The sequence below is a fragment of the Motacilla alba genome, chromosome 1 (assembly GCF_015832195.1).
Source record: "Motacilla alba alba isolate MOTALB_02 chromosome 1, Motacilla_alba_V1.0_pri, whole genome shotgun sequence".
Lineage (NCBI taxonomy): Eukaryota > Metazoa > Chordata > Aves > Passeriformes > Motacillidae > Motacilla > Motacilla alba.
In genome coordinates, this window is record NC_052016.1 from 65,828,041 (window position 1) to 65,900,129 (window position 72,089).

Sequence of the window (72,089 nt, forward strand, 5' to 3'; positions counted from 1 at the left end):
GTGGACCAGCAGCTCTGATGTGATGAATACATAGCATTATTTTTAGTCCATTGACATGTTACTAGGCAAAATGCAAGAATCAGCTGGGGATTTTCTGTAATGTGACAATCATAAATGATGTAATAAAACATTATTGTATCCCTGTATAGTAGTTAGAGGTGGGATTTGCTATTACAATGATGTTTTCCTAACCTGGGTGCAAATGTGCCTATGTTTTTGCTACTTGTACCTGGGAGGAAGGGATAATCTTGTCCCCCTGCAGGGGACACCCTCTCTCTAATCAGTGGAGAAGGGTGGACACCTGAGAAAGGTGGGCACATCTGCAAATCCCCTGGATTATAGATGTTCCTCTTTGTTCAAGAAAATGAACGGAGTCTCACAGTGGTACACCAGATTTCCCAGCCTTTTCTAAGGTACAGAGATGGCTGAGAAGAGCCACGTGATATTGAGACAGTGTGAGGAGTTATCTATGGCCGTCTGACATCTGGGGGGGAAATGAAGACAGGATGGTTTCCACCCTGAACCTCTCCATGGAGAGTCTGATGGTTGTTGATAGCAGGATGGACAGTGGTAGAGCCTTCCCTATGGTCCTCAGGGCAGTGACTGGCAAGGGGAAGGGAGGGCTTGGCAATGAGGAGGAGCTGCTGGGCAGTGGTTGGAAGCTTTGCCACTGAAAATTTGAAGGGTGAAAAGGAAAAAGGAATTCATGTGCCCTCACTGTGCTAAAATATTGCCTGGCTTATGTGCACTGCCATAGCTCAGCTGCCTTCAGCTGTGCTCTTCCTCTGGTTTCCTAGCTGCCTATTTTCAAGGGCTCCATGAATTCTACTCATTGTCAGTACAGCCAATTAGAGTAATTGTTGCCATTATTTCGGTGATATCTCACAGAAATAACATGCTCACAGACACAGCTTTTTCACTCCTTCAAAGTCATTACTGTACCATCAGAATTTTAGCTCAAAGGTTTTGCTTCAACATATAAATAATATTTGTAGGTCTGCCCCTCATATTCGTGCAAATTCTTCATTTAATCTTCCATGTAGAAATGGAGATAATAAATATTCATGCATTTCTTCCTACCTTGATATGCTAATTCTGGTGTGAATGGTAATCTAGAAGCAGCTGAAAAAGATGACTTGATTCTGGTATTATTTATGAATCCTGCACTGAAGTATTTGGCTGGGGGTGTGACAATGCTAGTTAAGAGTGATTTAACAAGAGTTGTTCTCTGGAGATACTGTCTTTGCTTTATCCATTGCATAAAATCACTCAAGATTATTGAATTCCCTATTTATTACCTTATTACATCAGTGATTTGTCTCGAATTAAGTGAAATTGATTATTTTTTCCTCCTCTCTTTCACAGCCTTCTAAATAAGGTGCTGAACTCAAGTGCTTTGAGGTGTGCACCTAATAGTCCCTTTGACTTCAATGAGCTAGTTTAATGAAATCCAAATACTCGTAGGAGATGGATCTTCTATAGTTACCAGCTATATAGTATAAAATGAAGAGTTTGTTTCTGGGCAAGATAAATGGATGTTCAAATTGGCTCATTTAGTGTTAGGAACAGTCACAAAAATATTTTCATACTATTGGAGAATTAATGGTATGTCTCAAATGAATCTCAAGCACTAGGACTCTCAGACTTTGTTTTAAAAGCTTTGTATTTGAAAAATCTGTGACTGAAACCTGTTTTTTTTTTTTTCACTCATATTGAGCAGGGATCCAAGCAGTTGCACTATACTTGATCTTGGTGGATATTAGGATGAAAATATAGAATCATGACTGTCTTTCAGCCAATTATTTGTAGTACAGAACTCAGGACTCTGCTATTGCCTTCAGTGGCAGCAGAGACCTACTTTTATCTGTGCCAGAACCTAATGGAGTTAGAAAAGCAGCAGCGGCTCAAACCAAACCAGTCACTGCAAGCTAACCTCTATGATGGATGCTTGAAAGAAAGACAAAAGACCACTGGAGCTACTTCTAAATTGGTAACTCTGATCAGTGTGTAAACTCTCATGCACCAGTGCATGTTTGCTAGAAGAGGTCATGTGAATGGACAGAAATTTTATTATTATTTTTAGCATTTCAATGTAATTGCAAATAACAGGAAGGATCAGAAAAACATAACCCTGTGATGGTAAATTTTACGTGTCACTAACTTGTCTCCATTTTTAATAAATATGAAATGATGTTTGTTGTATCAGCAAACCTTGACTGGTAAAAGACCAAATGACCTTTGAATGTAAGGGGTTAAAAAGACCAGATGCTTAGAATTGAGCTAATTGTAGATTCAAAGTGCATAAAGATAAAAGCTGAAAGTCTGAGCTTCTGTTTTCTCATTTAATGTTGCAGGTCACTGGGGTTACATGCTCTTAACTATGTGAAGGCCTTGTAAGTATGAAGACTTCTTCCTTTCCATCCTAGTGGCTTGGCAGCAGAATAACTCATTATGGTTAGGAATTACAATTTCCTTTTTAAATGTCTGGAAAGACAAGAAGGAAAAAATTGAAAACCCTGATTCAAATATGCCCAGTTTCAAGCTCTTTAGCATGGGAACTGTGAGGATTGTATTTAACTGGTGGTAGATGACACTCAAATAATCAATTTGGCTCATGAGCTGCAGCATTACCAGATGTAGCCGTAAACTGCAAACATCCTCTTTATTTTGTTTTCCCATCAACACTGAGTAGGTTAAAGAAGAATATTTGCCTTTGTAAGTGGTCAAAAATTTCCATAAAAATTACAAAAGTTAGTAAAATACTAACTTTTTTTAAAAAAATATATAGAATAATTAAATTTTACTTTTCTATGCTCTCTGTAATAGAGTTACTGTAAAATATCACTACGATTTTCAAACAATGCTGCCTGTTTGTAAGATCAATTATTTATCATATTGATTTTATCGTGGAGAGGATGGTTTGGATATTTTCACCCTAATTAGACACAAAATATTTGTCCTGGGCCAAGATTAGCTGGACCCAAATAATGAGGTTTACAGAGACTACAGATGTAAAACTATTTTTTTTGTGTTTTCTCTAGGTCAGTCCTAAGAAAAGTGATATTCACTACATCAGATTTATTCAGTCTCACTATTGCTATTTCACTCTGCTGCAAGGAGGGCCTGAGTGGGAAGGACTCTGAGGATGTGAGAGTTTAACAATTCTTGTCAAAGATGTGCAAGACAATGGAGGGAAGAGTGGGACCTCTGCCAGAGGTGTCAGTCAGAGAAGGTGGGTCATTGATGCCTTCTATCAAAATGACAACTCCCAGTAGGAGTTCCTCATCAGAAATTGCTTGGGAGCACTGGAAAAGAAGTCAGTTTTGTTGGTGACAGGGGTGATCAGGAGCTGGCATTGTATCCATGGCACCCTCCCCACTGTACCGCTGTATGACCTGCTGGTGGGAAATGCACTGTGCAAAGACAGACTCTGCTGGCATGGGAGGAGTCCTGCAGAAGTTGGGAGCTGTCAGGAAAGTTCTGACAGCTTGTGCTTTTCTGATTTGGTAACCAGCTGATGCATGGCTTGTTTAGCTGTGATGTGAGGGTAGCAGGTATTTACATGCTGTTTTGTGGTGGTGTGAGAAGTGTGTGCTTCCCCTATATTGGTTTGCTCTGCTACTGCTTGAGGTTTGCTTGTGTTTTTATTACTTTCCTTGTTTCAGAAAGCAGATTATAAGAATTACTTTTGTTTCAGCAAAACATACCTTTAATCTACCCTAATCTTCAATTTAAAGTTGCTATAGGCTATTTCCTGCATTGGTCTAACCTAAATATTACTGTCTAAAAATTAGGTCTAGCCTAGCCTATAATTAGATAGCTTGCCTCTAGACTCCACTGCCAGTGGGGGGAGAGAGAGAGTTAATCCAGCTAGCCTGTTTTATGCAGATTTGATTCTCTCTGAACCAGCTCATGCTTCTCCCCTTTATGAAAGGATTTGGTGGCCACATCATGGATAGTTAACAGATTCCCGAGCCTCAGCTTTGCCATATGTACTGACTGAAAATGTGTTCTGTCCAACACTGCAGCACTCCACCAGAATTCTAGTGTCACTGCTGAAGGTAGACTTAAGAGATTGTTCGCTGCCATTGTCATCTCAGGGAGTGGTAGCAAGGGGGGATTTGAATCTCTAAGCATTTCTTCTTGTCTGTAATACAGGTGTGCATATTTAAAGTGCTTTCCAGGTTCTGGTCTCATTACTGTCTTCATGGAAAATTTTTACACTGCAACTGTTTTGTCCCTAGACACAAAAGGAACAAGTTCTCTGTAACACACGGTGACACATTTTGCTAGAGGGATAGAAGTGAATGTTTTACTGACAAAAAGACCCTGTTAAACAACATCCATCTTCCTCTTTGCAAAATGGGCAGTTTTTATTAAGTTATTTCTTTGAATGGCCCTGCTATAATGCATTTTCTTTTGCATTTAGACTTGTTCAGTATCTCTTCATTAGTGCTGTTAGATCCTTAGGAAGAGTAATCCATTGTACTAACTGGCTGGGATGCCAGACACAGAAGCTGGCATAGAGTGAAACTCAACTGGTCACTGTCTGCCTGCTGGGAGTGGGATTCACCAGGAACGTGAGTTGTTTAACACATCTTTAAAAAGGAGCACATCTTTTCTTGGTGCTCATACCTTCTCCCCTCTGTTCAAGTGAACACTTGCTTTTTGCTTTGTCAAGAGCGTGACTTGTCCTGTTGAAAAAGTTTGTTGACACTTATAAAGTCTCTACTAAAATACTTTATTCTTGGCCTTGAGAGATAATGAATTTTTATGCAAAAACATAGTATTTTTGGGTACTTACTATTCCTAAATTTCAGCATCGAGAAACACTGGGGTTTTTGTGTGCTCCAATCCAAAAGAAGTAAATTTTTGTAAAAGAATACCAGCTTTGGTGTAGACACCAATAAAATGATTTATTTCACCTCTGAAAATCAAAAGTCCAGTTGAAACTAGCTGTCTTTCTTCCTCTCTGATTAACAGAAAGAGAGTAATATCATAAATCTTTGCAAGGCACTTACCTTAGTGTTATGTATGTAATTCCTTGGAATTACTTATTTTAGAGATGAATCCCATCCTTGTTTCCCCTTGTTTATCCCTTGACATCAAGGTGAAGCTGGATGTTGACATAGAAATTGAGCATCTAAATATTTTTATGGATATAGGTCAATGCTGGAAAATTTTGTTTTATGAAGTTTAAGTTCACAAGTATTATCTTACCTTTTCAAAGGGCAGAGGAGAAAAATCTCTATTTAAATCCTTTCCTTTGAAAAATACTACAATCAGCTGAACACCAGTAATTGTGTTCTAAATCTTTATAGCCTTAGTTCTAGCCTTTAAAGTATATTTAGAATAACATATTTAGCTGTATTTCTTCTCTTGCCTTTAGAATGCCAGGCACACCAATAGAACTATATGAATAATAAATTATAATACTGTTTATCATCTAAATTGTTATCGTTTAGAATTTTTCTCTCAAGTGTTTCTTCTAGAAATCTATTCAACCCTCCCTGATGACACATTTGGATGAACATTTTTCAACTGTGAATGCCTAAAGTTAATCATCTAGATCTAAATTTAGGCACAAAAATGAATGACCTGATTTTCAGAGTTGCTGATTACTTATTTTGATGCATTAATATGAATTTAATAGCTTTGCTGTAGGTGCCAAAGTCTTAAGAATGTTGATTTTTTTCCCCCATGCACAACTTGTCTATCAAACTGCAGAACACATGCAGAATTAAATTACTAATGAACGATGACAATATGCCATATAAAAACAATGTTACATTGATTCATTTATTTATTTACATGGTTGGGCAGGCTAATATTACGAGGAAAGTTCATGATGAAAGCTGATTTATGGTGATTTGAACAGAAAAGCAGGCATTTCTCCCACTTGGACAGAGACAATGGTGAATGCTGTGTGAAGAAAGCGTATCCTCCATTTGTTCTTTGTTGTATGCCAAAACGAAATCTAATCTGAACACATTTTGTTCATTCTATAGAAAAGCAAACTTAGTTTTTCCTGATGACTTTCATTGTGCTAAAAATTGTGGAAAACTGGATGCTGCATAATAAATTGATGCATATTGTGAAACAAAACCCTTTCAGAAAACATTAAGAGCCATATGCTCATTTTAGAGATGTGCGTCTTCCTTGCTGTTTGAAGACCTGAATTGTCAAAGCTCTTGGCTACTTACATTAAGGGGCCATAAAGATTTGCTTAAAGAGATTGCTCAATTGGGGCCTAATAATCTGCTTTGATATACCTTGTCTGGCTTACTTTGAGAAGGTCCCTAAACTACTTTAAGAATGCCCAGGACTCCAAGAAGAGTTTACTGCACTGTTGAACTGTAGTGTGAGTGGCAGGATCTAGACTTGAAAGATGAGGGTAATCAATACCCTTTGCTCAGCATGTTGTTTATTTTTTCATTGAGTTATTTTTGATGCACACAAGGGCGTTTTGTAAAGAAAGAGGACCAGATGCTAATTTTCCTCATCTTTAAGAGTTGGTCTCTGGGCCCTGATCAAACCAGTGGGGAGATTCTTATGAACCACAGGGAAAGTGGGTGCAGGATCCCACCTACTGCTCTTAATTTGGTTGCAAAAGCTTTCAGGAGGATGTTGAATAGAAGCAAGCTTACTGAAAGTGGCACAGCTCCACCTGACATTATATTGACAGCAGGTGGCAAATGTGGATGGAAGTGCCTGACTGTGGCTGAATTAAGCATACAGTCCCTTCAGCATCAGCAGCTGTGTGATCACTGGGGAGTTGTTTGGTTACATGTGTTTTTTCACATCTGTCAATTTAACTAAATTGGTGGTCTAAATGAATAGTGTCATGCACAGGAACATTACATGGATTTATGACAGCTGAAATGTATAGCACCTAGAGGATTTGGGGTCCATGAAGCAGTGAATGGATTTCAGAAAAAGCATGGTTTTCATCTGTGGTAGACATAAACTTGATCCATTATTCAACATGCTATGCAAAATAGAATTGCACATTGGGTTCACAGGGCAGTCTTCTGGCATTTCAAAAACAAGAAAAAGGAATTTGAGAGTAAGATTTATATGTTTATGTTGCCTCTTTTTATGATGCTAGCAAAGGAAGTCCAATTTCCTCCTAATTAGATTATAACAGGTGCAAGCAAATCCAGCGGAAGGGAAGCTGCTTTTATAATATCTATAGTGCATTTGGAGTGATTGTAGCAGGGAAACAGGAAGCATCTCTCAGCCATGGTTTTCCCATGGTACAGTCTGAGACCTGTCACATGCTCTGCCATCAGATAGCCCTGTTAGTGGGCTTGGAGAGATGACCTCACCCTCAGGTCGGGTGGCTGAATACAGCTGAACCAACTGGGGAAGTGAGTCTCCTGAGACTCATTTCGCACTATGCTTTGTTCCTCTGAGAGCTGTGTTGCCTCAGAGTCTCCTGTTCCATCTTGCACACCCTGTTTCTTAGAAGCTTGAGGCTGCTGCTTTCAGCCATGAGGGATGCGCTGCAGTCCTTGCCAGTTCTTCACCGCTGATCCTGCCTGAGGTTCTCCTTCCCTCCTCCAAACCAAAGAGTCAGCAAGAAAAAGGTAACACATCCTGCATGCAGACTTTGCCTCCTCCAGCCATTTAAGCTAAGGTGCTGAAGTAAGAGCAGAGAAGGCTTGGAGAGGGTCACATTTTCTGTTGTGTTGCCATGTTGGTACTGCCAGCAGAGTGGTGTAGGGGACAGTTGGAGGCAGAAACCTGTAGAAATGTCATGCCAAGAATGGCCACAACTTGCCTCTCAGAGATTTCAGGTTGTCTTGGTGTATAAAGATGGTAGAGTTTTTCTCCTTTCTCCTCAGACTTGCACTGAGGAAGCGCTATTGACATGCCTCTGATAATGAGAACAGAGTCCAGATGGGCAGAAACTGAACAAGTGGTGTAAGAAGATGGATGGATGTTTCACTCCTGTTTTAAGCAACCCAGGGAGCAATGTTACTTCAATTAAAATGAAAACTAATGAGTTGAGAAACTTTAATTGCATTTTAAAGGAGGGGCAGACTTTCTACTTTCATTTTGAGTCTTAAAATATATATATAACTTAATATATAGGAAGGGTGAAGATCTACTTTTTAATTAAACAACTGAAAAGATCAGAACTGAGAATCCTAGTTGACTAGGATGCTAATGCTGTTCTTTAAAAACTGCTAATGAAAAATATAGAGGATTAATTTATGATTATTATAAAGGAATGCACAGAATCATTCATGATGGAGGATTAAATAATTTTCTTGTGGGTGAATTGAACTATTCTGATATAATGTGTATTTTTGAGGAAACAAGGTAAAGTCTGTTTCTGTGTAAATACATTTTACTATTGCTTCAGACTCCTGGTGAGATCATAATGATGAAACTGCATAAATACTGTCACAAACTGGCAGAAAATTTCAAACCCAATGGCAAGCTTCCACAGGTTATGGGAAATTAGTTGCTGTACTGCTAAAACAGCCATTCTGATTCTAATGGGAAGAGGACTGAGTTTTTAATACATAGACATGCAGATGGGTCCTTGTCAAGTTTATGGTGTGACACTCATTTACCTTCAGGGAGAAGCTGAAATCCAGACTGTAAAGAAAAAATAGGTTCCAGAGGCTGAATCTGTGGGGGGAAAAAAAACAACAACTTTTTTTTTTTTTCAGATTTGTTTTGAGTATTCAGAATGGTACGTGAAGTGCATTTCTAGAAATCGATGGCTAAATAACAACATTATAATTCCTTTTTAAAAATCAACTTTGATTTTCCCTTACTTTTCTTTTTGCCATAATTTCATCTAGTGCTCTAATCCTACCTGTTTTTGATATGTATTTTGAGAAATTTCTTCAGACTTTTCTATATCTGTTAACAGCAATGCATTCTCTGGGCAGATGCACTAATTCCACTGATTGGGTATCTTCTTTTTGAGTTAGCTTAACTCCAATCAGTGTGAATTTAAACTATTTCAGACTAAGCCTATTTTGAAATAAGAGAGCCTATCCAAATATTGAGGAAAAACTTATTTTTCTTTTAAACTGAGATAGTGTCAGCTTCAACACACTTTGTGGTGTAAACAAGCCCAGGAGAGAATACCGTATGTTTTGAATTACATTTGCAAGCTCTTGTGAGTACTCCAACTCACGTTCATGTGCTATTCAACCTATAGCAATTCAAGATATTATTACTTCCCCACCTTCTCTGCTATTTATCACAGTTGGTCCATCAGAAGTTCCTGCCAGAGTGGCAGATAGTGGACTGGAGCACCAGCTCATTCAAGCTCCAGTGAGAAGTATACTCTCTTAGCACAAACCTGGATTCATTCATGAGTTACACTGGATTATGAAGTGGAATGTGATTGAGGATGCAGTCCTCGTTTTTTGACTCTTGTTTTGGGGTTGCTAAGCTGTTGCACAGCAGTAGATGGATGCAACATAAGCAGTGCTGGAATGAGATTAACAAGGTACAATCTTTGTCAAGGTACAATCTTTGTCAAGATGCCTGAGAGGTGGTGTGGCTCAGTACCTCACCTGGGATCTGAGTGTTATAGACTCATTCTTTCTCCTTCCTTGTAGAAGTGATCTTTCATGGTGTCTTTGATATTTTTCTATAAAGGATTGGGTTTTTCTTGGGGTCAACAAGCAAGGTTTTTCAGCCCCTGCTCTAGGTTCATTTGAATATCAGATTCCTCTGGATGCCAGTGAGGCTGTTCAGAATTCTGCCAAAAAACTAGCATTCAGAAGAACTGCCTGTTCTCCTTTAACCTTGTTCTCAAAGCAACAGCAACAAAAAATTGTTCTGGTCCCCTGGAGTCTTAAAAAAAATCATTAAGGCAGGCACTGAGCTCAGACACTTGAAATTTGGCTGTATTACAAAGGACTGAAAATGAGACATTTGCCCTAGTAAATGTCTTAATAGAGGGGTCATTACCTGTGCTCTCTCTGTGACTGGATTAAGCCCACTGCAGCTGAGGATGGATTGGACTAATAAACTCTGGAGCCCACAGAAAGCCTGCAGTAGTCAACAGTGGAGAAAGCAATCAGGGTGTGTGTTATAGTGTGAGCATTATTGGAGGAAAGCTTGCCTTGCTTCAGGGTCCCCAAGGCTGCTTGGGCAACTCTATTTCCTTCAGTTGTCTGAAAAGTTGAGAGCTGGTACGTTAATTTGTTCTGAGAAGTAGTCTGAGTTGCATAAGAGCAGCTGCAGGTGACACAGTGCCTATCCCATCCTGACATTTGCAGAAATCTAGCATGCCACTGTATTTACAGTTTGGGTCAATCAGCTGCAGAGAATATCTCTGAGCATGACTCCCCTTTGTGCTGCCCAAGAAGCACGTTTTTGTGTGGTCCATCTATTTATTTCTGGGAAACCAGGGCTGCTTTGGCATTGCTTGCAGTTACCATTATGCAAATTATGTATCCAGTCAGAATGGATCATTGTGTCCATTGCAAAGCCCAAAGCTTGTCCATGTCTACAGGTACTGCAAAAACAGTACATTTGAATAGCTTATAAAACCAAATGATGACTTTCTTTTCCAATGTCAAGTGTTATTTGGGTGTGAGCTTTCTTTTTCCTGGGTGATTAGTGTGGCTGAAATGAAGAGACTAGTCAAGAGGATAGCTGCTGGTCTGGTCTATTTGCACAACCAAGCCTGTCTGACATGAATAGGTCAGGTCTGTGCCACAAAGTGTTGGGCAGTTTGAAGATAAAATGGTCACACCTTGATCCTAGATGTAATAATGCCACGATGATGCAATGTGCCAAGGAGGATGAGTGATGAGGTGTAGAATTGGTTTAACTTTTGTGGGCATGCCACAGGAAAGGGATAAGAATATTTCCCTTGCCTGGGATCAATGAGGCCTTTGAAATGCATGCTACAGGCCTCTTTAGGGATATCTAATATTAATGTGAAAATATTCACAATGCTGAAGGCTAAACAAAGCTACAGCTGTATCCAGCTGATAGTCTATAGATTTCCTCATCTCTTATTTCAGCTCAGATATTTTCCATGTCCTTCTCATTGTGATATCTGGCTGAAGATGAAAACTGGAAGGAGGACGTTTTTCTGCAACCATGCCAAGCCCAGAAGGTTATGTCAACTGAAGAGAAAGTGTTCATTAATGTTTTTGGTGTGACTGAACACTTTATAGTGTTTGGCCTATAGAGAGGGAAGAGATTCTCTATGTATCTGTGAGAAGGAAAGTATTTGTAGAACTATCATGCAAACACCTTTCTCTCATTACCTCCTTAGGCTGGTCAAGACAACCCTGATCTGAGATTCAAAATGAGTAGGAAGAGTAAAAAGGGAAGTGCCACAGCTTTCAGACATGGGGTTATTGTGGGGAAGAAGATTCTTTTTCTTTGTTGTCCCTTAGCTCTGCATATTGAGGTGCACTTTTAATCAAGGTGGTGCTAACACTTGCTACCTCCAGGCTGGGCTGGAGGCACATTCCTTGTTCACACTGCAGCCAGGGCTGCTGGTGCATAAGGCTGATGCTGCTCTGCAACTTGACAGAGGTAGCTGTTTGCCTGCAATGTGCAAAGCCATAAAAAGCATCTGGGAGCCTTTTCCCTCTGGCCAAGTGGTTGCATTTATATTAACCAGCCACAGGCATGTGCAGGCATTAGAGAAATGGCTTTTGCTTTTTTTAATAGAGGTCTTATTTTTGTTGGGACTTGTGATATGGTGGTATGTGGAACAGATGTTTCCAGGATCTTTCTGTATTAAGTCGTTATTACATAGGTGCTGGTAAGTGTTTGGGGTCATATTAGTGACTCAGATTACATCCAGGCCATGTTCCTGTGTTCCCTGGGACTGGGGCATATGTATGAAGGACAAATTTTTTTGAGGGAGTAAGAATTCTCTTTGCTGGATGCACTTTTGGGGGAAGGGACAGAAATAAGGGCAAGACTCTGAGAGTTTAAACTGCAGTGTACTGAAGTGCTAAACAAATAGCTGCTCAGATGAGAAGAAAACCATTATTAGTTTGAGGTCTTTTCTAATTGTGTGTCAACTTTTACTTTTGAAAATTATTTATCCACAACATAATACCAAAGTAAATAATTTCTTTCAATGTCATGCTGGGTCTGTTTCCAAGATGCCTTTTGAAGGAACAGTTTTCTGTTGTCAGCAATAACATGTCCCCTGCCTTGTCATTGCCCCAGGTTGTTGTTAAGCAATTATCCCTTCTTCTTTAAAAAAATTTGCATGCAGGTTTATCCTGCCTTTATACATGTGGCTAGCTGTCCATGAAAATCTATCATAATCCCAAGGCAGCCGTATACTTCTTTTGTAACCAAAATGTCCTCTAACGCTCCTTCTCCTGGATGTTTTCTTCTGCCTTCCTTTGCCATGCTGTATGAATATTCTCTCTTCTCTGGGTTTGCTCTTGTTTCTTTTTAAGGAATTAATTATTTCTTCTTAAGCATCCTTGAATGGGAATTGATTCTCACTCACCACCCCACATATTTTGATACTGCTGTCAGTGTTTCATATATACACCTTTATATTCCTCTTCTAGATTTTGCTTTTCATGCATTTTGATGTTCTCTGACTACATATGCCAGTTTTCATGTATGCTCTTACCATTTTGCATCCACTCTCCCTCCTGTGTGTTGTCTTCCTGTTTTTCCAGACCAGGACTATACTTTCTTGGTACATTTTGGCTTTGAACTCAGGCAGATTATGGTTAGACTCAATTCTCTGGATTGCTTTGTTTCAGGGTCACAAGCTTGTTTGTCAAGCCACAGAATCTGTAGTTAATAATCTCTCATTGCTCTGGCTGGTGGCACCTCAGCTGCTGTTGTCCTGGTCTCATGTCTTTCTTAGTGAAGGTCTTTCTTTTTTCACATTATGGTTAATTTTTTTTCCTTTCTTTTTTGGTGGATGAATCAGCCCAGTTGGTGTCTGTGGCATTTTTAAAGGTGTAAAGGAAATTTCACCCTTTCTGCAAATTCTACTTAGTTTCTCGTTCTGCCCCAGGAAGATGCCCCTTTCCTACAGCCTCAGAAAACTGAGGCTCACCGTTACCAACATGTTTTTTTAAATTAGGTGTTAATATTTCCCATACACTTTCTTATTTTGAACATGGCCCAGAGGGATGTTTTTTAAAACACTAACCTGACATTCTACTGATAAAGGGATTAAATGAAAGTATTTGCATAATGTCTTCCAAATAGATGAGCTTTATGATAGATGACACCAAAATATATTGCATAAAAATGTGATTCACTTGGAGAGGGAAAAAGTGCAAGCAATTTGTAAAGGGATTAGCAGAGTAAAACAGGTCTGTGTTGAACATTGGTATCATAAAATAGGTGGATTTCATGATGACAATTGTTCCATGACACCTCAGTGAAGAAAATTGACCCCCTCTAACCTCCTTATTTCACTACAGGATGATCCTATAGTCAAAGAAGACCAGACTGATTATTTCCAGAAAGAAACACCTTCAGAAAATAAAAAGGAATATTAGCTGCTGTGTTCTTGTATCATAGGATAAATTTGAATTAATATTTTCTCCATATTTTTGGCTTTACTTCAGGAATACGTAGTTTGGTGGGAGGAGGGATTTAACAAGCTTTAGGCAAGCTTTGCTAAATCCACAGTATAGAGGGTACTGGACGACATGCACTGAAATGCTGATTCCATGAGGCTCGGAGTCTTATCGCGTCTGCAGGCAAACAGGGGAAGTGCTTTTACATTAGACTTGCAAAATGTAATGTGCAGTGCAGTACTTTCTGTCTGAACCATTCTGGCAAGTTAGCACAGAGGTACTGTGTCCCACTTTGGATCCACTGGTTTTTATTTTCTTGTTTTAAGAAAGTGCAGGTCATACACTTGTCCTGGGAATGTACTGAGCAATTCAGAGAGAATTTGACACTGTGACATCAGCTAGGATAAATATATATGTGGATGCTTACTTGATAGATAGAACCACCATGATGCATAACCTACATTCAATTCATCCTGTTTTTGGCCTAATAAACTGAGACAAGTATTATCTTTTTTTTGGCCCACATTTTTGCATGCTTAGTGTGGTCCCTGTTCTCTAATAGTTGAATGCCTCTCAGTGTTATGAATGCATATGATTGCAAAACATGGCTCTGAGGCAGGGAAATACTATCTTTTCCAAATATTGATGGGAAACTGAGATGTAAAAGGTTATGTTCATACCACCAATCATGATCAAGTAATACTTGACTCCCATGACTTTGGATCGAGCTTTGGAGAGCAGATGATATGAATCACTTAGCTCTCTGTTAAATAATAATCATGATAATATCTGCTGTAATAAAAATAGAGATAAGTTAGGCAGCTTTGAGAGGGGCTCTGCTGACCAGATGTCTGAGAAACATAAATGTGCTTTTTGAGAAGGCATTTTTTTGTATAGCTCCCACTGAAATCAAAGACAAGGTCTGTTGCAAAAGAGGGGACTTTGCCCTGAATTGCCCACTAGGACTGTTGCAAACAAGGAAGTACTGGTGAGGGTGCAGCTCCACCAAGAGAAAATCCTTTTATTTCCCTGTTTTCTCAAGTGGAAATTCTTAAGTGCAACTTTCCTATATCGCATAAAAATAAAGTTTCTCTCCTCTAAAATGTAGAAAATGAGTCTAAGTTACTTTTTCAGTTTAAGAGTTCTACATAGATCCAGAGAAAGTATTTTTATTTATCATTAATTACTCTTCAATTAGGAATAAAAATGTAGGTCCCCATTGTCTCTGCGAGGTCATGTGCAAACACAAATACTGCGGAAAATGCCAAAGCAACTGATTAACTGTCATTACTTAGCCAATATTTGCTTCCTATCTTGGAACTGCCTTTTAAACATAAAACTATTGAGAAACTTTCATGCTTTGTGGGTGATTTGCAGTCCCAGCCTCTGGAAAGAACAGAGACTCACTGTTATGCTCAGAAAATGGGTTTTTATCCTGATTAGATATCAGGCTCCAGGCTCTATGCTGTCTATGCTGACAGCAAAAAGCTGCCTAGAAAATTTCACTTGCTTGCTACACAGTGGAGTGTGTGAGTGGGGCCATGTGTGCTGCAAAGTTACCCTCTCTGCAGCCAGCAGGATTTGTGGTGCCTCAGCAAGGCCAGTGAGGTTGTAGGTGCCATGGGCAGTTGCCTTCAGTTTGCAAGCTGACAAGGAGCATGGAGCATGCTACTGATCTGGAGTCTTCACATACACAGATGCATCTGTACTGTCAGCTCGTTTTACCTGTGTCTCCATGTTCTGCTTTCCCTTGCTGCTTCATCTATCATGCTAAATGCATTCACCCCTTGGAATAATGCCTGGGCCTCAGGAAAAGTGGCCTGTTTGTATGCTGCTCATAGCTTGTTCCCTTGCAACAGCCCAGTGGTTTCCCTCGTATTGACATGATGAAACACTTGTCCTCTTAGAGCTCTTCTGGGCCCTTTGGCACTAAGATGTGATCGTTACTTTCCTGTGTGGGTTTGTGTAGGTCTTTTTGGTGCGGGTCTTTCTTTTTGTTTGGAGCATCAGAAAGAACCTGGGGCATGGATTGAAGACTACCAGGGTGGCGTTTTCATAACAAGTGATGTGATAGAAGGGCTGATGTCAGGAGTTGAAGAGCTGGTTAGCATCAGGTAGGGCTGATAAGGAACAAACCCTCATCCATGACACCTTTTAGGCGTGATCTGTTTCCAGAATTTCCCTTGTTTTTTGTATGGAGATCAGTTGGTTCACTCAAAGAAAACCCAAAACCAACCAACAAAAAAACCAAAAACCCCCAAAACTCCCAAACTCTGGGAAGGAAGTGGCAATTCTGCAACATCAGGCTATCACAACCTGAGAGAAGAGCTGTCCTCGTGGGCAGCATTGGCTTACCAGCTGTCTGCAACATGTATGTGCTGGTTTGCACCTGAACTCTGCTCTGGTGTGGCCAAAGAGTTTTTCTTACAGTGTAAAGGATATTTCACATCCTTCAGCTGCTCTGACAGGCCAATCTGCTTCTCTTGGAGCTCAGGGCTTTATTCCTGACTGTACTTACAGCATCAGTCTCTCCCTTCTCTTGACAGCACTGTGATTTATGCAGGAAAGCACACTGCTGTAACCTGAGAGGAAGAAGCCTGGATTCATTTTCTTGCTCTACCAGCATGGCTCTGGTTCTTTTTGCTTACACATTATCACATGCCTTCCAGGTCTTGTCTATCTTATATTGAATTATTAGCCATGAAATCCTCCAGTAGAGATGCAGCTTTTGCTGTGAGAAAATGTCTTTGCAAGAAATTGTTATATCCTTACCCTGCAAGATGCTGCTGCCAGCCTTGTGAATATGTCAGGAAGCTTATGCTTATGCAAAGCTGTGGTTAAAAAACATGTTACTCCAAGAGACATGGCTTCTCTCAAGAGTTTCCTAGTATGGATTTGCCCTAAGCCTCAGCTTTCCCATTGCCACCTGGAGATGATAGTGCTATGGTAGTGCTGTAAGGAAGCCTTAAGAGCTCCTCACCAGGGAGATGAGTTTCATATGAGGCAGCACTGCTGCTCCTGCCCTGACCTCTGCCCACCAACTTTGGAAAGGAGTAGGAGTCTCCTAACCTCTTTCTTCACTTAGGCACAGCTACAGCCTTTTGTTGCTGACTCAACAAAACTGTTCTGACTTAGAACAACTAAACCTGACAGAATGAAGAAGGAAAAGGAAAATGATGTTTTGTCATGGTCATGGTTTGGTCTAAAGACTTCTTGACTTTTTAAAGAGCATAGATATAGCCATTCCCTTAGTCCCAACTAGAACCTTTCTTCCAAACAGCAAGCTCATTTTCCCAGTGAGCCAAAGAACTCAGCAGAGAAATTTTAGTTTCTTCTGCACAAGAAGTTTGCAGCTGACTCTATCAAGGCAGTAGCTTGTTGGAAGTGGAGAATTCCCATGGTAGGTTGGGTGCTGTGGGAACTACAGCCAGCTTGCTGGCTCTTGTAGGGTGGTGTGTCACAGCTGGGGAGTGTGGGGGCCACATTAATTGTGTGTGGCCTTTTTTCATCTCTCTGGATCAGTGCTCTAGAGACAGGACAGTGAATTGTTGTGGTCAAGTGGAATGCAGCCCCATGAGAAGCGAGCAGGCAAATAAGCATAGATGGGTACACAGTGTTAATGCACGAGTAAGCATTAATGGGCACGTAGTGTTAATATATGACTCACAAACCTGCTGGGAATGAAATGGGAGGTAGTCTGTGTCCCACCTGTGCTATGTGAGAATCAAGGGAACTGAAAAGCTGTAGAGACCTCTGTGTATTTTACTTATTGGCAAAGGTCTGTTGGCCTTTGGGAAAAGGGAAACATGATTCTGGTGTGAGCAGTCTAGCTTGACCTGCTCTTTTCTGTACATATAAGAAGTAATAAATACCACAATGATGTGTATTGTCTGCACAACTTTGAAGGAATCTTCAAAGAATCTAAAAGGATTTTTATGATTGAGTCATTGTAAGGGGGATGTCTGTTTACCTCTCAGCAAATGTTCTGTAGAATCAAGATTAAGATCAGTAATGTACTCCATGGAAAAGGTTCCGTGTTAGAAAACTGGTTATAGTTAATTTATGATGGTAACTCATGTGTTCTTTGTACGTTAGTAATTTGGTTATTATATGAGTTTATGACATCACTTATCCAAAACCTGTAAAAATATCATACAAGTTCCTTAAGGTTTAGTTGGGGAAATCCCCAGACTGTACTATAAAAGAAAGCCTTTCTCCCTTTGCTGTCACATCTGCAGGCTGAGAAGATGAAGCACACACTGGTGGCTGTGCTTTTCCTCATGCAGGGCATGAATGCTCTGGCTGAGACAACAGAAGCAACAGAAGTGGTAAGACAGGGGGGTCTCATAACCTGAGCTTTGGTGCCTTCTTTTCTTTTCATGTAGTTTAGATTGATGAAAATTCTTTTAAGGTTACTGGAAAATTATTAGACAAATGTTCAGGTCTCTGCATGGAGAAAGTTTAAAGTATTCCTCCATTCTCCCCTCAGCTAATGTATAGGGACTGGGTAATAAATGTAGCAGTGAGGCACAGGTTTAAAGTCAGAGTCAAATTCTGCCTTTGGTTAGATGAGTGCAACTCCCAGTGAGGATCTGAGTGGATATTAAATGCTCTGTGTAGCTTCTAATTAATTAGCAAGGGCTTATAGCAGGAACAGATCCTCATCTTTGATGTGGAAGGAACTGGGAGGTGAGAGCTTTCCCAGTTGCATGATTGCTGTCATACTCTGTGACTGGGCACATGAAAGCCATATTGGTTGTTATTCTTGGGTGCTCTCCCTCTTCCCTGTAAAACTGTATCTGGCTGGGCAAGAGAGAAATTCAAAGCAGACTAAATCAATCAGAAAAACCCCCAACCAAAAGCTACATCAAATTCAGGGGCGAAAAAGAAAACTTTGAAAAATGCTTCTTTAAAGCAAATAATTATATTAGTGAAAGACAGTTTTGATTTTGTACTGTCTTTTTTTTTTTTTTTCCCAAATGTAAAATGGGGCTTCAGTTTTCAGGGAAAGAGTTTTTGACTACCTCAAGAATGTTTTCAAATGAAGCAAAGCATTTTGGTTTTGTTTGACCAAAATTGACTGCCTTTTTGGTACTTATTAGTTAAAATTTGAGAAAAAAAACATTTTGGCTCCCAAAAATTCTTGCTAATTTGACTGGTTTATTCACCAACCAGAAAATTTCTGTGTGCCCCTAGTTACATTTTTTTTTTTTTAAGTTTGGGAGTTTTGTGGATGCAGGCAGTAAAGTTAGCACCTCTTGGGAAAGGTGCTTTTATCTGCTCAAGGAATGAAAAGCTGCAAAATTCAAGATGGAGGTGTAAATATATGTTGATAAGCTGAAGACAGAAAGCTTAATAGGGGAGAAAGTCCTCCTTAGTCTGCTTAGCTTTAAGCTAGTCCTCAGTTTGTGTAATTTGCACAATTTGGGATGCTCTCTGCCCTAACACTGTTAATTGCTACCAGCTGCCTGTCATGTTCAGTGTGATTGTATGAGCACACAAGTACCAGTTCAAGAGGGTTTATTTGACAAATTGTCCCACAAAACTTGTTTACACTGTGCCACTTAATAGACCTGCCCTTTGCTGGCCATTTGGATATCCCCACCATCCCCTGGCTCAGGAGCAGGGTTCCAGCTGGGATTTGGGAACTGCAGAAAGACCCAGTGGTGAGTGTCCTGTTGCAGGGGAAGCTCATTTGATGCTCTGTCTGTTACACCATTTGACATTGAGTGTGTCTTGCTCAAATTCCCAGTTTGACATAGGTTTTGGTGAGATCCCATTACGGGTGACAGTGTGCTGCATCACAGCAGTGCACCGTGCTCTTCACACTGTGTGGGGCCATGGTAACCCCCAGTATGGTGCCAGGGTGACAGCTGCTGTCTTTGCTGAGGCAGGAAGGCAGGCCTTACCCACAGATGGAAGTTAAAGGGAATGTACATATTCTTATTGCATAAAAGGCTCCCAAGGTGGATCTGGCTGTAACCTTGGCAGTGTGGTGTCTTCTCCTGGTGCTCCCTCTCCACGGTGGGTTGCTGTCACCTCCATGGTGCTAGTAGCAGAGTGGGACATGTTTCCCAGCCATCACAGCTCACAGCCTGACAGCTTGGTGTGAAAGGGGCAGCGAGTCCTCTGCTTAGAGGCTGGGGCATGAGCTGGGTAGTGAGGAAGGGACATTCTGCTGGGAGGACAGTATTCTCTGGATTTAGGGCAGAGGGGCACGGCACTGTCCTTCTAGACTGCCAGGCAGTCTGCCACGGCTGCCCGTCACATCCTCAGCTCACACCTCCTGGACAGGCTGAGCGTCCCCTGCCTTGCTCTGGTCACACAGGGCCTTTCTTCAAGAAGAGGTGTCTGTGAAGTGACACTGTGCCCTGGGAAACTGTCGCCTCAGGAGCAGATCAGAAATTTTACAGTTACTCAGGATAGCTCCCATAATAAAATCAAAGTGCTTTGGAGCTGCAGGATGGGGGCTACCTGGGGGGGGAGGGATGGTGCCATATGCAGAAATGACACTAAAACAACCTTTCCTTTGCTTTTCAGACCACTCATCTCAGTACCATGCTTCCATATCTGACTCAGCCCAGGAATACGAATGGCAAATTGCTCACTTCCCCAAAGGTATAACCATTACTATTCTTCAATATAGTCCATAAAAGATGAAATTTAGGAACTTATGTACTTTTCTTTTAATGCTACACAGTTGCTTAGTGATTTAACTCTGACACAGGTAAACCAGTTTTGCTGCCTGGAAGAAGCATTTATGCATTGTGTATCCAGTACTTTAGGAAGTAGAGATTCTCCAAAATCATCACTACTGTCACTGTGTCATTCAATGTCTGAAGTCAGATACAAAACTTTGGCATTAACCTTGTAATTATTGAACTGGACCACAGACATGAAACAGATGGGGCCCTGGGGATTTAATGCCTATGTGGCAAACAGTTTGGCGATGACAGTCTCCTCGAGGAAGTCTTCTCTCATAAACTACAACAGGGCCTTGAAAGGATCTTCTGAGGGGTGCCCACTTGTGGTTGCTGGGAGTGAGAAAATCTTGATTCTCCCTGTTTTACCTAGTCAAAATATTATCAGCTATTTGATGATAGAGGGATCTGAATCTTATTTCTGTGCCTTCTGGTACAGCAATTAAGTTCATGGTCTGCTGATTTTAGAATTCAGTTTTTTTCCCTCTTTCTATCAGTGATTGTTCAATAACATGTTCCCTTTGGAGCAGATTCAGTGGGTCACAATTGCTCTGTATGGTCCTGAAAATTGTTGTCAAAACCAGAGTTCATCCAAAGCACAAGTTCAGCTTCACAGCAGATCTTTTGTATGTCCAGGCAAGCCCAGTGTGGCATATGGGGTGTGTGGATGGACCTCTTCTGAGACAGAGTTGAGTCTCTGGCTCCAGTAGAACATTTAGAAAGTTAAATGGAGTCAAGGCTCTCTTTCAGAGTCTGGTTAGAAGGACCCAAACTTTATCCATTTCCTTGTCCAGCTGAGGTGGCATCTGTCCCTACTGTGGCCCTGCTATGTGCTTTCTGTGGATCCCATTCCTTGTCTTAGGATGAGCAAATAGCTGATTTAGAGCTGAGAACATCACTAGGCTACAGTGACAAATTCCCTGATTTTCAGAAAACTAAGTAACTGCTCGCTCCTGATCCCTTTCTTAATTTGAAGGCATGTGGAGAAGGAACATTTTTCATAGCCTCAAATATGTATATGTAACAATTTTGCAGAGTGAAATGTTGCTGTCAAGTCCTTGCTGTAGGCTAGGACAGTTTGCTCTCTTTTAAGCGTTCTGTATAAATTATTAAACTTTAAAAACCGTACAGCTCCATCAAAAGTAGCAGTCTATCTCATGTATTTTTCTACAGGATGACGAAAGACATTTTTGTTACATGCTTGTCATTTGGCTGGTATTATATTTTGATTGAAGCACTTATTGACCCAAGGGGCTTTTAACTAAACAATGCTTCTTGGTCTTGTCAACATCATGATCCCAATGTTTGTAATGTCAGTGGAAGAATGGAAGCAGTTCTGTCTTCAGAACTGTTTCCACTCTTTTGGGGAAACTGTTGGCTTCAATATAAGCAGCACTTACTGCAGTGAAGCTCTGCCTTCAACTCAAAGCTCCCTCCTAATTCAAATGTTAAAATGTAATGATTATTTTTCACAGGGAGGTTAAAAGCATGAGTTCAAGGTTTTGGTTTTTTTTGAGATATCTGAATACATTTATGAATTTTTTTTTCCACACATGAAATAGGGTAAGTCTAGGAAGCTGATTGGTATAATACAGTAGAGACTGTAGTTTACAGCAGGGTGTATAATGCATACAAAATATACCACACACTATTGCTATACAATGCATACTCTCTCTTGTAGACATGTACTCATATTTGTGTTACACACAGAAGGAACAGAACACAACACCTTGCACACAAAAATTAGCATGCTAATATGCAACAGTCTCAAAGAAGCTCCCGTATACTCACTAAGCCACATTTATTTCTTCTTTTGGTCTTTCCCATCTGTTCCTTTTTTATTGCTGAGCAACTTGCCTGCCATCCCAACCATGCCAAGGCACTGAGGACTCAGAGGTGTAAAAATACCAAAGTGACTTAGGAACTAATTTTTCATAGTAATTTACATACTGGTAGCCATAGGTTCAAAAATATGTGGAAACTTAGACATAATGTGTTCTCAGTGGGATTTTCAGAAGTGCTTTGTTAACCTGCCTGGCAGAGAAATCAATGCAAGTTATGTGCTGGGACATTCTGGAATGCCATGAGATACTTCTCTGCTTCCTTTCATGTTAAATGTCTTCAGCAGTCTGAGTGAAGTTTTAAGACCCATGGTGCTTGAATAACACAGATAAAATGACTTTCCACACTTTCTTTCAAAATGAGATGCATGCTGTTTGTTGCGGCTGCAGTAAAGAGGTTGCCAGAAGTGTGAACTGGGATCATTCCTGCTTACTGCTTTTCTCTTTTTGGGCTCACAGATCAAGACAACTTTGGTGCTGGTCATCACTGTGTGTTCTGGGCTGGTTTTTCAGTGAGAGCATTAGTTGAAAGCACTGTGAAAAGCAAGGGAAAAGAAGTACTGAAATGCCAGCTCTCAGGACATAGTTTTGTTGTTTGCTTTTTTATTTTTAAGAGGGAAAGAAAAAGAGAAAACACATGAATAACACTGGGATTTCTGCAAGGCAGAAGAGATTATAGAAAGAAGTGTTTTTAAAGAGCAAGTCTGTAGCTTTAAAATATGCAGCTGCATTGAAGTGTGTGCCAGAATATTTTAAAGTAACATCAAATATCTTTATTAATAAATTCGTGATAGGTTTATGAATTGGAAACATTTTGTGTACAAACAAAAATAACTGTTCTGAACACACTCAGTATTCAGCCTGGTGTTTTTAGACTACAGTGTGCCTTGGCTGTAAATTATGGCAAGATCAGGAGCTGCCAGCCCTGACCTTTCTGTCCCTCATGTGCATTGCTCGGTGATGATGCTGTGAGCATGCAGACAACTGGGACAAGGCAATTCATGGGCAAGAGCTTTGCCAACTATCCACGAGGATGGATGGGCAGGCTGTGATGTGTGGGTGTCATAAGCAATATTTTGTAGCAAAATAAGAATCTCTACCCTCAGCCAAACCTGCATATTTAATTCATCACCTTTCAGTAGTGTATAATTAAATGCACATGTCTGTTTGCTGTAGTTGGCTGCAAATCTTCAAATGAAGGATTTTTTTTTTCCAAAACATTCCCTGTTACTAGTTCTATTTCAGTGCTTTCCTCTCTATGGATGTAAATGACTAAATGATTTGTCCAATTTATATGAACAGACTAGTAGCTGCAAGACCTAACTTACTTCATTATTATTTTCCTGCTGTTGCCTGCTTTTCTATCTGCTGGAAAAGTTATTTCATTATCTTAGGAGCATTGTCCCCAAGATTGGGAAAGTAAGGACTATTATATGTCTCCATTTTTCCAATGGTAAAATCTTTAAAGCAGTATTTAACTATTTTTAGAGAGATTTGTGAGGATGAGTAATAAAAATTGCTAGATATTTTGAGTTCCTTGGAAGAAAAAGGTGAAAGATGACTAGTAAAGAAATTGTTGATCTCATGATTGGCACAATTCATATTATTGCCAGACATTATTAGGTACTGATTCTAGAGAAGAATATTAACAGATTTTTTCTTACCAATTTGTTTTTGCAGCTCTTTGCCAACGTGTCCGGCTCTGTGAATGATGAGGGAACTTGTCAGTGCTCTGTATACTTGCCAGATACCACCTTTCCAGTGCAGAAGGCTGAGCAACTGGAAATTATAGCCACAACGCTCTCAGAGAAGTTCGAGGCAGAGCTTTCTAAAGTAAGGTGTTCTTTTGTCTTTAAAATAACAGTTGCATCTTTTCTGAAGAATGGCTGCCTACAAAAAATTACAGCAGTGAGCATTTTTCTATGGTGTGTCTTTAAAAGAATGGGAAAGAGAGCTCTGTAAGAACAAGGAGAAAGGTGACTAAATCTCTAATCTTTGACATTGTAACATGTCATATATTTGAATATTCTCAGGTCTCTTTTCTAGGCCTTTTCAGCTCAAGGCATATGGTATCTTTTGGAAGAATGATTATGTTTTTCCTCTTTTGGCTCAGTTTTATTAGTTTGTGATTGCTACATGATGCTATAGGAAGCCAAGCCTCCTGCTCTTTCATGTGTTATTATTTGTATCAAGCCGGCCAGATTGTGAGAAGGCAGTGAAGGGAAAGAGGAGAAAGGTCACCACAGTCCAGAGTGAAGAAGTAGGTGAATAATTGCCCCTTCACTGCTTCTGCTCTCACAGGGAAAAATAAATAAATAAATTTAAAAAAATCATTCTTTTCAACATCTGAAGCTGTGGCAGTGAGACTGCTGAATTATGCATTTCTGTTGAAGACAAACACTGCTTTGGTTGCTTGCTGCATGAATTGAGATCCATTTTTTGAGGAACTCGGGCAAACATACACATGCTGAAGTGCACTGGGTGAAGCTGCCTGTGAAGACAGGAGTCTGCCTTTGACTTTTTATGGTGGATAAATATTCAGGATTCAAATTGGGTGTCCAGCAGAAAGTGTTTTCTTTGGAAACCAAGCATCTTAAGAAACGAAGTGTCCTTGAATTAATCAGCAGAAAAGGCAAAGCATTAAATTATAAATTCTAATCATAAATATTCATAACTCTCCTCTGGTATAATCAAGAACAGATAAGAAGTTGTGCATAAAACCCACAACAACAGGCGTAGGATTCTGTGGTAAGATCTTTCAGTTCAAATAGTTTGTTTTGAAAGAGCTGGAGCTAACAGTGAAACACATTCAGCTGTCATCAGGCATATGAAGGACAAACTGACATAAGTCCTGCTGCCTCCAATTGCAGGAGTTACCTGATCCCTTGGAGCATGGAAGTGCAGCTCAGGGTTAATGAGCCATGAAAACCCCTGGGATTTCAGGCCCCCATACTGTTCCCACTGTGGTCAGTGCCAGCATTTGAAAATAATTATGCTGGGACAAGATGAGGGGCATGATTCCTAGCCAAATAGCATCATTCTTCAAGGTGGTTGGGTAATACCTTTCCCAGTCTCTTGTGCTGGTGTAACCTATCTCTCACTGGTATTTTACTCAGAATGGTGCATCTTCCCTTTAAGCTAGCACCAGGCAGATTTGAGAGCATCTCAAATGCTGCTTGACCTCTCTGTGTGGACAGCCTCAGATCTCCAATGAATTCAGACATCTTGCTCATAGAAAAACACAGGTTACTGCTATAAATACCTAAAATAAGGTGTCCAGATTTGTACCTAAAACTCACCTCTAAATTCAGGTTAAGCACTCAGCCCCACTCTAGACCTTAATGTCTAGGTTACCAGCTGGTGTCAGCTGCTATGACTGTTGTCACCCTTCCATGCCCAGTAGTGTACCACAGTGTAGACACTGACCTTGACTTGCAGTTCTCACTGCAGACAGTGAAAATTCCTGACCTAACTCAGACTTCACTGAATTTCATCCTGTCGAGACTAATCAGCCAAGCAGTGTTACAATGCATCTAGTTGAAGTGTGACATATACTTTGGTGTGATATGGGCAAAGAGACACTTTAAGTCAGAAATTGAAATGAACAGATTGAATTTTGGTGTAAATTGATGTGTGTAAGATTTCTCAGTTATAATGTTCTATTTTTTAAGGAAAGAAGAGAGTTTTTGAGCATTACCTTATTGATAACTGAACTTAAGTATTCTGAGATCCTGTCATGCATAAATCTCCATCTCAAAAATTCTTTACCTTTCAAATTGTAGAAAAAATTCTTCTTATGCAATTCTGTATCTTAATTCAGTCATGATAATACTCATAGAGACCAGGAAAGAATGAAATGGAGGAAACCCAAGCTTTCAATATTGATCATTATTAGAAATGATCCTGAGCAAATTCCTAGGGAATTGCATTCAGGCATAACCTAGTCTCACCAAAGAAGTGGGACTTTCTACTTAATGCTTCCTTTTTTGGCTCTGAGAATCCATGCTTTTGTTGCTCTTCTGAAATGCCCTCTGAAGCTCATGGGAACTTTTCCTGGATTAGAGCTGCAGGATTGGACCCTCTTAAGGATGCTTTCCATGTGCTAAAAGTCCCAGATAAACAACCTGATTGAATCATTAACCTTTTGCCTGATTGTTGGCTAATTCAAAAAGCAAGGGGGTCCTTTTATAGAATCAGCAGGCAAGGAAGCTTGCAGATAAAGAGATGCTCTCATGTGCCAAGTGAGTACAAACCGTAGGCTGAAAATACCAGACTAATTTTTCCTCTGTCACATCAACCTTTGCCAGCATAATTATGATTACAGAAGAAAATTAACCTCTTAAAGCAAAGTGGGAATTGGTTGTTACTCTCAATAGGAAGGGGGAGAGGACAATTCTGTAACGGGGTGGATCAGCACATGATCACGAGGAGAGAAAGTGCCTCAGAACATGGCTCACAATGACCACAACATTCTCACTTAACAGAAACAGGAGCAAAACCCCTGCTTTTCAAAACAGGTTAACCTGCAATGGAATTCTTCTCCATTTCAGAAGGCAGACTGCCAGCCTTGTTCCTTATGGATCTGTAGAGGTCAAACCTGCTCAAAGCCAGTGTCCTGGGCTGAATGATTTTAGAAAGCTGCTTTAGAAAGTTGTAATTTCCTTCTTATTTTCCCTCATTCCTCTCACATTTTTTCTTTTAAATCTTCATCTTTCACCTTTGTTCCCCCTTCTGTACTCTCCAAATGTGTGCTGGAGAAGTGTCTGCTTGCATGCTGCAAAGCCTGTTTTGATAAATACCAGTTGCAGGTAAATGACACACTCAATGAGCATTGCAGATTTTTCCTGCCCTTTTCATTAAACAAAGGTGACAATGCTTGGAATGAGGAAAAGCTGAAACTGAGGATTTTTCCCTTTACATATTCCTCACATGGTTCCATTTTCTTCCCATAAAGAGCTAATCCAGGCCCTATGCACTCATCATACCCTACTTGAGGCTTTTATGACAAATGGAGCAGCAATCAGTACTAGTTATTGATCTGTATCCCTAAAAATAGGATATGCACAGAATTTCTGTGCCAGCCTGTCAAGAGACTACAGGCAGTCTCTAGCAGGTAGATGCAGTAGAAGAGCAGGGATTACAAGCTGCTTAAATCTACCTGCCAATCAACAGAGCAATATCATGTTCTTTTTTCCACTGATATTTCAACCCACAGAATTGCCTAAACCAGATCTGAGCAGGTAGGAATCTCCACAGAGAGCATTGCAGTGTTTAACATATGTGCTGGATTTATCTGCAAAAGCAGTATAGACTTGTTAGTGCAGCACTGCTGAGGAAAATTTTTTTTTGTCCTATAATTTGCCAGGGGAGCTATTAGCTTAAGCTCTCTGCGACGCTGGCGTGGCTGTGCAGAGCACTGCAGAGTGATGGTGCTAGTTCAGGCTCAGCTATACCCTGCTGGATGGCGTTGATGTGTCCTTAAATGACCTAGATGGTTGACTGAGTGAAAATCCTCTAATATGGGAGGAGAATTTCAGGTCTGCAGTCAGGGCTGAAATAACTATGTATGCCTTGTTCCAGCCCTCAGCATTTTGTCCAGGCTCTGAAAACCCTGGAAAAAACTTCAAACTCACAGGTTGCTCACTAATGAGTAGCCATCACTAATTCCAGCAGCCTGTTTATTTCAGTGGTTTGTAGATTTGGTCTGTGTTGCATTATTATTACCAGTATTACTGTGAGAAAGGTTATTAATACCTAGACAGATTTCCAGATACCTCTGTGATAGATATAGCTTCATACAGCAGTGCAATTTGAATCAGGAGTGGACTTGCTTCATACTTCTCAGACTGTAATAATATTCTTACTTTTTTGTTGTTGCTGTATTTGAACAAACTCTAGACACACCGTTTAAACATTCACCTTTGAATAATTTTTCCAAAAGATTTTTTACAGGTTGTCTTTCAACACCAAACTCATTTTGGTGATCATTGAAAGTGTGACGTCCAAGTACTGCTGACTTTTCCAAAAGGATTGGTTCTTCCTGCTATTCCCTACCAGATGATGGTGGCAGCTATGGCAAGGGATCCCAGCTATCACTGTTCTAGCCAGTAACAACGAACTAGGTCTAGGTCTTTCAGGCTGTTATTTTTTGATTCTTAATTGTGTAACTTGAATTATATAACTTTTGATTCTTAATTCAATGACTTGAAGATATCCTGGCTTGATCTGGGACATGTAGAGCATCCAGTGCTGTGAGCCAGGGTGCTTCTGCTACAGCTTGTGGAAACTCGACAGTTTTGAGCAGCTTGAAGCCTGGCTGCACAAATTTAGAATAGAGGATCTGTTTCAAACTCAGATTTAAATACATGGAACTGAATCCTGGTTTTGGTGTATACTATGTATGTCCATGCAGGGTTTTTGTAGTGCCTTAAGATTTATAGTGTAGTTGTGCCATTATTGATAACTACACTTCTGAACAGAGATCTACTCTTAAGCTTCTCCTCCTTAATCCACATCATTATATAACTTTTAAATTTCCATGCCATGAGCTCCCATACCTCCTCTTTGGTACCCAACAGATTCAATCAAGATTGAAAGGAATTATTTGAGAAATGTGGGTTTTTTTTCTGGGCCCCTGTCTCAAGGGCTGCTGCCAGAGCAGAAAAACAGGGAGTCCATGGTCTTCACACCATGGCAGGATTTCAGACAATGGGAAAAAGTATTGACTTTATTTTAATGTTAAGATAATGCAAGAATGCTTGAGAAGATGTAGGGTAAGTCTTTCAGCTGAAGAAATAATAGTAGTGGAAATTACATTGCTGTAGATAGAGGCACAAATACCCTCTGAGGATATAAATATGAAGTTACTAGTTCAACATGCTATTTATATTTATTCCTACTTATCTTTTGTGATATAATGATATATGAAGCATATGGGAGAGAAATTACATGCCTTTACCAAAGTGTTAAATTTCAAGGAACTAACATTTCTAAGGGAAGTCCCAAATCCATATAATATTCTTAACATTCTGCTTCACAATGCTTGTGCTGTGACCTTTATCTCAGCAGATATATGTGTGAAAATATATTTATCTGGACAACTATTTAATGCTTCAAAGACTGAAAAGGCTGCTATATAAATTACTCCAGCTATCGCCTGCCATATATTTAACACTTTCATTTAAACCAGATTTGATTTTAACACTGTGTTTAAATGTTTCCTCCCTGCCCAAAGACAAGCATCAAATCAATTCTGCCAATGTTTGACACAATTCAAATGTACACAGGGTAAAGTCCTATTTGGATTTAGAGTTAATAGGAAATGAAGTTGAAAAACTTGGGAATCCTTTATTGCATTTTGCAGCCTTCTCTGGTTGCTTTTGAGAGATAATACACTGCAGATTTCCTAATAAATTTTTCACCAATTTAAGTTCTTGGCATATTGAGGATAAAATTAGCTCACAGAGACAATATTGGCAATGAAGTAAAAAAATGGAAGACTATGAGTAAAATTCTGCCTTTGGTTATCCCCAGGCATTTCTGAGGGGATTTTTTGAAACTGCTGACCATAAATGAGGGTTAAATTTTATATTTTTTAATGGATGTGATGAGAATTACATTTATGCAGCTTATATGAAGACTATATATGCCAAGTATGTGGAAGATATACATAGGGTACTCAGAAATCAATGTATTTTATATATAAATTTCTCAGAAATACAATAAGGATATCGGACATCCTGGTCTTATTTGCTAACCTGGACGTGAATATGTGTCTCTTTTTTTTTCCTTCTTTCAGGTTAGGGAGTACTCAAAAAGAATCGAACTGTATCAGCAGCAACTCCTCAATCTAACCATCAGAGTCCAGCAAGTGGAGATGGGTGGTGTGTCTTACACGGAACTGGACTTCCAGTTACTGAAAGTGGAAATCAGTGACCTAGAGAGACTGGTCACTCAGCTGAAACCCAGCCTTGTTGGAAGCAATGCCATCGTTGAGCAAATATATTTGGAGGTATTGCCAAGGTCTTAATTAGCCACAGAGGGTTCGAGTACACAGATAGTCCATTCTCTCTTTAGTGTTTAGGTTGAGGAAATGCAGTCTGTCTCTACTGCAGCTAGCGGAATTATTTTAGCATTTCATCAGCATAAATTAAAAGAAAGCTTGACCTTAAATGTATTAACATCTTATTCCTTGATTTAGAGCACAGAAAAGTAAAGAAATCTCAAAGCAGAGTCCACTCTGGTTTTGCCAAATATCTGCCTGAAAGTCGAAAGTTTTGCAGAGTGTTAAACACACAAACTGATTAAATTATTATAATAAATATTAATTTACAGACCCCTATGCTTGAAAGCCTCCATGCTTTAATTTAGATAATTAAAAAATTAGCTTCTTGTTGCCAAGGCAGTGGCTCAATCAATAAGAAATCAAGAAGTGGGAAAGACTATCACCTTCCTAGCAGACTATAAATCACATTTTGAAAATTGTAGTTAATCACTCACCTAGAGAGAATGATTACTTAAGATGGAAAGTGAAATCTCATTTGCTCCATTGTCCTCTATATCATCAAGCAGGTGATTAAGAAAACTATTTATCTTTGCAAATAAAATTTGCAGGTACTTTTGTAAGGCTGGAATAAGTACTTTTTATGTTTAACAGCTACGTGCCTAAGACTCGCTGGATAGTTTTACACTATGAGTAAAATAACACTACTTTTGCATACTGTTACACAACTTAGTCTTAAAGCATGTCCTTGTGGTGATGTACTCTGCTGGAAATGTCAAGCTGCAGCTACGAGGATAAGGCTTATTTCTTAGAACCTTTCTCTTTCTCTCTCTTATTTCTTAGAACCAGTCTTCTGTGGTCAGCCTGCCTGCAAATATCTGTAAAATAATGTTGACATTAAACTTGCTGTCTTTTTTCCCCTCTAGATCACCAATCTGACTATACTGGTAAATGAACTGGAGTCACTGGACAAAAACAATGTCCTTGCAATTCGTCGACAAATTGCATCTCTGCAAAATCGGTTGAAAGAGTGTGAAGAGAATGCAACCAAAACTCCACCACCTCCTTATTTCCCACCAGGTAAGCATTTCTGTTGGGTAACACATAAGAGGTAATATAATACATGGTTAGAACTGTAAATGCAGAGACTTCCCTTTGTTAATATTAAATACAATTGTAATGATACTCCTTAGCTCTTGAAAAATTGAGCTGACAGCTCCTAATGTTTCATCAATTGTACAAAAGGAAAATGAAGGCAGGAATCAAATTCTTACAAATACAGTAGCTGTTTTCAGCAAGAAGTTGCAGTCTTCCTCTTACCTATAGTTTGAAAAGTGAATCTCTGTCCCTCTCTTCCTTTTTTTTTTTTTTTTTCCCCCCAGAACAATTACCTGTGGGAAACAATGTCTTTTTACTAACTAGCTTTGATTTTCAGTAGTTCCTGTGAAAGTGACCTGTGTTCATGGCAATATTGCTCTAATGCTGCTTGGAAAATGTATGAGCAACTGTTGATGTACTAAAGCTGTAGATATGTAAGCTCCAGAGGGGAGCCTTGCATGAATCAAAAGATCAAAAGATCCTTCTAAAACAGGTGGTCAAGGGACCTGGGGAAAAATTCTGATCTCAGGAAGATAAGGAGGAGCTGTATTACTGATTTCAATGGAACTAAGATTTTATAGTTTTCTTAGGTAGGAAAGGTTATATTCTGGGGCCTGGATCAATGGCTCTCAGAGTGCAGTTCATATAATGGTGTTGAGTTACAGGGTGTGTGGTAATTAGTTTATAACTGAAAGAACTTTTGTCTGTACATTGTGTTCAGTTTGAAAAATCACATTGTGAGTGGATCATAGTCTGAGAGATTTTGAGAGTCAGATATGACATACTGGAGCAAAATATTTAGGAAACACTAGATAGGATATGCCAAGTCAAGAATCCCAGTTGCTAACAGACAGGAGGATTTCTAAAACCATGTTGGTCCCCTGAGTATTTCATACACAGGGGCTTCCTTTAGCCAGAGCACTGTAAGAGCAAAGTGCTGTGTTGTATACAATACCCAGGGGAAGATTCTTGCTTTCCCATATGCTGGTTCCCATCAGCTAGAGGAGCCTATAGTAAAGGAGAAGCTGTGTCCTGCTTTCAAGAAGCACAAATTTGCACCTACCAGCATTTAGCTCTCATCACCTTGAGGTCAGCTAACTCAAACATCTCATTTGGAAGGTGAGAGGCAGAAATACAAGCTTCCCCTAGGGTGAGTAGTCCCTCCTTACGGCTTTGCGGCGATGCAAGCAGTTGCTCTGTTTCTCTGACAGAATGCATGAGTAACACTTTGTCTGGGAATCAGACAGGAGAGAAATCCGAAACAAAAACCTGCAGGAAAAAAAAAAACTCAAGGCCTTTCTCTTCTCCTTAAGGAAGGGCTTCAAATATTTCAATGAAAAATAACTGCACAATGTTTTAGAAGTACTTGAAGGGCATCTCACTGATTTATTGAGGGTGATGGTGTGTGGAAAGAAACAATCTCGTTCTCTTCAAGCCTACAGCAAGCTTTTGTTTTGGTGAGAAAGTACTGAGCTCCAGAAAAAGAGTGATGGAGGAGAGGGCTGCTTTTATCACCGGGGTGGTTGGCATGTCTGTGAGACATAGCAACTTTCACTTTGTAGGAAAGGGGAAACTACACTTGGAGTGCAGCTCCATGCAGGGATAGGCAAGTCATGCTCTAGTGTAGGATGGTAGCTCTGGGGTGGGTAAATGGAACTGCATGAATTGTGACTGTAATAGACTCATTCAGCATTGCTTCTCAGGGCATGGCAGGGAGATGGGTAGACTTTATCTGGTACCAAAATGGTATTGGTTCAGCATTGCCTTATTCTGACTGTCTGACTGGTCAGACAGCTCAGGCACCTTTGCATAAGGCAACACTGCATTGTAGCAGAAAAGAATGAAGGAAGTAAAAACCCTACTTGGGATAACAACTTCCAGGGAGTTACCAGCACTGACATCAGCTGAGGACAACCTTCGGTGTTGTCTGAGAGTTTTTCTGTCCAGAGGTAGGAACCTGGGAGGGGTTGGAGGATGCGTGTGGGTGTATTAGCTCATGGCCTCCTTTAGGGTGAGTGAGGTCTCTGAGGATGGCAGAAAGGACTGGCAGAGAACCTGTTGTATGCTGGCAAGTTTTCTTCATGTTGGGAGATGCTAGGTCTACAGATAACCTAGGTGTTGTGTAGGCTCAGATCCCTGCTAATCCATGCAAGAGTAGCCTATTGTGACTTCATGTGACCCGTGGGGAGCAACTATCACCTGTGCAGAGGACTTTGTAGAGCAACTACATGTGCTGCAGACTGTATCTGAAAACACTTAAAAGCCGTAAGATATTTTTTCTGGGAAGATGGAGTAAGTATGTGAAAAAGCTGCATCTCCTAGCTGGTCATTTTGGAGGTGCTGCACAGACTCTCACAGCTATGCCTCTGGAGCTTTCTAGCACCCATTTGTGTGTTTGAATACAATTTCAGTATGTTTTCTCTGCAAGCTTGAATGTCTTGAATTCCTGCCAAACCTCTTGGCCTTGCCCCGATTTTAGTTCATATTATATTTATAATGTTTGTATTAAACTGACTCTTTGTCCTGTTTTCAGATTGCTTTTTCTTTCCCCCTTCATCCTCTTTCCAGCATATTTTGGGTAGGCAGCATGAACTAGAGAGAGCTTGGTTAATCCCCAAGCTGTCTAAGATCATGAGTCTAAATGCAAGTTTAATTAAAGCTTCTTGCTTCATGCTGCTGTAGTATGCAGCCCCTCTGACTCTGTCCCCCAAGGCTTTTGCTGTTGTATTTCTTTGAGCAGGCCTGTTCTCAAATAACATAGCAGAATGAAATCCCTGGTTTCCATTTGTCTTACCCTGACTGGTGTGTGTCTGAGTGTCTGATACATAGGTAGTCATCCCCATCATTGTCACTGCCTTTCCTATCTGCAGTGGTTCATGGCATTTCTCTCCTCACCACTCCAGTGGGAAGAAGTATTTATCCATTAGTTTTCCTTTGGGCTGATCTCATGTGGCTGCACTGGGTAGGTATAGAGAGAAAAGACCCCAGGATGGTCTTCTGAGGACTCTGCAGGAGATGCTCTGTTGCACCTCACTGAAATGATGTGAGAGAGGAATGAGGGAAAAGTGAGTCAGGTGAAATTCAAAGGCAAAATGGAAAGAAAGGAAAATAGTTGAGTTTTTTTATTCCTGGATTTTATGCACTCAGAAATTAAGGATTTCAAGCTACTGGTGAGTAGGTCTCAGCAGGAGGAGTACCTGGAGCAGCCTAATGCTGAAACTCAGGCAATCCTATTGAGTCTTACAGTGGTTTCACTCTTAGCTTCTGTTTTACCTTCTATGGACCTAAGCATCTGCATGTTTTGAATATTTGGGGTTGTGTTTTGAACAGAATGCATCCATACACAAAGAGAAAGACATATGCCTAGAGGCAGCTGAAAAGGACTGGCCAGTTGTCCTCCCCAGAACTTCCTGAACTACCCCTGGAGACACAGGCATTGGAGGCAGCTGATGCCCTCCCTCCCCACTATCCCATTAGATGTTGCCAACACAGGTCTTCTTTTACGCAGCTGCAAACCTGTCTCTGTCCCCCACTGGTGGAAGACTGGAGTGTCTTTGTGGGTCTTGTGTCAGTGAGACAGTAGGAGCCAGGATGAGCCTTTCCTTTAGAGCTCAGTCTTTGGTATCTCAAGCCCTAGTAAGGCTAGGAAACAGCTCCCACATCTGGACGCAGTGGTTGATCTGATGGGAGGGCAGGGTGCACATCTGGTGCTTGGGAGCCTGTGTGGGAATGTAGCACTAGCCTGCTTCTGGAGTTGGTGCCCCTCATGGGACTTCCTTCCAATGTGGCTCCCACCTTGTCTTGTGACCTTTGTCTGCACAGGCCAAGGGTGGTACCTTCTCTATTGCAATCAGATGCAGCTGCTTGGTGGGAAGAGGCTGATGGAATGTTTTCTTGTATTGTTGGAGTAAGAAGCTGATGTGGTCTGCCAGTGCTTCAGAGTGAAGTGGGTAAAGCGAGACGCAGCAGCATGTGCCTCATGCTCACTTCTGCAGCCTCTTAGCCAAGCAAGTCAGGCTCCCTTCAGTCCTGCCTACTCTGTGTCAGCTCTTTTTCTGATGAATCAGAAGGATTAGTATGTAATTGAGCTGAGATACTGGTTCTTTATGTGGGAACAAGCATGTGTGTATGTACCTGTGCTAGTCCTTCCCTTCTCGGTTTGCTACATAAGCACGAGACAAAGGAAGGCAGAAATACCAGGACGTCATTTATCTGTGGCCCAAAACAATGGAGAAAGGAGTTAAAAACTTGGAAGTTTGAGTAATGCATATGGATTTATTTCAAGTACCTTCTAATATTTACAAAATTACATGACACTTTGTTTCCTTTGTGCATTTTTTTCCCACAAGATCTAGACAGGGAGGCAAGTTTAGATTAAATAAACAACAATGAATTCTTCTGAACCTGTGTGAAAGACAGATCACCCCCGACTACCACAGGGGATTTTTGTTAAAAAAAAATAATAATTATGGGAGAATTTTCAAGGAAATAAAAATCAAGCATATACTCTATAGAAACCTCAGACAATTTTTGATGTCATTAAAACGGAACACACTTCTAACTTTATTTTAATAATTCATTGTTTCATAAATAAAAACCAAACAAGTGTTCAGCAGAGAGATGTCTTTAAGGGAAGAAATAATAATTTATTATTTCTTTTGTAAAAAAAGGTCTCTCTGCTGAACACACGTTTGTTTTTTATTTATGAAACAATGTATAAATTATTAAAATAAATCTGGAATTGTGTTCTGCTTAATGACATGAAAAATTATTTGAGGTCGCATATAGATGAGCTTAGCAGTGCTTCACTACCTGCATGCTTTGGTGCCACATTTTTTTAAACAAATGAAGAGTTTTAGAGCATTTAATAACCATTTAATTCTGAGATAAGTTTATTGTGATTTAAGCACAGTAATATATTCAATATGTCACCAGCTTTAAAGAAGTCCTCATGCCAGAGATAACAATACATATTAGAGATATGAGAAAAAAACAGTTCAAATTGATTTATGAAGTTGGCAGGCTGCAAGCCATTTTGCACTGGCTGCCTTAGCTTTCTTCCTTTGCATGAGCTGAGGTGTAAGCACCTCCAAATGCTGGTAGCTGTGCCAAGTGCTGAGGCCATGTTACTAGACATGCTACGTGCCATTTCCAGAGATCCAGCCTGGCCAGCCATACAGCAGTGCCTGCCTTGTGTGCTATATTTGGAAATGAGGTTTCTGCTCCAGGGCCTCGTCCTTTGTAAAGCACTTAAGTGCATGCTTAAATGCTCATCTGCTCCCAGCCAGGAATGTTGATTCGAATGGATTCTTGGTGGCATGAAGGAAAGCAGCATTCAACCAGGGTCACGCCATGTTTCAGCTGCAAGAAACCCAGGACACAGAAGTGTCTGGGGGAGGAGATGGGAGTGTTTACAATTTGCGCCACCTTCTCTGCCATCAGAGATGAGATGGAGACTGAGTGATGAAGAGCTACTCCCATAGGCAGTACTGCCCCCAAGGAAGTTGCCGACATGGCCTGGGGACATAGGGATTTATCTCATTATAGTGATTTATATTTAATATAAAACTGCTCCCCACCTTCCTCAGAGATGTTGAGAGAAGGCTGCAGATGAATCCCATGTTCCCCAGGTCACAGTCACTAGCACAAGACAGTACAAAACTGTGAGGACTGAAAGTGGTATGCAGTAGAAGCAGAGAAATAATACATTTTGAGAACGGGGGAGACATGCAGAGCTTCACTGCCCAAACCAACTTTACACATTGGCACAAATGTCAGTGCTTGGATACTACGAACATTCATGACACAGGTTTTCTAGTCCCACAGGTAGAGCATCTTTCTCCTAGGCAAAGCAGACGAGAAAAAATTTCTCTGCTTTTGCAACTGTGCATTTTTTCACCAATTATCTTGTTTCCCAGTCTTTTTCTAAGTAGAATACTACAGATTGGTCTGCCTCTAATTTTCCTTCTTTCTGAGAGACAGACTGCAAAGCCTTTGAGAACAAAATGTCTCTTAGACTTTTCCTGTCTGTGGTTTCAGGAGTTTCCAGTTAATCTCCCTAAGTATTGTCTGGCCATGCTTAGGGATGGTCAGCTTTGAGGGCAAAAGGAAAAAAACAAAACTTTCTCTGTTATTGCTCTTTCTTCTTTGTGCTAAGACAGAGGTTATTTATATGCCAGGCATCCCTTCATATGACTGAGCTTATGAGCCATTCTTGTCATAGAAGCTGCAAGAAATCATGACATGACACTCAAAGTATTAGAACCTCAAAAGTTAGTCTTGACTTTCATCAGCACCATAGCTGTCAGAGCACAGAGTTCCTGTTTTGAGGGAGGCATTATTAACACCAAAATTTCTGGCCATTAATTTTTTCACTAACTTATGTGTGAGACTTAGATCTATTCATATTATACTCTGTCTTTAATAAGAAAGGCTATCTAGTGGCTAGAACACCCCGATGAACTGGGAAACACTGGAGTACCGCTAAGCTTGTGAGCTGGTGCCAGCTACTTGATATCTCTGTCTCCATTACCTCAGGTGAAGATACCCTTACAGAGAAAAATCTGGGACACTTTTGCATCAGTAATACAAAAAGCTAATGTTAACACTTGGAAAAGTGCATGCTGGTTTTTGCCAGTGGCACCTTCACACACATCAGAAGCCTAGGGACGCTTTTCAGTGGAGTTTTTTTCCTACTGGTGACTTACAATATTGAGAATTTATCAGGAAACAGGAATGTCACTAATTCAGCATGAGTAAAAGGAAACTGTTTCTTGTATTTAAATTATTTTTTCCATGATGCTGAAAATGTTTTTACAGTTGATATGTGTAAAACAGAGCTGTTCTGGTTCAGCTTGAAGTCATATTTTCTTTAGAGTCGCCCCACATGAAAAGTCAGAGTACATTTCCTGGGCTGTGGTTGTTACTGTCTGCAGATTTCTTTGAGGGCCTGAGGTGGAAGGCACCATGTGGCTGTGACACACAGTTGCAAAGCTGTGATTCTGACAGCAGAATGCTAATCTGAAATATGACTCTGGAATTACTGCTGCTTCTGCTCCTTTCTTCCCCTTCACAGTGAAATACACAGAAATCAGATGCTCCTCATTCTTTTTTTCCCCCAACTCCCATGCTTTCAGTTCCACTGAGGTAGAAAATAACCTAAAATGCTTCTGAAATTGTATTTTCCAAGGGATTTCCTAATGCATCAGGCTGGCCTGCCTCAAATGGGTAGAAACAGAAATCTGTCCCTTGTATGGAACAGCACAGCAAACACTTACTTTCTGTGAATTAATCCCTTACCTCCCCTTTAAAATAAATGTAATAATATGTACTCTATTTTTCTTCAGAGTTTTTGAGTCAACTTGGAACACTGGGTGCCATCCAGTTGCTGACCTTGGCCCAAAATGAGCCTTTTACACATGAAGCTGTGCATTTATGGGGGTGTGCTTCGTCACAAAGCTATTCCCTTCTTTGAACAGTCTAGAGGCTACGGTTTGCAAAACCTCTCCCCTAGTAATGACATTTGGAAAACCTGTTTGTTTTGGTTTTTTCTCTTTACTTACAGGTACCTGCGTTCACCGTGGACCAATGAATGTTAGCCAGCCTTATGTTGCCAAGCTGAACTGGAGAGGATTTTCCTTCAAATACGGTTCTTGGGGTAGAGATTACGATCCCTCTAACCCAGGGACGGATGTCTATTGGGTTGCACCATTGAACACTGATGGGAGATACTTGGAATACTTCAGAATTTATAATTCCTTTGATGATTTGCTGCTGTTTAAATACACATATGAAAGGAGAATAACATATGGGGAAGGAAGTGGTGCTGCCCTTTATAAAAATTACTTGTACTATCATCGTTATGGTTCAAGATACATGGTGAAGCACGATATAAAAACAAACACGGAGGTTTTGAGGAAGGAGCTTCCAGGCGCTGCTATTGGTAACCGCTTCTCTTATGCAGGCGTAGCGTGGCAGGACATAGATTTTGCCGTGGATGAAAGTGGGTTATGGGTAATATATTCAACTGAAAATAACGTGGGCAACATTGTGATTAGCAAGCTCAATGAGACCACACTTGATGTGCTAAATACTTGGCAGACGAGACAGTACAAGCCATCTGTTTCCAATGCTTTCATGTTATGTGGTGTTCTTTACGCCACAAGGCCGTTGAACACTAAGAAAGAGGAGATCTTCTACATGTATGACACAAGTACTGGCCGAGAAAATAGAATTAGTATCATCATGGATAAAAAGTTAGATACAATCCAGAGTATTGATTATAGCCCCACAGATCAGAAACTGTATGTTTACAGTGATAGTTACCTTGTAAGATACGATGTGACTTTTCAGCCTTAGTACCTCGGGGACATACGCATATGATAAAACTGGCAGCAGCCAATATGAGAGATCCAATGGACCTTTAGACACTGCTACTGCCAGTTCAGAGTTCATCTCGTCTGATGACCTCTATGCGAGGGTGTCATACAGGTACTTATACTCTTTAAAGGGATTGCCCACTCTGACCACTAATATTGCTGGCAGCAGTTGGCATTATGGGCTTTTTTTAGGTTTTTCTTGGTGCTCAGTGCTTTGCAATTGTCCTTTTTCTGGGGGGTAGATTCAGTGCTTTTTGTTTGCAGAAATAGCTGGGCACAGACTATCTGGTGACCGAGTAGCTAATTACCCACTGATTTGCATTTGTCAGAGTAACTAACACAAGCAAGGCACTCAGAAACAGAATGAATTTCCACTGATCTTCATCAGAGTGAAATGAGGCCTCAGAGAAATTAATTCAAGGATTAAAATAGATTAGAAAGTAGACTTGGTTGGAAGACAGCAATCCATTTGTTAGTTGGAAGCAGTGGTTTCTGGCTCAAGACTTCAGGAGGGAGGGCAAAAATGCACTTTGCTGTGTAAGCACTACCACAGGAAGGAAAGGCATTGTGGAAGGGACAGGGCTCACTGTCCTCAACAGCAGTGATGCAGTGGGACACTGGTTCCTGGCTCCCCTGCCTCCAAGCTGTTCAGCACTCTCCCAAGCTGCCACACTACCAGGCTGCCTTACTGGAGTGCTTGTGGAGGTAAAACTGGCAAGTATGGTTTTCATCAATGTTCCCTTCTGTCCCACTCTGCTTCCCTTATTAATTCTGTGTCTGTGTAAACCTGGCCCTACAAATGGTCTTACTATAATCTAGCTATATACTCCATTTTTCCAGCAGTGCAGTGCAAAGAACACTGTTTTCCTTTTCTTTATGTTCTTCTGAGTTTATGCAAATCCTCCCATTGACTTTATTAGCCATGAGTGGCTCTCAGTGTATGTAACACATTGCCATAGAATATCAGACATGTTATTTGATGTGCTTATTTTCAACATTTTTGCCATTCTGTAATTAGATTCCTGAGAGCCTCGTTAATCTAGGCTCCCATTTGTTCCCTGGGCAATTCTGTCTTACAGCAAGGTAAGAGGTCTTGTGGAAAACATGAGTCTTGTCAAACTAATTGAATATATGGTTTTCATTTTTTTAATGGGTATTGTGTGATAGTTTCTGAATATGTGCACTGTAACAATGTCTTATTTTCATCACGTCAGAAAGCAAGCTAAAATACTGAAATTCAGAGCTCTGAAATGACAAAGAAAGCAGTTCATGTGGTTAATTTTCTTCTGTTACACATGCAACCGTGTCTGTGTCCTTTAATAATCAAAATCAACATGTATGTAAATGATTGCTTTTGTTTTAATAAAAAAAGCTGTTTCAAAAATCTCAGCTGTTCTATAAAGCCATTTAAAGCTATTTGTGACAAATAGGTAACTTCTGGGATGCAGTGGGAACCCTGGGCACCAAATATTTGAAACAGGATCACTGCAGTCACTTGGGCTCTGTGTGCTTAAGTAGGAGCAATGAAAGGTGTGAATCTGTCTGTCAACAAGTATGGAATGGGGGCTTTATTTCCCGGCATGGAAATATGTTAGCTGGTTAGGGCAACACTTCTTCACCAAGCTGAGATGTTACTCAAGATATTGGAGGCAGATGAACTGATAACATGTTTTGAATCCAGGTGCTGCCACTTATCAGGTATCAGCATCTGTTTCTTGGAAACCTGTGAAATGAATTTGAAAGCCACGGAGGTGTTGGTGCAGTAATCAGATCAGGCAGTACAGGCAGGGCTGCTGTGTGAATAATCTGCAACAGACCAAATAAGGATTTGGCTGAGAAAGGAAGAAGAAAATATTGCAAAAAAAATTCTTTTCCCTCTTCATCAGTGTGTGTGTCAAGGAAGGTGAATAGCTCTCCACTTACTATCAAGAATTGTCATCAGCATGGGCCTTGAGGCTCCTCAGCTCACCACCTTTTAGGGAGGGAGTTGATGTTAGTATGCAAGTAATAGATTCTAATGAATTGGTTGTGCTTCTCAAGTCCTTCCTTCAATGTCTTTAACGTTTCAATGGCTTTCGGCTTTAGGTATTAGGAAGAAATTCTTTATGTGGTGAGATGCTGGAACAGGTTGCCCGGAGAGGCTGTGGATGCCACATCTCTGGAAGTATTTAAAGCTGGGTTGGATGGGTCAAGTGGAAGGTGTCCTAGCCCATGGCAGAGGGGTTGGAACTAGAAGATCTTTGAAGTCTCTTCCAACCCAAACCATTCTATGATTCTATTATTCTATGACTCCTGGGGACAGCTTTCTCCTGTTTGGAAATCATATTTGGCCTGGACTGGAGGCTTCTGTGGTGTTCTGGAGGTGGGGATGCTCTGGCTGCCCACCATGTTCAATTGCAGTGTGGCCCAGACCCTTTGTGGCTTGGCACCAGGCTCCACTGTGACCACTGAGGGGGGAAGATCGTGATAGCAGCCATCTCTTCAGGATGCCACTCAGTGTCACTGCAGAGTAGATAAAGCACAACTGGGTTGGCCCTTGGTAGTTCAGTACCAGAAGAAAAGCAGAAACATCCCTTTCAAAGCACTTTCAAAACTTCAAAATATCTTGTGTAGAGGGGCTGGGTTGGGATGTTTTGGTGCTGGCAAGGCTGAGCTTATCCTTTGATTTTTGTCCTGTGCTAATATTTCTCAGGTGGCAGTGGGGACTCCCCATGGGTCTGTCAGGGCAGGCCAGGCAGCCAGGGACCATCCCACTGCCCCTGCCAGGATCAGTGCAGCTGGGGAGTACCAGGGCAGCCCCAGGCACTGGGCACTCCTCTGGGGACAGTCCAAGACTGGGCAGGGCTGGGCTGTGATGAGCTGGGTGTGGGATCATTGGGGGGAGCCACAGTGGGTGGGCATGGTGGGAAGTGAGGTACATAAGTGCCCCTGGGGCGCTGGCAGCGCTTCTGTTAATAAGAGGCTTTGCAGAGTTGTAAAAAGGTCACTGTCCTTTTAAAGGCAGAAAAAATAAAAGCACACAATGACTTTATTTCAGCTCTTAGCCTATTGACTTGGCATTTCCCCATGGAGGTTTTGGGGTCTATAAACAATATTGAACATAAATAGTTCCTGCCACAGAGGTAGGTGGAGAGGACATCTGTCTGCGTGGTGACACAGGGAACTGCAGTACAGGGACTTAGAGGCAATTTTGCTGATGAATGGTTTTCACACCACTTATCTCAAGACACCTAAGGTGGGAGACTTGGCTCTGATCCATGCATTGATGGCATGAAGGGAGAGGGGATCTTCTGCAAAGGAGCACTTCAAGGAGTGGGAGTAATACATCTTTTCACTTCTTCTCTTAGACATGTCCTTTCAGGCCTTGGCTGAAGGTGGTTCAGTAGAGCTGGCTGTTAAAATTAAGGTGTGTTCTTGAGCTGGCCATGGCACACAGTCTTGGGCAGGCCTCACTCGCTGGCCCTGTTGCCCCCTCTCCAGTTGCTGGTGCTACCTCTGTTTTGCTTGGGAAGTGTTCCCTCCTTTCCTTCTTCCTTGGATGTGGAGAAGACCCTACCCGATACTTACCAGCATGGACTCTTACCAGTTTAGTGGCTCTACACTGTTTCTTGAGAAGGCTCTTTCCTGCAATGATATGAGTTGCAGTCTGACCCTTTTCACTCAGACCTTCCTACGCTCACTGACCTTTTTCTGCCTGGTCTATTCAAAGTGCAGTGACATTCTTTTTTTGCCTGTTGCTGTCCTCCTTGGTCTCACTATTTCTTTAATAGGTTAGAGATAAACTCTCTATTCTTTGATCCAAGACTTCCACATCCTTTCCTCTCAGCAACCAAGTTACCCGAGCCTCCTTACTTTGCTGTCTAAACAATGCAACAATGCCAACCTCCTTCATCCTCCTGCTCCCTTGTTACATACCCTTCTGTTTATCCCACCTGACACTTTTCTCTAGGATGCCCTTGGACTCCTGGACTCCTTCAAATTTCTCATTGATTTCTCTGTGAAGCTCCTGATAAATTACTAACTGGCTACAGTTAACTTGTTGCCTTCAATAGACTGGTATTTATATGCATCGTGTATTCAATTAGCTGGCACATGAGCGCATGAAGCTGGCACACATAAACTCTCTTATTATTCATTCCCGTATGTCACTCCCTCACTCTGTGTTACATTTACTTGTTATATCTTGTCTTAAACAGAGACTGCACGTTCCTCAAGTGAAATACCTGTCTTTGAGTTTGGTGAAGTACAGCACCCAGCATAATGGGCTACTACCTTCCTCCTCTTTCCTGGGTGCTTCTGAGAAACAAACAATAAGGAACAACAAGAGCTGGCCAGGGATTGTTGCATGCATCTGTGTTTTTGTCTGAATTTTCGTGCATGCTGCGATGTGTGCTGCATATAAATTGGCTTTGAAAAGTAGGCAAACAATATGCTTCCAGACAACAGTGTAAACATTCTGTTGGAAACTGTTTCAGTAGCTATAGCACATGATGTAGCTACAATGCATCCCTAAATTTGTACCATGTGGGGTAGAATCACTTTTTCTCCTGTAAATATTTGGTTTCTCTCCCTTCTTTCTTTGCTTTTTTTTGTCACTACACAACAGTTGCTCCCTGAAAGCCACAGACCAATGGCACAAATGTGAGCCATGTGCAGAGTCTGCAGCCACAACCTGTTTCATACTGCCAAACAACCTGTCGTTTTGCAGGACTAGGAGCTCTCCTAATAGGACAAAATGCTTGCTTTGTTGGTGAGCTGGGTTTGGAGAGATGAGAATTAAGGACTTGCAACATGACGGGTTGTAAGAGTGAGCACGTGTGAGGGTGAATGTGTGTGTCTTCCCCTCTGCTTTCTGGGTTGCTGCCAGTTTGCAAGCTGTCAGCCATGTACAGGGAGGGAGGGAGGATTCATGGGCAACCTTTCTTCAGGCCTTCAGGGAATGGCTCCTGCCACTGGCCTACATTCTCCACTATGCTTGGCCAGGTTGGCTGTACTTGTCCTGTGAGCACATGTGAAGGCAAATCTGGCTCTAAACCTTTGCTCTTCCTCAACAATGAGGTTGGAAGTTGGTGGTCCAGTCCCCAACTCAGCAGCTCCTAAACTTCCTTAACTTCTGCCTGCTAAGTGTGATTCCTATGGAGTGACTGGACACAGCTATATCCCACGTACATCTCTCTGCCTTGGGTCCATGTCTTATGCTGGAGAGAGAAGGTTTGGACAACAGTGCTATACAGCTAGTGGGTCTGCTGATGGCAGGAAGTGTCACTGGAAGGAGACATCTGAGTGTACTGCTTTTGGCTAGAGCTGTGCAAAAGAGGGCGGAATCCTAGACTCAGGTCCCAGGAGATCTCCTTGTCCACTCCTCTGCTCAAAGGTAGGAGCATGTTATGTCTGAGCTGCCTTTGACAGCTGTTTATATAATCTGTTTTTTTAAATCTCTAATGATAGAGATTTCACAGTCTCCCTAGTGGCCTCTTTTGGCACTTAACTACCCTCAAAAGTAGGAAATTTTTTCATAAACCTTCTCTGCTGAAAATTAAGTGGATTTAAGGAGATAAGCATGACTATGCTGCTGAGACCAAAGTCTCAGCTCCCCCAGCATCTCTACACAGCAGTGGCCAGTAACAGAGGCTTCACAGAAGTGTGTAGCAACAGGACAAGGATGCAGTGATAATCCTGCCACTGGACATCCGTAGCCTGAAGTTTGGGAATGTTTTGTTGGTCTGTCTGGAAAAAGTTCAAAGCACAAGTCTCTTAATTCTCTTCTGTGTAAGAACCATTTGTGTAGTGGATAATGCTTTTCATAAAGCTACAATAGCTTCTCTTTCGTAGATAAAGAAAGTCCTGATTCCGATTCCTGCCTCTTCCACCCTGGTCAAGTTTTCTAAACCTTATAGAATGTGTGTTGATTCTCATTTCAGTTGACCTACAACTCCTTTAATCATCCTTTAGGACAATGGACTGATTACCTGGAATCTCACAGTTTACAACACTTTGAACTGGCACAATCTTTTATATTGCTGATGAGTTTTGGCCCAATCTGGTTGGAAAGGAAAGGATTAAGGAGCTGTAAAGAGAAAAAACCCAAGAAGATAGGGCTAATACCCTAGCCCAAGCAATATCCTGAACATGGAGGGTCCCATGGCCTGCCTCCTGCACTGGATGTTCCTGAATGGTGTGCATGAGATACACAGAAGCTGCCTTTTAGAGGAGGAACCAGCTAGCACTTCTTCCTCAGAGAAACACAGAAGAATTTGGCAGTCATTATTCCTTAGGGCTCAGGGATATTTCATTCCTGCTTGCACGGTAATACAGTTTTCAGAGGGGGAATGGAGAATTTTCACCCAAACCTCAGCACCTGTATTATTCCCTGCTGTAACGAGAATTGAAGGATATGTGGATTTGTATGGGGTTTGGCTCTGGCTCCTAGTGCTGCAGTGCCAACTTACTGGGAGATTTCATTCTTTGGCATTTTCTTCTGGCTGGCTCAGTGTGTTTGTTGGTTGTTCTGCATCCCCCTGTGAGAAGCTCAGGTCTCTCACAGTATTACGTGGGGAGCTGCAGACATGTCTATTCCCTGCAGTGCAAATCCTTACAGTGACACTTAAGTCACTCAGCTGTGATGATGCAAAGTTGCCAGTGCCTTTTGGAGCAAGGACAGAATCCTCTTTGCTGTCTTTCATTTGGCAGTATAGACAGATTCTTGAAGCTGAAGAACAGGATAGCTGTTCTAGCAGATGCTAACATGAGCACTTGGCTAGCAGGCTATGCTAATGTGGCTAACTGTCTTCCAGAGTGCAAGCACTCTGCCACAGAAATGACCCAGCTTGTTCAGAAATTCCTGATGAGCCCCTCAGTGCAGTGTGGCATGGGTGCATTGACAGGCGACTTCCTCAGTGCTGGACACTCTGCAGCTGGGGGTGGGAATAAATTTTGTGCCTTTACCTAGTGAGCTGCAGGTTGGTTAACCTACTGGATTCTCGGCTCATTTTACATACATCTGTGTGACTCAATTAATTAGCTCCTGACCTGTAATCTGGGAGGGCCAAAGAATACTCTGGAAAGACCGAGGTGATGGAAGACTGCTGCCATTGTCCGTGTGATAGAAGATCATTGTTGGAAAGATTGATGAAAAGAGCTCAGGTTCTTGATGTTTATGTGGGAAGCACATACACAGGCTGCTCAAATCATTATCATCTGTATTATGAACAGACCCCAGAGCATTAACCTGCTCTATTAGTTGCCTATGCTGGAAATACTGTTTTATGTTAGCAAAGCTGAGGTACAAATCCTTCTTATGCATAATGCAGGACATTTTATACATTTGACAGGAATGCAATTTGAAATATTTTGAATGGAAACATTCTCTGCTGAATTGTTTTATTGTGATGAAAAATACCCCCAAGAAACAGTGACGTTAAAGATCCTGAGTCTTTGGAACTCAGGAAAGTTTGGAGTGATAAAAAGCAGCTTGATTTAAGATTTTCTGCATCTCCATTTTGGTCTATTTTAAAGATTAGGAAAAAGGAAAAGATTAGTTTGGCTTTTAAAATGGGAATAATAATGGTTAGCTCTTCATAAAGTGGTTTTCCTCTGGGCCACCCAGTCTTTCATTAGCAGTAATTTTTCTTGGAAACCTCAATGTGAGGAATGGAAGATATAATAATAATCCTCATATTCATGCAAAATTCCATGCCTTTAAAAATGGGGAAGGAGGAAAAGTCAGCTGGAAGTTGTGAAAGAGCTCTTTATCTGTAAAACATTCCTTTTATATCTTCTCTTCCTTTGAAGAATCTGCAGCTTTCCAGAATGGGGGACAGTCGGATTTCTGTGGGACAAAAGAAGTGTATGCACCTGGGCTTTTGTCTACTGAGACTTTTTTCCCTTTTGACCAGTATGACTTCCTTAAAAACTTGGGGGTGCAGTCTGTACAGCGTCATAGCAGCCCTGCCACAAAGGACAGGATCCAGGATGGGGAATGGTACTGTTTCTGGCATCACCAGCTCCTGGGGATTTCCTAGTGCAAATCTTTGGCAACCGGATTATGTTCTGGAAGTGATTCTTTGATGTCTTCTTATTGAGGGCCTGGGGGCTTTAACTGTGTGTCTGTTCTCTGCTGGAGATGGGAAGTATTTTCTCTTTTCCGTAGCTCAGAATAATTCCTGCTTTTCCCTTTGTATCAGCTGTAAGAGAAGTGGCCCAGAGAGATTCAGATGTGCATCTGTAGCACAGAAAAAGGCTCAAGGAGGTTGGCAATTATTTTTCTTATTCTGATCCCTGGAGTGATGTCTGGATTCTGGGGTGATAGTCATGGCATAAGAGCCTTAAGACAAAAAAAAAAAAAAAAAGATCTGTTGATTTTTATTTTTATCCAGTGTTAATTCTTCATGTTTCTATATGGAGAAGTATGAGCAAGGAATGTCTTTCTGCTCCAAAGCAACCTTCCTAAAAGCATTTGAATGTAGTTAGATTTATAAATAAATGGCTTTTTAAGTGCACTTATTCCTCCTGGGAATGGAGGTGGATTCATAAGCAGATCACAGAAATCCATTGTTACAACCCTCACAAAAAAACCACAGCATTATGTATATTGCAAGAAGAATAGGGCTGAGTTTAAGTGACACAGACTGACATACTGGTGAGAGATCCCAGCTCTTTCATAACTAATTCTTGAAGAAACCTGCTTGGAGAGCAGAGACAGAGAGCAGAGTGAGTGAAGAAACACTGTGTGGATGAACACCAGTGCAGAATGGTTCCTCATCCTTGGATATTTATGAGTAGAGATCTGTTAGTGCATAGCTTCAGCTTCCAGCATTGGGATTTCCATGCCTCACAGGATATCATATTGGATACACTTTTTTTTTTTTTTTTTTTTTTTCAGCTTGGAAAACAGTGTTTTATATGAAATATGTCTGTAAAACATGAACAAGAAGTTTTTCCACTGTCAGCCTATGGTGGGTTTTGGGGTGAGTGTCCTAAGTGCTATGTCCAAGGTAGTCTAAAGATGATATTTACAGGATAAAAGTGATAGTGTAGACACAGGTTTGTTATCAAAATGGGAAGGAAGAGGTTGAATTATTTGGCTTTGAAAAGCTTTTGGGGGTGAACAAATAACAAGGACAGACCACAAGCTTTCTGGACTTTCAGCTTTCAAGAGAAATAAGGCTAAACCAAAATTTCCTGGAAGTACTTTATTAAGTAAGCTTTTACAAATTTTACCTTTAAATAGTGTATGTTTATAGCTTGTTCACAACATTCACCATGTACTTTTGGCCAAGAATTATTTTGTAACCATAAATCACACAAGTTTATTTCATACAGTGAAAAATACTGTTTGTTAATTGCGCAATGCACTAAACAGGATTTAGCAGTAGCACCTGTGGAGCATTCCAGGAGTTAATCCTTCACGTATCTTAGTAAGGAATTATTAGCAGCCTGCAAAAGGATGAAAAGCATCCTGCATCAATCCACATTGTAAAATTCCTTCTACTTCGGAGAACGAATTACAAGATAGATGTTACCATAGGTACTAGTGGCTATATTGACAAGGTCTCAGTTTTACTGCTGAAATAGGGCATTCTAAAGAGCACCGCTTAGTTTTAGACATTTCAGACACGATCAGCAGAAAAGTGGTTAATGTGCTGAGAGCTGGAAAAGAGATTATGGTTAAATGGAGCAAAAATTGCCATTTTGTACCTGACTCTTCACAATCCTGCCTTCGTTTGCAGCTGCATTGTGTCATCAAACCATGAGCAATCCATGGGGTTTCAGCTGCATGACTCCCATTAATTTTAATCAGAGTCAGGAGAATAAACTGCTGAGCAAAGCATTCTGAAAATGTACCCCTCCGTTCTTAACAATTATATTACCCTGCTTTGTGTGGTGGGCAATCTTTAGGAGGCAGAGCCTGAATGCTGAATCATTTCAATACCTGCTCTTTGTGCATAATGAAATCAGCGCCGTTTGCAGCCTGCTCCCTACTACAGCCGACGACTGATTTCACTACGCAAATGACCAAATGTTTGACTTCAGCATTTCTCTCCATGAAACAGGTACAAATCTTTCAGGGATGTATCAGCCATGTTTTACAGGATGGAAAGACTGTTTAGGAATATTTGGTGATGTCATCCTTTAATTAAAATAGTTGCCAGGATACTACCAAATTACAGAGGATAACTGTGACTGTGGCAGTTCTAGTGTTAAAGAGATGAACAAATAACAGCAGTCAGAACCAGTGCCATGTGTTTAAATAAAGCTAGAGCAGAAATCCAGGTGCAAGCTGATATATCCCCACTGCCATATTTCCATGAACTATAGCAGGCATGCACACTCTGGAATGGTCCATCCAAACAGCCCTGCAGCAGTCAGAGCCTGTGAGATGCTGAAAATCCTCATCCCTCATTGGTGTCACTGGCCGAGACATACTCAGTTCTGCTCAGAACCACAGATAGGCAGCGAGCACGTAGAGCTGGTATCCAGCCCTCTCACTGTATATGTGTTTCCTGGCTTTTATGCCCAGGCTCAATTGTTCTGAGTAAATAACTGCCCTAGTTTACAAATCTGCATTCTGAATATTTTCTTCAGCATTCAAACATGCCCCAACCTTTTACAAGACCCTCCAAGTGCAGATAAAACCGCAGAGATTTCCTGTGGGAACTTTAAAAAAACAATAACCACAAACTTCTCTGAAGGACAGATAAAAATGTGGTGAAAGTTTCATTAGCAACAAACTCTAGCCCTTTTAGTTGCACTAGCAGCCATATTTTTTGTTCGGTGGGACAGTTTTTGCACAGATGTCAAGTTTTGCTACTTGAGGAATGTGAAAATGAGGACAGAGTTTTCAATGCATTTGGATCAGTAGGCATAATCAGGTCTTAAGACTACCCTTCCTTATCCAGATAAACAGTAATTCTTTACAATGATTTCTGAAGTGTACCATGTTCCCATTTACTCAGACATGCAGTGCTTATAGTGGGAACCATTGAAAAGCGTTGTCCTGCATTATCTGAGGGATTTTGAAGGAAATGAAGCAAATCTGCTTTACAATACATTGTTCCTGTGAGGAAGGATCTCACAGAATCTAATCTTTTTTTCATTCATTTTTTTAGTGTAGCCTGCACAAGAGGCAGGCTCTTCAGCATCATTTGTATGATAATAGCATTGTTTTGTCCCAAATATGGTACACATCTCAAGGACCTCCATAGTTACATCACGGGGATTGTTCAGTCCAGACAAGGGGGGAGACAATTGTGGAGGGAACAAGTCTAAACACAGTGAAGTGAATTTCAAATATTACCGTTAAATCGTTACATTACCTTTTTCGTCTGCCACCAAAGAGCCTTTTCAGCAAGAGGGACATTTGGCTTCCCATGGAATTTCTGCCAGACCAGTACACACTGAGCTTTTCCAAGAGACTTAGTCTCCTGAATGTCACCTGTCTGCCTAATCCGCGACTGCAATAGAGCTTTAGGCAGTCAATAAATACTTAGCCTCAAAATAGAGTTCCCTTTTAGTGTGCATGGGTAATTAAGGACAAACTTCTGGGAATTTTGAGGTGAAGTGGGAAGTCACTTAGACTTTAATGTAGTTTAGGTCTAGAGCTGTCAGAGGTGCTGTGCCCGGTCCCCACAGCAATTCCAGAGGGGTCTGTGCTTCCTATCTGATAGCCATGACACTCCAGGGTGTGTTGCAAGGTCCTAGATACTCACGTGAGAGCAGCCACAAACTAATTTATTAATGATTTTAGTAATTTATAGGGCTAGAAGGGCTCTAAGGCCTGCAGAATGGATTGGTGTTTGAGACCGAAGTGTTCTACAGGGAGATTGGTTCCATTTGTTTTCTCCCGGTGGATTATGCAGGGAGCCCAGGGAAACTGGGCTTCTAATTTAGGCGGTTCGCTGGGATGCCTGAAGCTGGCAACATGAATCCCCCAAGTGCCATTTAGAACACTGCCTGGGCTTCCACAAGTGAAACTAAGTGCTGTTATGACTCTGTAATGAGTAGTTTTCTTATAATACAGCAAATGATTTGGCATGGATGCTTTAATTATAAAACTGAACCCACATTTCCTCTTTGCAAAATATTAATGAATAGCTCATGAAGTGCTTGTTGTGACTGGTTGTGTAACATTCATGTTCCTCTCAGTGTGACGAGTTTGCTGTGAATATTCAAAGTTCACACTTGTTATTGTACTGCAAAGCCACATGAATCAAATGGAATGAAATTTATTTTATGCACCTTTACCAATCTAAAACACATACTGTTCTAAGCTAGTTGAATAGGCACTATCCATAGAAAGAGTTAAACACTGCCCAGCTGATTCACCTTCTCCTTAAGGAAAACATGAAATAGTTAAAACAGGTAGGCCTGATAACACTCTGGAGTACTTTTGCATGTTAGGTAGGTTAGATTAAACATGTGGGGTTTACTTCTGTCTTCCACCCTGATATTTTTAGGGCTGTTTGAGGTGCCCTAGTAGAGGTACTTGTGTCAGGGGCCATGGGAAATGCATCTGCTGAGACCAGACAGAGGCAAGGCAAGGTACCCTAGGGCACTTCAAACGGCTTAGGTGCTCACACACTGTAGATGCTTACAGTGTGTGGCACCTGAATACCTAAACAAAGGTCCCTCAGTTGTCACGGTCACTGAAACTGGAGATTTCCTTAATAATCAGGTGTATGTGTTTACTCTAGGTTGTGCCCAGTACCTTTGTAGATTCTGTTGGTTCTATTCTCTTTTGCTCTTGGATGAAACCCACCTCAGATGCAGACACTGGCACCCTGGACACCTGCACATAAACGTGTGAATTACACTGTTGCATTTAGGGGGAATTAAGTTGAAGGAGATTAATGTTACCCAAGACTGAGACAAAAAACTGTGAGAGAAAAAAAAAAAAAAGCAAGCTAGCTCAACACACATCAAACTGGAACATGTCTCCTTTTTTGGGGGGAGATGCAGGACCCCAAAACAATATGACTTGCTTCATAGTGGCAGGACTAAAATGTGTAGCCAGCTAAAACCACCCATTCCCTATATAGTTGAATCCTCTTATTTTTAAATGAGGTCAATTTTGATATGAAAAAGCCATTTTGAAATAAAAAATGCAAAAGATTCCTTTTGAAAGTGTTGAAATGAAATGTGCCATTTTGAAAGTTTCACTCCAGTTTTTTTCAAATGAAATGTCAAATAAATGCAAATCAAATTTACACAGTTTCTATCATGTGAAAACAACATATTTTATCAAATCTATTATTCACCTATATTTTCAGGATAGATCCATGTCTGATGTGTGAGCAGGCAACTTATAAAACTAGCACAGCGTGAATTCAGTTGTAAGAGGGAGATGACAACTCATTTCCCTGTGACTCTCCACGTTGTAAAAGAACAACTGAAAATTCAGCTCCCATGGTATTTGTGTTAAAAAGGTTAGCTGTATGATGATTTTTACTGAATAGATTATGAATGGAAAATAATTTTGATTTCTAAGGAAATAAATTTTGACAGTGTTTTTGCTTGAATGTAAAACCAAAACAAACTGAACTTGGCATACAGGATGAGGATAAGGTCTAGTCCTCCTACTTTATGTATTCAACTTTAGCTTATATTTTAAGCTGCTGTTTAAATGATTCTTCCATAGTAATTATCTAAGTATTTATAAGGCTTCTATGTAAATATTTGGGAATGATAAAAGTTTTTGAAAAAACTCCAAAAATTATGTAGTCCATCTATATTTGGTCACTTGATTTGGGTACATAATCTCTCTGTTGAAGTCTTCACTATTCCATATTTGCTATTTAGGGACTGAAACACAATTGAGGAGCTCTGCCTCATCATAAGCCTAGCATTCAAAGTTCAACATATGAGCCAAGATGATTGAGTGGATTCTGTTCTAATTGCCTAATGACATTGTTTCCAGACCACTGGTGAGGGTTAGGGATAGAAGGACTATAGACATCTCCTGGAGGAAAATGAAATGAAGTTTCTGCTGATGTGCACATCACTTTCTAAAGTGTGGCCTAAAACTTCATCTGGTAGGGACCTGTGCAGGAATTAGTTCTTATTTTTGGCAGTGATTTCTTTAGTTATTATACCCTAAGGCTCAGGTTTTGTGTCTCTCCTTCAAAAGCAGCCTGACAGCCAAATAGGTCAGACTTTCTGGGCAGTGGCTCCGCAAGGCTGGAGACTCAGATGGAGTGAATCCACACCTCCTGCTCAGGGAGCTTGCCTCACTGCACGTACAGAGAGTGTTTCTGATGCACATGCTCACAGTAGCCATGGCCTCCAGCATCCTTAAGACACCACAGATTTCTGGAGTGAGTTTCCTATATGACTTTGGACAAGTCACGCTTTAGTTTCCTCATCTGTAGGCTGGGGATTATGTTGCTGGAGTGAATGGAGGCTAAAATCACTGATGTTTGTAATTTGTGTTGATATTCTCTGAGGGGAGGCAGGCACAATAGAAGTGCAAATAAATTGTTGTGACTGGTTAGTATTTCAGTAAATGGAAAAACTCTTCAAAGCAGAGTTCAGAGCAAGTACAATAGAGTGGAAAATTACATGTGCGGCGATAAGAAAGACAGAAAGACGTGAGCAAGTAATTTCATTTCAGTCATTCTAGTAATCAATGCGATGTGTACATTTATTTGCCAGTGTGGATTATAATATTAGCAATGAGCCTTTCAAGAAAAACAGTATTGCATTTGGGCAGGCAAGGCAAATTTGAAACTGGTCCAAGCTTGGTCACAAAAGTTTCCACATCCCTTTCCACGCTTGTTGATTATAATTAGCAAGCAGAGCTACACATTTCTCAAGGAAGGGACAGCTGAGCAGGCCCCTGACTTTAAGATGGACCTGCACTTTCCTCATGAGTCTGGCTACAGTGGGATCAGGCATATGACAGCTTGGAGAAATAGGGAATGGTGGTGGACCTGGTGAGCTGAGACCATCTCTATTTGTGTGGGTAGAGGGCACATGCATCATGGAGCTTGTCATGACCATCTCAGATCTACCCACCTCGAGGTGGGTAAACTCAAGCTTTGCAGGCACTGGAGGGGTGAGAATAACTCTGTGGGAGTTAACTGAGTGGGAAGAGGGAGCCAGCTTCTGCTAGGGCCATGACGTTGGAAGTGATTGCCATTTGGTGAGGAGGGACTGGTCTGGTGACAATGCAGAAAGCAGTTTCAGGGAGTGAATTAGGAGAACCAATTCCTTATGAGCAGGCTACTAACATTTGTTGTCATCATCATGGTTCCTCAAGAGAGTATGTACTCCTAACAGGGCTGAGCAGGGTGACTGCAAGTGCAGTTTGAATACAAAAGCCTCCATCTACATACCATGGGCTGTGACTGTGGAAATGGCCATTTGGCAGCCAGTGGGAAATGAATTATTTTTCAGCCTGGCTCTTAACAGAAAGGTTATCCCCACATCAGCATTGTCACTGTAATGCTTTGCATTGTTGGGCATATCAGCAAACACATCAGAGAAGAATGAATGTCTTTTATGGGTGTTTCCTCAAACTCAGCATTGACACGTACCATGAACTAAAGTCCTTGTTCTGTTCTTACTTATCCTACATAATTTCTGTCCCTGAGCAAGTCTCCTAAATTCCCAGACTGTCATTCTTGCTCTTCTAGTGAGCAGTTACAGAGCAGTTACATCTCCCTTACAGGGAGAGATGGCACTGAACCGGACCCCAGAGAGGAGTGTACGCTAACAGGACCTTAGAGCTTACAATGGGTCTATATATTTGGCAAGCTTCCCTTCCTCAGTTCAAGTGCTCCTGACCTTTGATCTCAAAGAATTATTGGTTATAAGCAATGACTGAAAACTGGAGTCTCTCCTATATAAAAGACAGAAGAAAATATTCTGATCTGTGGTAGGTTATAGCAGCTCTAGGGCAGTGGGAAGATGATGTTGCACAGCAGGTCACGATAAGCTCTAATTTTTAACACTTATGTATCACAAAAATGACAGGAGAGAGAAACCTTCAGTGAAGAAAAGATGTGAAGAGGTAAAGAATGGAAAGAAGAAAGTGAATCCTAAACCCCTACAAGGCTCATACCTGAAAGCTATATGAAATAGCAGAGGAGGTTAGCTGTGCTGAAGAATGAACACAGACATAATCTGAGCTGTGATAATACCGTATTAGGATATTTAAATAATCTGTTTAATTCTTTTTAATTTGTGGGATCTTTTTCTTGGAAACTGGGATCCTTTTGACACTAAAGGAGTGCTAGCCGTCCTTAAAAAGCTGACCCTGCCACAAAAGGGACTGCTAAGAAAAATTGAAAACAGCTCCTTAACAATGGATGCTTCAGTTATAGTGTGGAAGTGCTGGAAAAGCATGTCTCAGGACTTCCAGAGAGCTGCTGCATAGAGCTGAAAAGCGATTAAGGCTGGCAAATCACTGTATAGTTTTGCACTGCCAGTCTTGAGACTGCCTCAGTAATGGTGTGACTTACTCAATTCAATATAGCCTTGAAAAGGGACCTCTTGAGCTCAGAAATGCTGTTGTGTGGACCACTGATTTGCCTTGAGGGGATTGTCACAACATTTCCATGGCAATTGCTCTTGTAAGCTGAGAAACGTTCAGGAGGCTGCCATAATATAGGAGCTGGATAGTATGTCCTGACCTGTGTGTATGTGTGTGAGAGAGAATGACTGTCTAATGGAAGATCTATCTATCTGACCTACCAACGGAGCTGAGCTGGCTGAGGGGTTTCTCTCTGTGCTGAAAAGATCTGTTTTTAGACCACTTGCTAAGCCTTAAGTGGGTACATTTGCAGAAATCTGGATCATTTTGTGAATCATTTGTCGGCAGAAAAAGCGATCAAAATCCACGAGATAATGTGTTCATAATGCATAATTTGACTATTTTAGAAGCAATTATGTTTTTGAAGCCATCAGTGTAAGCTTAATGCAGACAAAAAGGAGCTCTTAGTGCCACCCCTAAAGCCTTCTTTGTTTCCTCTGCCACTGGGCATCATACTTATCTCACCTGGATCCTTCCTCCAAATCCCAATATTCAGTCATGTTAAAAGCTTCCTGTAAAATAATAGTGGTCCTTTCCCCTCGTCCCTGCCACTAATTATTTCCCACCCATGCCACCTCTCATTTCAGAAACCATCATTGTGTTTAGACACCTCAGGAAGATTTTAGAAAATTTAGTGTAAAATAGGTGCTGGATGGGAATTTTTGGGTCATATTTTCAGCAAAACATTAGCCATGGTTCTTAGTCAGCAGCTGTGTACATTGAATAGCAGCATTTCTGGAATGTTGTAGGACTTAGTTCTCTCCACCAACTGAACTGAACTGAAATCACCAACAGTTTGTGGCTGCAGAGAGATAAGGCAACATGGATTTTGCTACATCCTGAATATACCAGGTCCTTGGAGCAGGCTCCTGCAGCAGTGCAAAAGGAGTCTGGTCTAGTTTGTGGCTACACTTCAGCTAAAAAGACAGGAAAAAGAATGAAGTCTTATTTGGTGGTGCTATCTGTTTCTGTGGTGCTTTTTATTGTGTGTACCATATACTTGTCACTTCATTGCTGCTATTGGCATGTGCAAAGGATACTGTCACCTGGCTGTGGTTTGTGGCATGTCAAATCCCTTTCCTTTTGATCTGATGACCAGTTGTATATACGGCAAGTAAAAAAAAAATAGCTAGGGTGTTTGGCTATTTTTGAGATACCGCTTTGTTATTATTTTCTTAGATCTCTGTTTGGTGCTTCTTTCCTCGCTGTCATGCAGAAGTGTTGCTTTATCACAGCCCACGTGGACAACTTCAGAATGACTTAGCTGTGCAAATGTGTGAAAGGAATCCTATTCTATCAGTGCTTTTCTTTCTGGTGGTAGATGATGCTGAGAGGAGGCAAAGGGCTGTGCCAATTGAGAAAGGAATGAGCTGTTTTACACGTCAGCAGGACATAGCACAAGGAGTCACAGCCTTCAGTTACAGCAAGCAACCAGTATGATCAGGAGATAGGAAGATTTTCTAACTGGAAGGACAGTCAAACACCTAAGAGAATGACTGGGGATAAAAGCATCTTTAAGGCTGCACAAATGCCTGTGAAGAACAACATGAACTTGATTGTTTGAGGCGTGCTGCTGGTTCTACTCTGAACAGTCTCTTGTCATGACGAAGTCCTGCTCTCATGTTTGTGCATCCATTTCCTGTCTGGTAGCTCAGCAATAAGTTTTTCCTTTTTCTGACTTAGATAAATTTCCAGAATTAGATTTAATACTGAGCTCCAGCTTTATCACTGAATTTTGCTAATTACCATTTACTTTCTTACATACATTCACAAGACATCTTGGTTTGCTTTTTTAATCAGTTTATAGAGGATCTAAACAGTAGCAGCCTGACTAGTTGTGATGCTTTTTATAGTGATCTATCTTGGTGTTCTGTATTTCTAACCTTGAATCTGTCCCAACTGGCTTTACATAGTTTCCCAAGGCTTTTTAGGGTATTTCAGAATTGACCCAAGCAATCAAATGTGTCATGTAGAGCTCAAATTGTTAACAGCACATTGACAGTTGAAAGGTATTTCACCTCTCCTTGATGACTGCAAAGAAAATCTTTCAGAAAGGGAGTCCTGAAATATTTGTAAAACTCTTTAGGAAAACAGTGTGTTCCCATTATTTAACCAGTCACTGTCAGATGACCTGATATCCCACATCAGGAAGCAGCATAGAATTTCTGCTTTCTCTGTTGACATTTGCAGAAGCTCATCAAAGGCAGTTCATTTCTGCTTTCTCTGCTGTGATCAGAGGAAAACCTTCTTATATTGAATATCACACTCCAACCAATCTGGACTTACACAGTGTTTCAGGGTGTATTGACTTTTCTCTGTGACTTCCAAACCACCTTCTGAGTCAATGTCTGATTTATTTTCTCTAAGTGGCTCAGACACAGTCCTCTGGTTGCACCCTGAACCTCACTGGAACATACAGTGTATATTCATCTAAAATGTCTTTTTATCTTTCTGATTGAAACATGCAGACCAACAATTCTGTTTCTCAAAAGTGTTGCAGGGATTTGTTGTTATCTTGCTCTTTTTATATTCTTGGTGGGGTCCTCAGTCCCGGTGACCACTGCAAGAACAATTTTGTATGTTTTCTGCTTTGAAAAGCATGCCCATCTTTTGCATGCTTGTCTGTCTGTGTATGAATGCATGTGTAGATTTATTTCCTACTGGAATCCAAACAGTGTAAGGAATGAAAATCTTACTTGACAAACTCTCAGTTGCCAGTAATGAACGCAGAACACGAAATCTAATTAAAAACCCATATGCTAGACTATAGCATTAGGAAAAATTTGACATTTATTGAAAGACAGACAGTGATTAAAAGTATAAAACCTTGGTTGTCTTGCTAAAAGCCAAACCTTATAGTTCTGTCTAAGGAATGTCTAACATTTCAAATAAAACACTCAAGGCATCAATGAAGTCATAGGAAGATCAGTGTAAAAGGGGTTTTTATATAGGTTCTTATCAGAAGTGCAGTTAATATCTCCCCTTCAAAAGTATCACATTTTTATCTAGGTAGTTTTCTGGGAATGAATCTTCTCCTCCAGAAGATACAGGTAGTAAACAAGAGAGGTAGCACATGTGATAAACTGCATGAAATGAGGGGAGAACTGAATACTCTCTTTCCCTTCTACTCTGTTCTTTCAGCGCTGTCCAGCTTTCCTTACAAAAGGATGCGGTGTCCAGTCCTGTCCTTCAGAGCGGGAGCCCCATGGCAGTGGGGAGGTGCCTTTGTCACTCTCACTGGAGTGAATGGCGGGGGGGCAGAGACAAACTCTACCAAAATACCTGGTAGCCTGTTCTGTCCTCTTTCTCTTGCACCATGCAATTAAGTGCTGCTCTCCAAGCGGTGCCTGGGAGCTACATAATAAAGGTGTTTAATCAGTAGCTTTGTGTCACAGAATCCCAGAGGTTCGTATCCTGCCTGTGAAGGAATACATGAAAGATGAGAAGCAGTCTATTGGCAGCAGATTTATATTCACTTTCTTGTGGAGAGTAGGTGGATGCACATTGTGCCAGACAGAGGTCTTGGGAAAGTGGCTCCATTTTAGCTCCAACCAGTGTATTTTGCCTGTCTGATGGCACTCAGAGATTGTCTGCTCTGAATGCACCTTCTGGCTGAGTCTGCCAGAGGACACAGACTGAGATATGCAGAATTTATATTTATAGGATCAGTTATGAATAGTTTTGCTTCATTTCTTTCCCTTTTGTGCTAAACAATTTATCACATCTTTCTGTGTAATCACTGTGGTGCTCTTAGGAGTGATATTCTGATAATTAGCAATAATTGCTAGACACATTCAGCCTAATTTTTTCATTGTTCTGGCTGTGCATCCTTCTCTCCATGTGTAGTTGTCATGTCATCTGTTGATGGATGAGTTTTCTTTTATTCTTTCTATCTAAAGCTGTTTTGCACACTTCAGATTTGTTTGCTGTCATGTCTTTCTTTGCTCAGACCATTCTGCTTCTCTGCATCAACCATACTTCTTTTTTTACCTTCAGCATTTTCACCTTTCCTTTCTCTTCTGTCTTGGCCTTGATTCTGTCTCCCCCAAGTTTCACTGACTGAGCAGAATGAATTTTCAGCTGTCATTCACACATATTTGCTCTGCCAAACCAGTTTCACAGATTGCATTTGCTGTGTCTAGGAACAATAGCCAACAGCATGGTCCAAGGGACTTGATGATATAAGAATTTCTTGTTAGAAATATCCTCTCAAGATCTTTGGAAGTGAATGACTATTAAAGCACAGAGACAGATAGTAGGATCTTAAAAAGGATGGAGATGCCCATGGGTGGAGACAAGGAGAGAAAAGCACATGCAGTAATAGCACCTTGGGACAAGCATTGCAAAATGGCTGGATCTCTCTGGAGCAATTACACCTTTCTACCTTTCTACTAACTATCAGGGCTGGCTAAATAGCTGTCTCAAAGTAGATGTTTACATAATGGGAAGTAGAGTATGGCCATGAACTAGAGTCATGAACATGAGTCACTGGGGTTTTAAATTCCATGTGCCAGCATCACTCAGTTTCACCAAAATAATTACGTTTTTTCATTAACAGTATCCAGAGTTTGGGGTTTTTTTTGGCCAGAAGATTTGGGAGTTTTGTGTTTGTTTTCTTTTATTTTTTTTCTTTTTTTCATAATATTTTAGGCATTTTAAGTCAACATCTAATTGCAAATTAGAACGTAACTTTGAGAATAAGAAAGGCTGACATGAATATGTGGTATTTTAACAGTAGAAGAGAACCCCAATGAAAAAATCTGATTACAGAATTAAAAGTATCCTGACTTGACCTAAAGTGTGTGAAAGATGTAGGAAAACCCTTACTTCCAGTTAAGGAAATTGCAATAGTACAAACTCATAAGTGATACAGAAACTAAGACACAAGCAGTGAAATTTGGAGGGGGAATACTGTGATGAGAAAGGTGAGATGGAACACTGGTGAATGGAACATCTAAAGGATCTGGGCACTGAATAATCTGGGTCTGCCTCAGAAGGTGCAGGATGGCTAGTGAAAGCCATCAAAGGAAGACAGAGAATACATGGAGAAACACAGAGAAGATTAAATTCTTGCAATGCTCCATGGGAACTCGAGGATTCTCTGTTTTCAGATGTGTTCAGATTTCAAGCCCTGAGAAAGTCTCAAACCCTGAGCTAGGTCAACCCTGGCTTCATCAGGGTGTCACATGAGGTTATTTCAGAGGTGCCTTCCAACTTCAGCCAGTGTATTATTTCATGCCTTTTTCCCCAACTCAATTATAGAAGCAAGGTATATTTTCTTTTATTTGTCCTTCAATAAGAGGCAGAAGTTCTTTTCATTGGCATTATGTGCACAAAGGCCTCCTGCTATTATCCTGTAAAATATCATATGAAGACATAAACTAATGAAATCTTTACCATAGGGTTAATGTTAATGCATTAGTGGAAAATAGTAAAAGGAGACAGTAAATAAAAGGAAAAAAAAATTTGCTGATGTTTGCAATAGGTAATGACAATATCAGCAGTAAGAACCTATTAAGCTACTTCAAATTAGTATCTGATCTGCTTTAAAAAGACACTTATTATCAGTTAATTCATTAAGGGTATTTGTTGAGGTTTAAAGCATATGAAACAAAAATACCTCATTTGCAAGTAATTAATACAGAATTACTTAAGCAATACAGTTTCACAAATGAAATACTTATATTTGAATTTCTTTTAATCCACTTGAAAGAGATACTTAGATCTTTAATCATCGGCTAAATTAGATATGTTTTGTTAATTACCTATCAATCAGTATTCCAGTTCAGCATCTACGTTGCTCAAGAGAAGGACACACAGTTGAGACAAGAGCCTTTTTTCTTCATTAAAAACACTTCTTTATTTATTTTCTTCATGCAGCTGGCACTGATGGTATTAACCAATTCAATTGTTCAATAATTCAAGGGAGAATTACTGTGTTTATTTATTTATTTCTTGCTGTGTTTTAAGTAGAAGTCCCAGAAGATTTGGTCATTTATTCCTATGCAGTGAAACCTTCCCGAGCAGTTTTATTTAGAAATGTTATCAGTAAGACAACACTGCATTTAGTCTTTGATTTCAAGCCTGAAACTGAACTGCGTGGCAATTATGTGGATCTACAGATTCTGCAGAGACAGCTCCCTGTTCTATGAAAGCACAGTCTTGAGTCTGAGTGATCCACTAGATAGATCCTCATTTTGTGTAAGGTGCACTCAGCACCTGCAAAGGGCAGACTTTATTATTCACTAGACTTTTGGCATACTTTGGAGAACTGGGAAGGAGAGATCCTGGAAGGTTAAACCACCAGGAGAAATCGCCTTCGCTGTGGTTTAAGCTCCAGCACTCGGTAGAAATCCTGCTTTTTTTCCCCCGTTGAGAAGAAAAAATGGATCTTTGGATAAAAAGTAGGCCAGAATGTTTCTTTAGAAATTATTCCAAATGATTCTCACCTAAGTTTGAAATATCTACCAGTCGAAAGCCAGGGATGAGAATTATGTTAATGTCTGACTTGAAAAGCACTGAAAAGCCAGTGTTAATAATGAAATGCTGACACAACTTTATCTATAGCCCTTCTAGCAGAGCAGTTATAATATGAAAAAGTAAGGTTCAATAATATGCAAGGCAGAAATAGCAAATTATATTAGATGTGACATATTAGCCATAAGGCCTTTTCTAAACCACACTGAAAAAATTAGGACAAGGGTATGGTAGTATATTTTTCCCCAAAGCACGAGAAAGGCCTAACCCCCAGAGCATTCCCTCTGAACTTGTATTCTATTTCTAGCATGTGTTTTATTAACTTTTATTTTTGTTTTGCAGGCTAGACATACAGCACCAACCTTAATGTCAAATTAGATAATGAAAAGCAATAGTCATCTTAAGAAAAATCATTCAAATAACTGTCATGTTGCATTATAGTTTTTGCTGCTAGCAAAAGCCTTAATTAAGTCTGCAGAATGGTTTCTTTTCTCATCTTCTGATTTCAAATGCTCTGAGCTTCCTAGGCAATTTTTTCTGTAAGAGCTCCATCTTTACATTCTTACAGAAATCATCCCATGCATAGAATAGAGACAAAACTGGAAAAAAAAAAAAAAAAAAGGAAGGGGAGAGTTTTCACACAGGGTTGTGACATTTATCAAGCTGTAAGAAAAAAGTGAAAACTAGAACTTTGCCTGTTGCTGAATTTAATCTGGAATGATGAACACAAGCCTAATGTCTGCTGCTGATGTACAGTGAATAACAAATCAGAATAACAGCAAGTGACATATTATGTATGATAATCTGGAAATATGCAATCAAACTGATCCTGTCCTTCTCAAGCTGCTGTGAGGTTACCCAAGCTGGGAGTAATCCCTGGCTGGTGCAGAACCAAGCTTACCCTGAGATAAATTTTCCTAAAGGAAAGAGCACTGGTGGATCACTGCTGCTTTGAGCAATCTCTAACTGAATCAGTAATTCCCAACAGGGAATCTAATTATGCCAGGGGCTGAAATGATGAGTACAGGCACCGGAAAGTGCAAGGAAAATTATGCTGCACCCGGGTGCTGAATCAAGCAGAGCACAGCCAGATCTGGAGGAATGGGCCTAATGAATGCATGCATAACAAATTGCAATTAATACCACTGAAGGAGTCATTGGTGTGATAGGCACTACCTACTGTAAATGCATTATTGGAATTAGTAAGTCGAATGTGTTTCTACCGCTTAGGAACCTCCAGCAGTTCTCCATAACCTTAAAAGCGAACTGTCACATTCTGTGCTTTGATTTCTATCATGAAGTGATCTCATGATCATTTCACATGAGCATTCATGATCAATTCATCATTCTTTTAGCTTGGAACTGAATTGGAAGTGATGACTGAGGAGATCACCTATTATGCATGAGCTGCAGACAGGCACTTAGTCCATAGAACCAGATGAGAACTCTTTGTAAGTGAAATACTGAGAAATATGCTTATTGGGATGCCAGAACCCCTCTGCACCAACCCCTGAGGCCTGTAGATCCACTTCTAGTGGTCCAAAAGGCTTGCTAAAGCCTTGGAGAGATCCTCTGGCCTGAACACAAACTTTGGCCATGCAGGAGCCACGGTCTCTTCTGTGTGACATTTACGTAACATGGGTACAAAATGTTTCTTGGTCAGGACACTCCATTGTCACACGTTCCTGTTTACACAATGTCCTGTAGAAATGACAATGATTACATGAGGTAGCAAGCTGCAGTGAGCCAGGCTCACTTTTTTTTTTTCCACTGAATCTCCAGGCTGCATTTTCCCTGGCTTAAATTCCTGATTTCAGCTGGATTTCAGCTTGCTGCACCAGTGAAACCAACAGAAGTATTGCTGTCTTAAGGCTTGACTGTGAAGCCAAGTACTGCACATTTCTTCAGGCTATTACAACAGAGTATGATATTCTAAGATGATATTTAATATTGGCCTAAATTCCCCTTCTGCAGGACTGAAAGAGTAAAATTACACTTTGCCCCTCTGCCTTAGTGGTAAGTGCTCTGTAACATAAGAACATAAAATTATCAGGCCAGTCCATCCTTATGGGATCACGCACAGCAGGGGAAATTATGTCTTCCTGGAAATACATCCAGATTTTGACAAGAGGCCTGATTACCTTAGTCCACCAAGAAGAAAACCAACTTTCTTCAAAGTTGTTTTTCTTCTTGTACAGAAGCTTTCCGCAGAAAATGAAAATGTGGTCAAGTGGGGAAGGAAAGGAAAGAAAAGCAAGCAAACAAAATACTTTAAAGAAATTTTCATGCTGTTCTTTGAACTTGGGTGCTATAAAAATTTGTGTGTTTTGACCAGCTCTACAAGATCACAGCAGAGCCAGCAGGAAGAAGAAAGGGTCAGGGTATGCCAAGCTGAAACTGGAGTATGCATCCCTCTAAATGTACTCATGCTTGCTGCATCCAATAAATGGTTTGCTCATAGAGACCTGGAGCTAATGCTGTCTAGTTCTTCAGAGTTATGACCTATTTGCATGGGAAGAATAAGCCAAATTTAAGCCCTCTGAGGACATGCAGTCATATTTTCAGATTCCTTCCTTCCTTCCTTCCTTCCTTCCTTCCTTCCTTCCTTCCTTCCTTCCTTCCTTCCTTCCTTCCTTCCTTCCTTCCTTCCTTCCTTCCTTCCTTCCTTCCTTCCTTCCAGGAAAAACAACTTTCACTTGTCACTACATACATGTCGTAAGTGTCTTGACTATCCCTATATTTTACAATGCTTTTAAAAAAACATGTGTATCTGGAATGCAGGCATTGATTTCTAACCTGGAAATGAGAAAGTAAGGAAAAGTGTATGAGAAAGATTTATACAGTGAATTGAAGAAAAAACTTTGTTAAGTAGGGTTTTTGTAGAGTTTTTTTTGTTTTGATTTTTAGTTTAGTTTGTTTATAGGTCCTGCAAAAATCCATCAGATTAAAATACATCAGAAAATCCCCAGGAATAGGCTGAAAGTGAACAAGAATTTAATCTTTCTTCATCACTGTCAACAGAAATTCTTTCCTCCTGATAAATATAAGTAGATGCTGTTTCTGCTTCTTTATGGATGTTGACGATCTCAATCCAATAGTGCAGAAGAAAGTGGAAGATTAAGATGTATTGTAAAGCAGGATTGCAAGATTATTGCAATAAAATGGAAAAACTGTCAGTCACATATTGCCTTAAGATGGAATTTTACAACGCTTTTGTGGTTAAGAAAGGTTAAAACTCTTCCAAGAAATCTTTCTTACTGAGAGACTTTCCCTGGAGAAGACCATGTAGTCGTTAAAGCTCTTAGTGACCTGACTATAAATCTGATATCAAAAGCACAAAAATAAACTGACTCGCCAAAGGCTCTTCATTTGGTGAAATTATAAGTGCCATGAGTTCCATGAAGGAGGAAATTAGAATCTAAGTCAAAATCAGACTATATCATGTTTTCTGGGCCAATCCCAGCATTTCAATATTATTACATTAACTAGATGGTAGGAGTTATTGAATAATAAGGTACAAGTGTTGACCAAGGAAATCAGCTGGAATGAGATAGAAAGTAACTTAAGCCAGTATCCCAAAAAGAGGACCAAGGCCATTTTGACAAATCATAATTGCTTATGAGATTACAGCAAGTCTCTAAGAGTGTTCTTTGACAATTTCAGATCTAAAAGAGCAAAAATAAAACCAGCATACAAAGACCTGGTGGTCATTTTGGCACTCAGACTGTAACCTGGAACGAGAGTGGGGTGTGAGGGAAAATCTGAATTATCTGCTGAAGGCATGCAGTTGCCTTTACAGGGGCTCAGGGTCTGGAAACATGCTGTGTGCAGAGGCAACTCTCATCACCACAGGAGAACTTGAGCAGAGCCCTTTCCCAGCACAAGGGTGCTAACACAGAAACCTTAACAATACCATCAGGCTTGTCTGTGTTTTTTCACACACTCTCTGCTTGTATGGCTTGGATGATTTGTATTGTGAAAAGGACCGGACAGAGTATCACTCCCATTCTAGTACCCTTTGACACTGAGTTGAAAATATTTAAGCCTGCAGGGAGATTGGTGAATGACCCTTTTGAATATGTTTCCATCTGAATCATTAGGCACATGGGTAGTGAGGGGAAGAATCCCTGACAATGTTGCATGGCATATGTCTTAACATTTCTTAACTACTGAGAAAAAAGTGACCACAGAAAAAGTTGGTCTAAGGGCCCAGTATGTCAAAGCATTTCCAAAATGCTTGGACTCCCTATTTACATCCCTCTATTTGCATGTGAAAGGCCTGTATTTGCAGATGTCAAGATTTCACCAAGGGTCAGACTGAGCCGAAACCCTGAGATTCAAACATTTCAGAATGCGTAAGAAAGCTTGTTTTCATGGCTCTGGTTTATGTCATTGTTGGACATAAGCAAGTGAAATGATTCAGTGCAGAAATACATTCTTCCAGGGCTGGTGTGTGCTTTGGTTTTGGTCACTTCTGTGGGATGGCATTGTCTGATTGTCTTGCTTGGCTGTTAAAAGCTCATACTTTCGCATTTTGCTCTCATCTGAAGTGGAGCTTACTTGATCAAGATGCTTCAGTTTGCCAGAGAGCTATTCTACAGAACTGCTCTGGGGCACTTTTCAGCATGATCAGACATGCCCAGGACTGGCATGGCAGCTGAAAAATCATGCCAGGAAAGCAAGGGAAAGAATGAGAAGGATGGTTTTGGTGTCATGGTGGCTACTGCACTGCTGAACTCATAAAGTGAGGTTACGCAGGCTCACCTGAGGCAGGGCAGATTTCTCCTGTTGGTATAGTCTTTCCTGAGCAACTCAGAATGACATGACTGCTAGAGGTCCATGTCCCCATCAGTGCCTAGCCATGATCCCACTGCCTGCATGGCCACCCCCACTATCAACCCTGCACTGTGCCTGCTCCTCTGCATCCTCAGCAGCTGGCTGCGGCAGGGTGGAGCTCGGGGCTGCTGTGGTGCTGCATTTCCTTATCCAGTACTGACACCGCAAGAATTTGTCCTCATTCCCAGGACAGTAAAATTTGATTTTGTCTGTGCTGCTGTGAATCCTTGATCTTCCCCTGAGGACAGCTCTCACAGATTTCAGAATGAAACTATTATTACATTACCATTTAGGGAGGGCTTGCCAACATAATTATTCCTATTATAGAAGAGCCTGCATCATTGCAATTTCAGAATATTGAATTTGCATTACACAAAAGTATTGGTCAAGATCTTAGCTGATGTAACCCTCCTAAATTTGCTGAAAGCATTTCTAGTAGGTATGAATTTGGCTATACATATGTACATGGCTGTATATACAGATCCAACAGAGAATTGTTATAGAATACATGACATTGGTAGGAAAAGTTCTGCTTTATATTCACTTCGATGCTTCTTTGATAGAGACCACTCTGAAGAACAAGTTTGATTTTTCAGACAAAGATTGGAAATTGGTCAGTTTTGCCTTTTAGAAGAATTAAACCTTGAATTATGTACTATAAGTCTTCAAACAAAACACTGCAATTGTCTGTACATTCACTTTTCTGTTGAGAGATTTTGTGTCAGGGAGTATGTATGCAGAATGGGAAGGAAAATAATGATCAGATTTAAATGAAACTAAAAGACATTTTCTCAGCTGGAGGTTAGGAAAAAATTATTCCATAAATGCAGAATTTTGTGTGAAGTCCTTGATGATGTCTGGAATATCATTACATGCAGCATAACATAATAATGATAAGAGAAAACAAAAACCCCAACCTCTGCTTTAAACTTAGTTCATTCAATGCATGTACATTTTTCATTTTGGCATTGTTTTTGTTTTACACAACGTGTATTTTAAAGAGGACTTAGATGTTTAACTGCATTGAGATCATGCATTATACTCTTTGTCCTTTACAAAAGCAAGCACACCTGCCAGGAGCACATAATTTAATAAAGAAAATATCATTATAACTAGATTTTAGTGACAACATAATCAGGAGACATAGGCGAGAGGTCAGCCAGCCAAATTGTTTTTACCAGGTATTTGAGAACTGTGGGCTGCTGTTATTTTCAGCAACACCATAAATTTATTTTATTGTGGAGAATAAATCAATGTTTTAAAAGGAGGCTATTTTTTTTTCATATCTATAAGCTACAGATGTTGGCACGAGAATTGCTTGTTGCTGAAACTAGCTGTAAAGCACATTTAGCCCAAGAGAAAATGATCAGGTTGATAGCTTAGAGGTCAAAAAAACACCCTTATGACAATCATGTTCCCTTTGGCATCAGCACAGCTTCTCCTATGCACTCCTGTCCTTGCTCCTTCATTCTCCTTTGCATTGTTTTCCTGTTATTGTGTCCTTTAGGGTACGGGCTTTGCAGGCTGCTCAGCTCTGAATGGGTTCAGTCCCTCGCTTCCGCGGAGGCTGCAGAGAAGGGTGTCACTTGTGAAGGCAGTTTTGTGAAGAGGCAACTCGCTAATAAGACCCACACTCAGCCAGGCAGCCTGCTCGGTGCAAGCCTCCGAGCAGCTATCAGAAGCTAATTGTGATGCTTATTAAAGACAGCTTAGCAGGGATGTGAAAATGGCAGGCAGGGCTTTGCTATTATCTACACCAGCTCTCAGTCCTCTTACTCAGCAGCTCTGCTCTCTGGGTCTATTCAGGGACAGAGATGCTGCTTTTCTAAAAGGAGGGAAGGAAAAAAAAAAAAAAAGATTCCAAACCCATATAACTTGGCAGCTCTGAGCTCTGAAAAACTGAGAAGGCTGACAGAGGCTCTTTAGGCTGCATTTGCATCATGTGCCCTCTTTTTTGATAGAAAGCTATTTGCAGGACCTCTAAGCAAGTTGTACCTTCTTCAAAGTCAGCAGGTGAGCGTGACATAGGTGTTTCTGAGGATGTACAGAGGTGCCTAATACCCTTTATTAGTGGAGATAATGAAGAAAATGGGGAGCCAGAAAACTACAGTTGGATTTAAGTAAGTTTAAGCTTCTGAGTGTCATCTCTTATCAGTTACAACATCTCCTTCCCACCTCCTCCCACCTCCTTCAGTTTTTCCTGTGAAAACTAAGCAAGTATGGTATGGAAATCAGGGACACAATGTGTGTTAAACTCGATGTGCCATATCCTTAAACTCCCTGTCAGAGTAAAAATACAGTTTGAGGCTTTGCATCCTGTTATTCCTCATGCAAACTGCCACTGCAGACAAGCACTTTGCCTGTGGTAAATGCTCTTGTTCAGAGCAGATGTTTCCCTCAATTAGCATTTATTCAACTATTTAGCAAGTACATTCTATTAAAATATTTTAATTTATGCAGAAAGTATGTTATTAAATTTACAAATTTTTTTATAAGACACATCCTGTAGTTTCAAGCTAATAATTTTTGATCAGTAACAGTCATCATGGACCAGAGAGTATTCCTGCAAAAGAAATCTTGGCATTATTTTCTCCAACAGTGAGATATTTGCTCCTTTCATGTATTTCTCATAGCATGATGATTGCATTTTTTATATTTTCCTCATAAAGATAATTAATGTTGAAGACACTTGACAGGTTTTTGAAAACTTGGGGATACAGATTTTTGAAAGTTCTGCACATATGTAATAACCCTTTTGTTCTTATTCTATTAACTTCCCCTCTTTCAAAGGCACGGATAGACAAGACAGGCTTTTTCTTCTTGTCTTTCCATCTGTTCAGAACATTTTCACACACTCTGACAATGCAGTTCTGCCCCAGCGTTCCTTTTCCCCCGAATATTGACTTAAGTGAACAGCGTAGCTCAAGAAGCCCCCATGTAGGTCAGCATTATTTCTGAACGCGCTTCGCCCGATCAGTTGAAATCAGCGGTAGCAAAGGCTGTTTGCTGTGAGCCCGAGCAGGTCTTGAAAGGCTGAGTGTTCCTGCATCCCGGCTGTGGCAGGAATCCAGCTCAGGTCGGTAGTGACCGACGGCTGCTACCATCTACTGGCTGCTCGCAAAGCTCCGTGGAGCAGCGGGGCACCGGCTGCCTTCCCGGGCCCGGGAGCTGCCGCCTGCCTTGCTGCCCCGAGCCTCTTGGGGCTGGCAGCTTTCACGAGGGGTAGCATGGCCACGAGTCCTTCTGGCAGGTCTTTTGCTCGCGTATAATTTAATGTTGTAGTCTCTGGCTGTGTAACGCAATGCTCGTTGTTTGCTTCAGGTGACAACAATGCAGCGCTTAGGTGCGTGCCAGCTGATTGCTGCTGAGCTGCGATTTGGCACAAAGCAGTCCTTGTCTGCCTTGGGTGTTAACATTCAGTGCCCCATCAGTTAACCTGTGTTTATCTGTACATTTGTGATGCCTGCTCTCAGTGCTGGCAAACCCCCAGGGCTTTGCAGGTAAAAACCCCCGGTGTTTTTATCATACCCCTTTTATACCCCCATTTATTATAGCCCTTTTATCAAGGTTACTCCCGAAAGACATAGGTTAGCTCTGAAGGTCCTAAAGTGCCAAGGCAGTTAAGGCAGATAATGTCTTCTTGTAAATAATAAATATATTCATTTAATAATGAACAAAGAGTAAAAAAAGGTTTATGGACACAGCACTGTCTGTTTCAGGTTTCTCAGAACATTTAGTGGAGGTTAAAATTTTTTAGTTCCTTTATAGTAATATGCACAGCTTAGGTCCTTAAAAAAACTGGTCTAATCTGGATAGATGCATGTTTATTCTTCATGCTTATGATTTTGGGAATAAACATTAGGTATAAGTAATAACAACAACAGCTACAACAAAATTACTACTACTAATTTCAACTCCTTCTTTTTTGCTTTCCTTCATTTCCTGGCTCTCTTAATACCAGAGTTTAACACAATTTGGCTTTTCTTTTCACATCTCCTAGGCATAGCCTTCCTGGTCCCCAAAGGGGAATGCCTTTGACTAGCTGCCCAGTCCTTGTCAGCTACTGTTGGAAGAAAGGTTTTTAAAGTAGACTAGCAAGTGCCAGTACACTGGCAGTTTATTTGCAGAACGTAATAGATTGTAGATCTAGCATCACCTAAAGGGAACGCACAGAGGTGACAGGATGACAGTAGAGTCTGCAGAAGCCAGAATCCCACATAGCGATGAAACATTTAATGTTCCCAAAAGCAGTGAACTCCAGTAAGATGAAAATTAACCTCAGACTTCTTGTAAATTTAGGTCACAAGCAAGAACAACACAAAACTTATAAATAACTGGAGTGTTGCTGTTGGTTTGATGCTATGAATGGCGATGTTTCCCTATATATACCTGGCCACAGGCAGTTTGTTAGTCATGTAGGAACTCTAGAGCAGCTGCAGTAGTTCTCTCTTTGCCCTACTGATATTCACTGCCACAATGGAAGAACTTTCTTGACAAAAAAGTATCAGGTGGAATTCTCTGGTTTCCCCTCTGGTAGAGGTCAGCCTAAATATCTGACATATTTTTATTTGACCTGAATCTCAATGGAATCTATGAAAAATAAGCAGACCCAATATCTTCTCTGATTAGTCTGTTCCATCTCTCCAAGATGAAAAGCACACCTGCAGGTCATGGTGGGAGCTACTATAGCACTGGGGCATTCATTACCCATTTA

The 72,089-nt window shown here is 40.7% G+C and overlaps 1 protein-coding gene across 1 annotated transcript; it reads left to right on the forward strand.

Moving 5' to 3' along the window:
- The first annotated feature begins 17,702 nt into the window (after nucleotides 1-17,702).
- On the forward strand, nucleotides 17,703-40,859 carry OLFM4 (olfactomedin 4). Its single transcript, XM_038140151.1, has 6 exons — nucleotides 17,703-17,839; nucleotides 20,052-20,129; nucleotides 23,734-23,886; nucleotides 29,852-30,064; nucleotides 30,982-31,135; nucleotides 38,718-40,859. The coding sequence occupies exons 1-6, from the start codon at nucleotides 17,759-17,761 to the stop codon at nucleotides 39,509-39,511; spliced, it is 1,473 nt and encodes a 490-aa protein (XP_037996079.1). The 5' UTR covers nucleotides 17,703-17,758; the 3' UTR covers nucleotides 39,512-40,859.
- The last annotated feature ends 31,230 nt before the right edge of the window (nucleotides 40,860-72,089 follow it).

Excerpts from the sequence above, each read along its gene's own strand:
- OLFM4 (XM_038140151.1), top strand. The coding sequence starts at position 17,759 with ATGAAGCACACACTGGTGGCTGTGCTTTTCCTCATGCAGGGCATGAAT. Across the intron at positions 30,065-30,981 it reads TTGAGCAAATATATTTGGAG|ATCACCAATCTGACTATACT; the intron begins GTATTGCCAAGG and ends TTTCCCCTCTAG. Across the intron at positions 31,136-38,717 it reads ACCTCCTTATTTCCCACCAG|GTACCTGCGTTCACCGTGGA; the intron begins GTAAGCATTTCT and ends CTTTACTTACAG.